This window comes from Ixodes scapularis, unplaced genomic scaffold (assembly GCF_016920785.2).
Source record: "Ixodes scapularis isolate PalLabHiFi unplaced genomic scaffold, ASM1692078v2 PGA_scaffold4__175_contigs__length_147842914, whole genome shotgun sequence".
Lineage (NCBI taxonomy): Eukaryota > Metazoa > Arthropoda > Arachnida > Ixodida > Ixodidae > Ixodes > Ixodes scapularis.
This window is the reverse complement of record NW_024609879.1, coordinates 82,738,995-82,811,083: the sequence shown is the minus strand read 5'-3', so window position 1 is coordinate 82,811,083 and position 72,089 is coordinate 82,738,995. Positions and strand designations below refer to the sequence as shown.

Sequence of the window (72,089 nt, the reverse complement as noted above, 5' to 3'; positions counted from 1 at the left end):
CTTTCTTCTGTTTCCTTCTTTATTTTTTTGGCACAAGTTCGCCACATTAAACGTTTATTTCTTTCTGTTTATTTCCTGTTTTTTGTTTGGTCACCACCTGTGACATTTGGTGGAGGTGCGGGGTACCGCATGCCCCTGCCGCGTACCCCTCCGAGGGCCCACAGTGCAAGTCCGACGCCTAGCCCACGAAGAACCGACGAAAGCACTTCCGAGATCCGGTTCAGTCGTCGCACCCAAGGTCTACACCCGGAATTCGGACCTCTACCGCCCAAGACTAAGCAGCCAACGAGGCCAACGATGGACAGCCAGTCGTCCCAGAACCCGTCCACCGCCAGCGTCGTATACCTGCCCGTCGCACCCAAAACTCCGACGCCTTTCCACGGAGACACCCACGAGGACATCGAGGACTGGCTGCAACATTATGAACGTGTGGCCCGACATAACGGGTGGTCAGCTGAGCACTGCTTGCAGAACCTTTACTTCTCGCTGGAAGGTACTGCAAGGTACTGGCTGGAGAACCACGAGGCTTCTTTAACCTCGTGGGAGGTGTGCAAGCAAGAGCTAGTGAAGACGTTTACCAGCCAACACCGACGCGAGAGGGCCGAACACATCCTTCGAACAAGGACCCAAGGTCTGAATGAAAGCATCACCAGCTTCGTTGAGGATGTTCTTCGCCTGAGCGCCCGCGCCGATCCTCAGGCTACAGAGGAGAAGAAGCTGCGACACCTGATGAGGGGTGTCAAAAGCGAGATATTCGGAGGTCTCATTCGCAATCCTCCGACAACTGTCGACGGGTTCGTCACGGAGGCGACGAATATGGAGCGTGCGCTACTAGCACGCGCCAGACACTACGAGCGGCACCCTGGCGTGACTACTCTGGCGACATCCGGATACGACCTTGGTACCGACCTCCCAGGCATCCGTGACATCATCCGTGAAGTCGTCCGGGAAGAAATCCGCAAGATGCTCCCCGCTACGGATCGCTCGTCCTCCCTGTCGCTCGCCGAGGTCGTCCGAGAGGAAGTCCACCGAGCCTTCCAACCTGAGATTCCGATCAAAACGACGACGCCAGAGGAGCCTACTCTGAGCTACGCCGCCATGGCCCGAAGATCGCCGCAAGCTAACCGCCAGACCACGGCGCCACCCCGACGAGACCCTCCGATGCCACAGTATCCTCGACGCCAGGAAGGACAAGTCCACGACGTTCGCCCGGAGCAACCCTCGTCGAGGAAGACCGACGTGTGGCGAACGGCCGACCGACGCCCGCTCTGCTACCACTGCGGGGAAGCCGACCATGTGTACCGCCGATGCCCATACCGACGACTCGGGCTGCGCGGATTCCACCCAAACGACCCGCGCCCCCGGTGTGGTGAACGCCCTCGGGAGATCGACGAGTACCTGCGACGACCCCAGTCCCCCGAGCCTGCGTCCCGCCGAGAGTTCCGGTCGCCATCGCCACGACGTCCAGCTTCGCCGATGCACCGACCCCGACGTGAAAGCCTGTCGCCCCTCGCTCCTCGCCGGGGAAACTAGGCGCGGCAACCCCTGGAGGTGGAGTTGCCGAAGACGACCGACGTAAAGAGCCTCCAAGAACGCCGGAGCGCTCCCACTCTCCCGACGCCACGCATCGCTACGACGCCCCTGCAACGGTGTCCAACAACCTAAACGTCGTCATCGACGGTCACGACGCATCGGCACTCGTGGACACCGGAGCAGACTACTCAGTCTTGAGTGGGAGGCTCTCCCGCCGCCTTCGAAAAGTCATGACGCCGTGGGAAGGACCCCAAATACGAACCGCCGGAGGACATCTCATCACACCAGTCGGGAGATGCACTGCTCGCGTCGAAATCCACGATGAAACGTGCCCTGTCAAGTTCGTCGTTCTGCAAGACTGTTCGAGGGACGTTATCCTCGGAATGGACTTTCTCTGCGAGTATGGCGCCGTCATCGACCTCGGAACAAACCGGCTGACGCTACGAAAACCTGCTCCACCAGCGAAGGAACCCGAAGCGACGTCACCCACGGTCCGAGTCCTCGCAAACCACGTAAACCTACCACCGCGGTCGAGTGTTTTCGTACTTGTCGGGATCGATGAAGCTTCCTGTGGCGAAGTTCTTCTCGAGGGAAGCCTCCAATTGCTCCTGGGAAGAGGCATAGGCGTCGCAAGGGGAGTAGCTGAACTTCAGGATGGGCGGACTGTGGCCCTCGTGACGAACTTCCGAAACGAAACGCAACACCTCACGAAAGGTGCAGCCGTGGGCCACGTCGAGAAACTCCGAAACCCCGCCGAAATCACTGCGATCACTGACGAATCCTCGCCGCCCCAGCAAGACAGTACGTCGCCAGCGCAGCTCGACATTGACCCTAAGCTTCCGGACCCTGAACGGCGTCAGCTGGTTAACCTCCTCGCCGAATACCGCGACTGCTTTGCGACGTCGTCGAAGGTGCGCCAGACCGCGGTTGCCAAGCACCGCATCGTTACTGAGGACGACGCGCGCCCTGTGCATCGATCGCCGTACAGAGTCTCCGCTAAGGAAAGGGAGGTGATCCATCAGCAAGTTCAAGAGATGCTGAATGACGACATAATCCAACCTTCAAGCAGTCCATGGGCCTCTCCAGTCGTGCTGGTTAAGAAGAAGGACGGAACTCTTCGGTTCTGCGTGGACTACCGGCAGCTCAACACGGTTACGAAGAAAGACGTCTACCCACTCCCCCGCATCGACGACACTCTAGACCGGCTGCGCCACTCTCGATACTTTTCATCGATGGACCTGAAGAGCGGCTACTGGCAAATCGAGGTCGACGAACGGGACCGAGAGAAGACAGCCTTCGTCACGCCGGATGGACTGTACGAGTTCAAGGTGATGCCCTTCGGACTATGCACAGCGCCAGCAACTTTCCAGCGTGTCATGGACACCGTACTGGCAGGGCTGAAGTGGCAGAGTTGTCTCGTCTACCTTGACGACGTCGTAGTATTTTCAGCTGACTTCGACGAGCACTTGAGACGACTCCGAGCTGTTCTTCAAGCCATTCAGACCGCCGGACTCACACTCAAGCCGTCAAAGTGCCGGTTCGCCTATGACGAACTGAAGTTCCTTGGCCACGTGGTTAGTAACGAAGGCGTCCGCCCAGACCCCGAGAAGACTCGCGCCGTCGCGGCATTTCCAGCGCCGACAGATAAGAAGGCCGTGCGAAGATTCCTTGGACTTTGTGCCTATTATCGACGCTTCGTTCGGGATTTCGCAAGGATTTCCGCACCACTTACGAATCTCACGAAGGACGCCAAGAAGTTCGAATGGGCCGAGGAGCAACAGCAGGCATTCGACGAACTGAAACGACGACTCCAGACTCCTCCTGTGCTTGGACATTTCGACCAGGATGCGGAAACAGAAATTCACACGGACGCAAGTAACGCGGGACTGGGCGCAGTACTAGTCCAAGTGCAAGAAGGCATCGAGCGAGTCATCGCCTACGCAAGTCGGACATTGTCCAAGGCAGAGAAAAATTACTCCACAACTGAGAAAGAATGCCTTGCGGTCGTCTGGGCAATAACGAAGTTTCGTCCGTACTTGTACGGCAGCCCGTTCCGTGTAGTCACGGACCACCACTCGCTCTGCTGGCTTGCGAAGCTGAAGGACCCGTCAGGACGCCTCGCTCGATGGAGTCTTCGACTACAAGAGTTCAACATGACAGTGGTCTATAAGTCAGGCCGCAAGCACAGCGACGCCGACTGCCTGTCCAGAGCCCCCGTCGAAACCCCTTCCGGCTGCAGCGACGACAATGACGACGAGTGCTTTCTAGGAGCGGTGAACACCGACGATATGGCACGACGTCAACGGGACGATCCTGAGCTGCGCGCATTAATCGAGCACCTGGAAGGGGGCAGGAGTACCGTGCCACGTGTCTTCTCACGAGTACTGCCGACCTTCGCCATCCGACAAGGTGTACTCTACAAAGAGAACTTCGGCAACAACAACACACCTTGGTTGCTGGTAATCCCGAGTGACCTTCGAGAGGAGATCTTCCAAGCCTGCCACGACGACCCGACATCCGGACACCTTGGTTAAAGCCGGACACTGGCCCGTATTCGTGAAAAGTATTACTCGCCGAAGCTCCCCAAGACCGTCCACCTATACACACGATCATGCCACGAGTGCCAGCGACGCAAGAAACCGCCGACGAGGCCGGCCGGACTTCTGCAGCCCATTTCTCCTCCAACTACACTCTTCCAGCAGATCGGAATGGATCTACTTGGTCCTTTTCCGCCTTCGACGTCGGGGAACCGCTGGATCATCGTCGCCACAGATTATCTCACGCGGTACGCCGAAACGAAAGCTCTTCCTTCAGGGACTGCTGTGGAAGTCGCCAAGTTTTTCATCGAGTCCATCGTCCTCCGGCACGGCGCTCCCGAGGTTCTGATTACAGATCGCGGATCTTCGTTCATGGCCCAGCTGACGCAAGAGATCCTTCGTCTCAGTGGCACCGGCCATCGTCGAACCACTGCATACCACCCACAGACCAACGGACTGACCGAGCGACTCAACAAGACAATCGCCGATATGATCTCTATGTACGTCGACGTAGAGCACAAGACGTGGGACGAGGTGCTGCCCTACGTCACGTTCGCCTACAATACGGCGGTTCAAGAGACCACTGGATTCACCCCTTTCCAGCTGGTACATGGTCGGAAGGTAACGACCATGCTGGACGCCATGCTGCCCCATGAGCCATCTGACAACGAGAGCGACGACGCCCAGGCGGTTGCTCAACGCGCCGAAGAAGTTCGCCAGCTCGCCCGACTCCTGATTCAAGACCAGCAACGCGTCGACGCCGGCCGCTACAACCTTCGTCGCAGGGACGTCCACTTCCAGCCCGGAGACAGGGTGTGGGTGTGGACGCCCATCCGTCGCCGCGGCCTCAGTGAGAAACTGCTGAAACGGTACTTTGGACCATACAAGGTACTTCGTCGCCTCGGCGAGCTGAACTACGAGGTGATGCCCGACGGAACACGAACATCATCACGCCGCCCACCACGACCTGAGGTCGTCCACGTCGTGCGCCTGAAGCCGTACTACGCTCGATAGGACTGTGGACCTTTTGTGCTCCAAAAGACTCTTTAGTTTATCGTTCTTTTTTATTTTGATTTGTTTTACACTGCATCGGGGCGATGCACTTTTAAAGGGGGGAGTAATGCCGCGCGCAAGGCTGAGAAAGCAACGCTCGGTCACGGTCCTCCAGAAAGTTCCCGTTTATTCATGTACCGCACGTAACTTCTATCATTTATCCCTGCTTTTGTTTTCTAGAAAGTGCGTGTTCATTCTCGCCCCGATCACGCGACGCTCGAACCGCTTTCGCCGAATCTTCGAGATAGCGGCGCACTCTAGATAAGAGGCCGCCCGCGACCTTGTCGAGTCAGTCTCGCCCTAGCGCTCGATTCTGCTGACACGCCGACTTCGACGCCCGCGACGCTCTGCTTTCTTCTGTTTCCTTCTTTATTTTTTTGGCACAAGTTCGCCACATTAAACGTTTATTTCTTTCTGTTTATTTCCTGTTTTTTGTTTGGTCACCACCTGTGACAATATTAAAGACTCACCCAGTTGACACAATTTGCGAATGGCAACAACTTTCGAGATATTCAATGCTAAAAATCTGCCTTTTTGTCACCCAATTCCAAACTCTTGCGGATGAGGTGTCTTCGAACGCACCTTCACTATCTTGGAAGTATGACGCCGATGCATCCCCCAAGGACACACTGCCGCGATAGTGACGACGTGCCCTGGTAGGACTGTGTCACTCTTCTACCCACCATTAACGTCACGAATTCTATAGCTCAAACTGAGCGTGGTTTTTTCATTCAACATTAAAAACGCAAAAGTTGGACAATGAGTATCTTGAAGCCACTTGGATTTTTGTGAATTGTTTAAATCGGGATAGCTTTTAATATTGACTAACTTTTAACACTACAGTTGCAACATGGCCTATAAAGCCATTAATTACAAAGCTAACAGATTTTGGTCAATTAATCAACATACTGTGACGGTTATCCCCTTTACCACCGAGTCCCTCGAACAGGCAGTGAAGAAGACATTGATTGACATAACTCTCACGGCCTTTTTTAAAAATTCTGTTAGCTTTCAATTAGAATGCTGTGTATTCATGTAAAACGACTTGTAGAATGTAATCATGCACATAATTGTTACAAAGCTTTGCATTTCACCCAACTAAAGTATTGCATTTTTTATCGCAACCTTTCAAACATAAGCAAAGCATCCATTTTGGTACTCAAAGTGTATTCTATTCGGCAATAAATTCAACGGACTGCTACTTGGGTTGCCTTTGGCTTCGTACTAAAAATAATAGGCATGTGCGAATAATATAATTTGGACTTAAATGGGATAATGATTTGAGATGATTTACTGTTCACCCTTACAAAAAATGAACTGACTTTCAATTGAAAGTGTAAAGGACTCACTCAATAGACCTCATTCAGTCTCAATTGAAACTTAATTGACTTTTTCTATTGAGTCGCTTTTGATCCGTCCCAGACTGTTGGCCACTGAGTCTTAATTGAATTTTTAGCAATTGCATTTCAATTGAATTTTGGCAATAGTGTTTCAATAGAACTTTTGCTATTGAGTTTTAATAAAAATGTTGCAATTGACTTTCAATTGAATTATTGCAACGTGCTTCAATAGAATTTATTGCAACTGCATTAAAAAAAAATTGCTCTGGTTGAGAATTTTTTTAACAATTCTTTAAAGCATGCAACATGAAGGAAACAAAGCACATAGAGAAAACGAACACAAACATCGTAACTAAGCACTCACAACCCACTAATCGTACTCCCTTGACTACCCCACCGCCTTATACCTTATATAAGAAAGGTATTCATTTGGCCGGTGACCACCTCAGCATCTACTAAGGTTCCCAGTTTCCTATTTCCTCCTTGAAAGTCTCATAGATGATAAACAGTGTTTCGACGTCATTGGACTCTATCCCTTAATAGAAAAACATTGGTACAAGCAATAATCGTTCGGTGCACACGGGTGCAGTAATCCACAAATGACCAAACTCAATTGCATTCCTAATGAGTAAATTCAATAGAATCGATATTGACTTTCTTATGACCAAACTCAATTGCTTTCCTAATGAGTAAATTCAATAGAATCGATATTGACTTTCTTATGACAAAACTCAATTGCATTCCTAATGAGTAAATTCAATAGGATCGAAATTGAGTTTCTTATGACCAAACTCAATTGCATTCCTAATGAGTAAATTTTATAGAATCGATATTGAGTTTCTTATGACGAAACTCAATTGCCTTCCTAATGAGTAAATTCATTTGAATCGATATTGAGTTCTTAATGACCAAACTCAATTGCATTCCTATGAGTAAATTCAATAGGATCGATATTGAGTTTCTTATGACGAAACTCAATTGCCTTCCTAATGAGTAAATTCAATTGAATCGATATTGAGCTCTTAACGACCAAGCTCAATTGCATTCCTAATGAGTAAATTCAATAGAATCGATATTAACTTATGATAAAACTCTATGGCATCCCTAATGAGTAAAATCATTAGAATTGCTATTGAGTTTCTAATGATCAAACTCAATTGCATTCTTAGTGAGTAAAGTGAATAGAATCGATATTGAGTTTCTTATGATCAGTCTCAATTGCATTCATAATGAGTAAATTCAATAGAATCAAAATTGAGTTTCTAATGATCCAACTCATTAGACATTGAGTTTATAATGAGTTTCAATTGACTCTATAGGAACACAGTAGAAAGTCAATTGAAACTCATTGATCATTTTTGTGAGGGCAGTTTAATATCACACAGTTTCTGCACCTCTCTCCAAGCCCGCGAATTCTGGGTCCGTTTACATCAAGTCATCCAGCAGCTACAGGTTACCTTGTGGGCCACCGAGATTGCTCTTCTCTTGACGCAGACAGCTCATTGTATGTTTACGGGTAAATGAGCGCGAACAAGGACACAGCACAGAGAAGATGTACACAGACAGAGCGCTGACTGTCAACTGTTTATTTTTAAACAAATGCCCAACGGCGTGGTCACACCAAACAACAATTACATCACGACACATGACCGCCACATGATCGTTATAAGTTAAAGTCCCTAAAAAATTCTAAGTCACAATCATAGAGATATATCGAAGGTGCGCTGACAAAGTTGCCTTTGAACTTGGAAATGTAAAAGGTCTCAGTTATCTCCCTAGTTCGTCGGTGACTGTGTCTTCCCAGGACCGTGGTATCCTCCAAAACCGGAGAAGAACCACATCTGCCGCAGTGAACCGCCATATTCCCTGACGGAGATGCCCTAATCGAACACGCGTGTTCACGCAATCTATCATTAATGCAGCGACCGGTCTGGTCGATGTAAACCTTTTTACAAGTCAGGGAATTACTGTAGACTCTCCCCCCCCCCCCCCCCACACACACACCCACGCAAGGAAAAAACAGGTTTTCATGCTTCTTATCACGCGCGGCCCTGACAACCGATCCCCTCTCCACCCTCGCACATAAACGTCCCAGTTTGGCCAATGCTGAGAAAACGACAGGAACATCGTGGCGTTGCGCTAATTCCTTTAACCTATGCGCCACCTTATGGATATGGAGCGCCATCACCGGTTTCTGCATAGACTTCCTACCCATAACTTCCTCCGGATTTCTCACCCTCCTCAAGAGGCACTCGGCCACACCTACCAGGAGATTGCCAGGATAGCCGCCCTCTAAAAGTTTGTTCGCCTGTCTACAAAAACTCGTCGTCAATTGGTGAGGATATGACCTGACGAGCGACCCCCAAAGACTACTTAATATGACTCCCCTTTTAACTATTTTTGAAGGACTCGAGTCAAACGCAAGCTCACCTTTCTTCAACCTAGGACAGTGGGAGTCCGAGAAAGTTAGCTTAATGTGTAAAAACTGTTGAACACACCCAACAGTGTCTTCCCTGGTGAAGTTCAACCCACTGCCATGACCCTTGAACACGTCTAACATGTCTGCAACTACACCCTCTTTCTTCCGGCCAGAACCAGTTCGGAAAACACCAAAAAGTCATCTAAGCACCTAAATACACGCATGACGTCACTCCCTATATCTCCGGCTGTGCCTCTATCGCACCCGGACAGGAATACGTCGCTTAGCAAACACCTTGATGGGGGTGCATCTTAGTAAATACGATATATCACTCCACGGTGTTTTGACCGAGCGGGGTCCGTGGTGGTGGAGGGGCGACTCGAGCCAGGCACTGGGCTGGAGCTCAGCGGGAACAACGATGAGCCGCGATCTCTCTCGAAATGTACACTGTTTATTTACATGATGTACAGTTGTTTCAAGACCAGAAAAGATATTTGCTTTTTAAAGTTCGCTCATTTTAAGCACTTGGTTCTCCCCAGGTCCCTAGGCAGGGACCCCTACATCGGCGGATGGTCGGCCAATCACAGAAAGGTGTCCAGTTTAAACCCCGCCCCACATTCCACTATTACGCACACTGACCCGCCGTAAACACTTCACCGTCGGTCTAGACGGCGCCGAGAGTCTCACCAAAACACCGGCTCGTTGGAATTCACGCAGCTGGTCAAAACACCGTCCGGGGCCGAGACGTGACGTGCCGACATACGACTCTTCGTGTCTACGCGTTGAATGAAGGCGTCCTGATGATTTCATCGCCCCGGATCGTGCCCTAGTGTTTCGTCGTGAAACCTGAGACGTTGTTTTCCCTCTTCGGAGGTTATATCCAGACCTGCACATGGTAAAGTCTGGCTATATCACGGCGCCCGTCTGGTGCGTCCGCGGGGCAGGCGTGCTTCCGAAGCGATGCTTGCGCCAGGCTCGCTGAGTCAGATGACCTTGAACCCGCGGAAGGCGCTCGACGAAAACAGACGGCCAGATGTAGACATTGTGAACATGGTCCGGGGGCCATTCATAACAGCTCTCCACCGACGGGGAGACGGTCTAGAGGTTGAGCGGTCTGCAGCTGCTCTGCCGAAAGCCGTAGAACTGGTGCTGTCTCCTGAGATCCCAGCTCTTGCGCTGCAACTTGGGTCACTTTTCCACCACGTGGTTAGCTTGCGACTCCCGGAATCACAAAACACGAAACACGGGAAGCAAGCGAGCGTCCACCCCGCCCGGAAATTCGCCAAGTGAAAAAAGAACATTGTCACTAATATATTTCTCTAACGTGAGTGCGTCACGATCATGGTAGGACAATACTGAACTATAACTTCATTACGAGAAACCAGCCTCCATAAAATCTCAGTTTAAGGTACAATAAAACGTAGTAAAACCGGACTCCCGTGAAAATAAAGCCACCAACTATTACTGAAGTAACACCGCGTCTCCTATAATGAACAAATAAAGAAGAAAAACAGCAACCGTGTTACAAAAACAAAACTTGGCTTGCATACAAAACGCTCTGAAGCTGTACAAAACGGTATTACCAAGAAAAGGGAAAGAAAAGCCCCAAACGCATCTTACATATCTTAACTGATATAAGCTTAACTCCACTTTTCTATCTGACGAGTGCGGGTGGCATTCGAAGCAAGGCCCAAAATTCAAAATCTATACAATGACTGGAAAACTCTACAAGCTTTTTCAAGAACGCTTTTAGTACATGCGACTTAGGGTATCGGCGTTAGAATTCAGCTTTCCTCGCTTGTAAGTTACGCGGAAGTTAAATTCCTGCAACGCTAAACTCCACCGCAGGAGCCGTCCGTTTTCGGGTGACATCTGCTGCAGCCATGTCAGAGGACAGTGGTCCGTTTCGAAGGTGAACATGGCACCTGCCAGGTAACAGGACAACTTTTGCGCGGCCCAGACCAAACAAGCACACTCCTTTTCAGAGGCGCTATACGCCTCCTCCCTTGTGATTAGCTTGCGGCTCGCGTAGAGGATGGGGTGCTCCTCGTCCTTGATTTTCTGGCACAAAACCACACCCAGTCCCCGGTCGCTCGCGTCGCACTGGACGAAAAATGGCTGAGCATAGTCAGGTGCTCTTAGCACCGGTCGCCGCGTGAGCGCGGTCTTTAGGTTCCGGAAAGCCTGCTCCATTTTCTCGTCCCAGATGACCTTGTTGGGCTCATGCTTTCTGAGAGCATCTGTGAGTGGGCTAGCTGTCTGAGAATAATTTGCGATATATCGCTGGTAGTATCCCGTCAGGCCTAAAAACGAGCGGATCTGCGTTTTTGTTTCGGGTCTCGGGAAACCGTCAACGACCGCTACCTTGATCTCTGAGGGTCGTCGACGCCCTGGTCCAATGACGTGACCTAGGTAGGTCACCTCAGCACGCCTCAGCTGACATTTTTCGGCTTTTACCGTAAGGCCCGCTTCACGTAGCCTACCAAACACTTGACGGAAATGCGAAACGTGTTCTCTCCATGTTTCCGAAAAGATCGCGATGTCGTCGAGATATGGCAGTGCGAACCCCTCCATCCCGCGAAGGACGCTGTTCATGAGTTTTGAAAAACAAAATGGGGCGTTCTTAAGCCCGAAACTGAGCATCAGTGGACGGAACGTTCCGAGTGGTGAAATAAATGCCGCATAGCGGCTTGCCCGTTCCGTCAGGGGCACCTGCCAATACCCGCGAATCAGATCCAATGTGGAAATGTACCTGGCTGCACTTACACGCTCTTCCCTCTCCTCTATCTTTGGGATGGGGTAAGTTTGGTCTCTGGTGATCGCGTTAGTCTCCGATAATCGATGCACGGGCGAGGATCTTTGCCCGGCACTTCCACGAGTATGAGGGGAGAAGTGTAGTCACTTTCGGCGGCCTCTATAACTCCGAGCTCCAGCATGCGTCTGATCTTTTCGGCTAGTATGTCACGTTGTCTTGGAGAGACCCTGTATGCTTTCGATCGAACTGGGGTGCCGTCTGTGAGCTCGATGTCATGGCACACCAGATCAGCACGACCAGGTCGATCGGAAAACACTTTATCGAATTCCTCGATCCCATCGCACAGGTCGCTCACCTGATCTTCAGTAAGAACTTCGGTTTTTACTGCCTTGGCCACTACCGTATCTACATCGTACAGTCCCCTTTTCCCCTCCCATCTAGGAATATCTGTGGGAACTTCCTCCGGTGTGTTCCAAGTAAGGCTAACCTTCTCTTTCCTCCCCACGTAGGGTTTCATCAAGTTAGAGTGGTAAATCGTTACCTTCTTTCTCGTCCCTCCTGATTCTACAGCGTAGTTCGTGTCAGAGAGCTTTTGGAGCACTTTGGCTGGGCCTTCCCATTGCGCCTCCAATTTGTTTTTCTTTGAAACTCTCAGCAACAATACCTGATCTCCAACTTCAAACTTTCGGGACCTGGCCCCCTTGTCATAGTAGACTTTCGACTTGAGTTGCGCCCTCTGCATGTTTTCCTCTACTACTTCCTGCGTCTCATACAAGCGATCTAGCAGCTTTAGCACATACTCCACCACCGTCGGGTCTTCCCCTTGGCCCTCCCATGATTCGCGAAGCATGCGCAATGGTGAGCGCAGCGAACGCCCATACACGAGCTCGGCCGGACTGAAACCCGTGGCCTCGTGTGGCACGGTGCTCAGTGCAAACATGGTGGCCGGCAGACAAGCCTCCCAATCTGTTTTCTGCTCGAAGATCAAAGCACGAAGAACTCGCTTAAAGACGGAATGCCATTTCTCTACAGAGTTTGATTGGGGGTGGTACACTGAACTGTGGACAACGCGAATGCCACATTTCTCCAAGAAAGTGCCCGTGAGAGCGCTAGTGAACACGCTGCCCCGGTCCGATTGAATTTCAGCGGGAAATCCGATTCGCGCAAAGACAGACAGCAAGGCATCCACTATCGCCGCCGAACTCAACTCTTTGAGAGGACATGCCTTCGGGAACTTTGTTGCGGGGCACAGTAGTGTGAGCACATACTTGTACCCCGATTTGCTCGTGGGCAGTGGACCCACCGTGTCTACGACCAGCCGGCGAAAAGGCTCAGTGATCAGCGGGACGAGCCTCATCGGTGCTTTTTTCTTATCGTGTGGCTTCCCTACCCGCTGGCACGTGTCACGTAATCTTACGAAGTTTTCCGCGTCGCAAAAACATCCTGGCCAGTAGTATTCCTGAAGCAGCCTGTCTTAGGTTTTCTTTATTCCAAGGTGGCCCGACCAAGAGCTCCCGTGACACAACTCCAAGAGATTCGAGCGGTATTTCTGAGGCACGACCAATTGGTCGAGGTTCCTTCCTTTACGATCCTTGTAAAGGTGATAGAGTACTCCAGCCCTCATCTGATACGAGATGTTCCGCTTACTGATTCCCTCTTTCGCGGTGTCATACAGTACAGTAAGGCTCGAATCACTCTTTTGTTGCTCCATCAGAACCTCTCGGTCTACCTGAAGCAAGGTCTGAAAACTGCGCGAGGAAGGGAAAAGCAGAAGCCCCCTGTCGTCCCCCGTTTCGCAGTCCGCCCCAGCGTCTCCGTCTACCCCCTCCGTGTTTTGGCTTTCCGGGGGTTCCCCGGCCGCGCCTCCGCGCTGCGTCGGCATCGTTTCAGTTTTGTTGGCAGTAGTAATCTCCTCGTTGTCGGAGGGAGACGGACCGTCCGAGGTCGATCTACACCTCGGTGACACTTCCTCCTCTCCCCGACTCACTACCTCTGCGGCTATTTGGCGCGCTTTTTCCCGCGTGAGTGCCTACACCGCCCTTTCGCTAAAAACGAGGTTCCTCTTCCGCAGTATCTGATCTGATTTATTCGAAAACAAATACGGGCAACTAAGCGACAAATTCCGAGAAACTGCTGCTTCGGTCTCTATTTTCCCAAAGGGACCCTCTACACTGACGCGAGCAATGGGGAGGCAGACTTTCTGGTCTTCGACTGCCTGTTTAATCCAGGCACACTCCCCCGTGTAGTCCCCGGGCCTAACCAAAGACGGGTGCATTACATCTATGGTTGCCGCGCTGTCGCGAAGAACGCGGCAAGGGCTTCCATTTACTCTCATGTCATGCACGTAGGGCTCGAGAAGCCTCATGTTCTCATCGTCATCGGCGTAATGAAAGACGACTTTTGGTTTCCGGCAACTCGCCGCGATATGGCCACTTTCTTGGCAGTTATAGCATACAAGCGGCTTGCGTTTTTCAAACGCCTTTTTTTCTTCGGGCTTTCCCTTCTCATTGAACCTGAGCTCTTTAGAGCCGTCCTCGCTTGGAGGCTTTCCTCCGTGTCGCCTAACTTCCCCATAGCTGTCTTTGCCGGCCTTTGCCGCATGCCATTTGCCGGTTCCATAGGGCTTGTTAGGCTCTCCTCTAGCTTCCCTCTTGAGCGGGCGCTCCTCTCCCGCTTTTCTGCGTGAAGCGTACTCCTCGGCCAGTTCGCCCGCCCTCTCGACGGTGTTCACGTCAGGCTTGTCCTGCAGCCAGAACCTCACAGCTTCCGGGAGGCAACGGTAGAATTGCTCGAGGGCCACGCATTCTACAACCTTATCGTGCTGCCCGTAAACGTCCGCGCTTTTTAGCTACTCAATCAGATTTGCACGCAGGTCGTATGCGAGCTCCGGACATCCCTGCTCTGGTTTCTTTCGCATGGTACGGAATCGCTGGCGAAAGGCCTCTGTTGTGAGGCGGTACTTGCGGAGCAGGCTCGCCTTTACCTTTTCGTACTCTTCTGCGTCCTCCCTGCTCAATCGCGCGACCACGTCCGCGGCCTCACACGGGAGGAGCGTCAGCAGTCTTTGCGGCCAAGTTTCTCGCCCGAAACCCATTTTCTCGCAGGTACGCTCAAAGTTCACCAGAAAGAGACCAATGTCCTCTTCTACTTTAAAAGGCTGCATAAGCTTCGACATTTTGAAACCCTCGACTTTCCCTTGACTTGAGCGCTCTGAGCTAGCCTGCCCGCTGTCGAGTTTCTTTTGCTCCACCTCAAGTTTTTTACGCTCAATCTCGATCTCCTTTTCTTGCAAGTCATGTTCCCGCTTATTGAAATCGAGTTGCTGCTGTTGAAAATCGAGCTCCTGTTGTCGTTTGATTGCTCTTTTCTCGACCTCTTCCCAGCTCTCCAAGATCTCCTCATTTTCAAAACCTAATGTACGAATCTTATCAATGAGCTGCTGCTTTTTGGTATTTTTTCTACTTGAAGTCCCAATTCCTCTGAAAGCTGGAACAATTTCGGTTTCTTTAATTTTTTCCACTCCATGCCTGCCATGAATGCCTCTCACGCTCGGGATATCTCTCTACTGAGAAGTATTATAAAAACACTCTTCTCTAGTAGCCCCCTAAGTTCGCCAAAACGTCACTGACGAATTCCTAGCTTAGGAACGACACTTGGCGAACCCCCGAACGAAATGAACACTCACCGACCTCTAATGTCCGATGCTCGTGAGACCATCCCACCGCTGCCAACCAGTTGTTTTGACCGAGCGGGGTCCGTGGTGGTGGAGGGGCGACTCGAGCCAGGCACTCGGCTGGAGCTCAGTGGGAACAACGATGAGCCGCGATCTCTCTCGAAATGTACACTGTTTATTTACATGATGTACAGTTGGTTCAAGACCAGAGAAGATATTTGCTTGTCAAAGTTCGCTCATTTTAAGCACTTCGTTCTCCCCAGGTCCCTAGGCAAGGACCCCTACATCGGCGGATAGTCGGCCAATCACAGAGAGGTGTCCAGTTCAAACCCCGCCCCACATTCCATTATTACGCACACTGAGCCACCGTAAACACTTCACCGTCGGTCTAGACGGCGCCGAGAGTCTCACCAAAACACCGGCTCGTTGGAATTCACGCAGCTGGTCAAAACACCGTCCGGGGCCGAGACGTGACGTGCCGACATTCGACTCTTCGTGTCTACGTGTTGAATGAAGGCGTCCTGATGATTTCATTGCCCCGGATCGTGCCCTAGTGTTTCGTCGTGAAACCTGAGACGTTGTTTTCCCTCTTCGGAGGTTATATCCAGACCTGTACACGGTAAAGTCTGGCTATATCACGGCGCCCGTCTGGTGCATCCGCGGGGCAGGCGTGCTTTCGAAGCGATGCTTGCGCCAGGCTCGCTGAGTCAGATGACCTTGAACCCGCGGAAGGCGCTCGACGAAAACAAACGGCCAGATGTAGACATTGTGAACATGGTCCGGGGGCCATTCATAACAACGGACACCTGGTACAAAGGCCGCCTTTCTTTTCGAAGGTTCGCCTCCCTAATAAAATAATCACCGCCTTTCAACAAACAGAAAGCCGCTATAATATCGCAACGCAGGCGCAGTACAATTTTAATGTGTTCGTCGCCATTGCAACCGGACCAGTACTGAAGGACGGCTTTGCGTCAGGGTGCGGCGCCACTAGTATGACCCCGGCGCGCCATCTGGGGCCAAGCAGGGCATCTGGCAGCCGCCATGTCTCTGCTAGTGCTGGCAAGGTCTTGCATTTACAAACTTGCCAATGCAACGTTCACGCGCACGCTGCACATGCTTGCACGCGGGGGGCACAGTGAGGAAGCCGGAGCAATGGGTACCCGTGCGCTCGTGCACGTGAATCGCCGATCATATCTGTGATCGCTCGCGCGGTCTTCACTCTACCTCAGAAACGCCATGAAAAGATGTTCTCGAGTCCAGGGTCGCTAAACTCGTCAAGCACAACTTTGTGCCCGAATTTCGCGGAACGCGCAAATTGGACTCTCGCGACGCTGACGTCGCACCGAGCGAGGTGTCTATCATTCGAACGCTCATTTCTTTGAGAGAGGCAGAATGTAGCAAAAATCATCGAGGCGCGCGTGCGGCGCGTGAGGGGCGAGAGGAGCCCGCTGATTGAACGGCTTCGCCGATGACGTAGCGCCCGTTTGTCCCTACATCCCTACGCCAAGCTAAAATTAATGCTTTGCAGATTGTCCCTAGGTGACCTGCTGACGCTCAAAATCCCTCCGAAGTTTCTCCAAAACGAAACCTCGTTTGTCGAAGTTGTCGCTGACGTCAAAGTGACGTTTCCGAACTATGCGAGAGCCGCGGTTTGTGCTCGAGATCTTCGCTTCGGATCGAGGCGAAGTTAAACTTTGTCAACATGGCGGTGCCGTACGCTGCGGCCGACCTTATCTTCCGCTACCGTCGGCGTCGCTACTGAGACCACCGGGGACGCCTTTCAACTCCCCAACGACGACTTTCGGCGACAGTACCGGCTATCGAAAGCCGTTGTGCGTTGACTCTGCGTCGAGCTTAGTTCGCCGCCTCGGACCGTGGAACAACAAGTTCTCTGCGCGCTCCGGTTCTTCGGAACCGGTAGCTTTCAAGGCATGGTGGCGACTGACGAGCACCTGTCAGTCTCTCACATGACTGTGAGCCGGGCTGCCAGAGTTTTTGCGGCGGCCATCGTTTTTTTTTGTTTTTTTTTTTGTAATATTCGAAGAGGTACTAATAAGCTGGTATACAATTCAGAATGTTGGGAAACAAACAAGAACCGGGGTAATTCTTGGGTAGGGTCGAGTCTCCCGGCAGCCGGCAGAATTATTTCCCCGAAATTCTGCTGGCAGTCGTCACTCATCGGCGGTCAAATCAGTTCATCGAACGACGTGTCATCGACAGATCGTTTCATCGGCACGCGATGTAACACATGAAAGAGATTGTCTTCCGTTGGAGGTATATACACACATTAAACATTTTCACACCTTTACACATGTAAATGGGGTGTCCCATAACTAACACCCTAATAAGTGTGGCGATGTACCTTATAAATGAAATGTAAACCTCATACCTTTAAAAATGTGTGATTTTTTTAACACGTTTCTTAAAACGTGTGATAATGCACTATACCTTTTTATAAAGATGTAAAACTACAATACCCCTTCTCGTCAGGCACGTAGCCAAGGGAGGGGGGGGGGGGGGCTATAAGGCCCGCCCCCCCCCCCCCCGAAATCTTCCATTGTGCTGGGGCCTCCTCTCCTCCCTCCCCCTCATAAAGCACTTTGTCATCGGCGCCCCCCCCCCCCCCCCCCCCTTAAACAAAATTCTGGCTACGTGCCTGCTTCTCGTCACGGTGTAATTACCACAGTACATTCCTTTTTTGGCCTGTACACAGTGGCCCGGGACACAATAATATGACTGAACAAATAAATTACACAAACGAGTCGCCGAAACAGCACGTTGCTTCTTGGCGAGTGTCGAGGCAATATCGGCCGAAAACCTGCTTCAATGTTTTCCGGATGTACGGTTTTGCGTCTCGTCCCGACATCCGGCAAATATGGGTGTACCGATGCGAATAAACGATTTATGTCTAATAGCACTGGCACCACTAAATTCTTAGGAGGCTAGATCGCGGATAGAGGCCTGTATTGCTGGGGTCGAGCTGGCACCACCGGCAGTCATCGCTTGACACGATCTTATGCATGCAGTAGGAGAAACGGAAAAACTCAATTTTATTACTTCTATCGTGTTTCCGCAAATAACAGTTAATATTGTGGGCAAGAATACTAAACGCGTTAGAATACCAATCTTGTTTAACTAAATGTTGTGTGGTTGAGGGTCCAGGCAGTGTTGTACGGAACGGCGTTCCAAGGAACGGCGTTCCTGGAACGCGTTCCTTTTAGGAGGAACGAAGGAACGCCGCCGTTCCATTTGGCATCGCTGGAACTGGAACGGGAACGCGTTACATTTTTACTGGAACGGAAAGAGTAACGGCGTTCCTTTTTTCGTCCAGCGGGGTGATCTTTATTTTATTTCTAACAGGAAAAGTATACGAAAGTACAAAAACAATAGCTTTACGAAGTGCAGGATCTCTTTAACGTTTTGGCTACTAATCTTATAGATTATTTTGTGTGGTCCTTGCTTGCTAACAGTTTCGGGTGCAGGAGAGCTGCGGGCATTGATACTTTTTTAAGTGCCCGAAACTGTGGTACAAAAAGCAAAACTTTTAGTCGTATAGTAAAAGACAAAGGAAGAGGGTTGTTTCAAACTCAGCTGCTTTTTTTGGTTCCACGAATCCTCATACACCCAGAAATATTTTTCCAACTACAGCCATTTTTGAACTTCAATAACGAGACCTCCAATTACAACAAGATCGCAGGTTGCCAGATATCGGACTCACCCTTGTATTCCGACCATTATTCACTTAAAAGATACACAAAAAAAAAATAATAACCTTTATTCCTACAATTGTCCCCCACCTTCAAACTGAACAACAAATCCAACTTTCACAACGAAGTATTTCTAGCTTTCAAGACAGACTTTCCAAAAGCCCCCATCCTCTCCTTCACTTGCTCGTCTTACGGACAGCAACATCGAGAAGCAACTGTTGTTAAGTTCTAACACAGGACTCTGTTGAATTGAAACGTGTGAGGTAGTTGTAAAACGCTCGTGCAATCTTGGATAAAAGTACATTCGGCTCGTCTCAAATTATCCGCTACAAACATGGAGATGGTTAATAGCTGAGGTTTTTAACATGAACATATCAACAGATGAAACCCTGCTTCCGCGTGTTTTCTTCTCCTGTTGCCCTTCCATTACGACATACAAAATCGTAAGCTGACTATTAATGGGATAGATAAAAAAAAACTTTGTTTGATCTAAGTAAATATGGTAATTAGCAAAAAAATACAAATGTAACGTATATGTAACGATACGTTCCATTTCTTAAACTGTAACGGGAACGAGTTCCTTTTTCACATATGGAACTTGTAACGGGAACGCGTTCCAAAAATCAGAAGGAACGAGGAACGACCTTTCGTTACTTTTTTTGAGGAACGTGTACAACACTGGGTCCAGGGCGATTTTGTTGGGCGTTAACTGTGATGTGTTTAATGTGACAAGGGCTACCGAGAGTTATTGTGGAGTCATCCGTGATTTCGGAGTGATCAAAGCTCAGCAAACGATATTAGAATGCCTTTACTGGGGACATTCGCATCGTTTGGACCGCTTGTACATAGTGCTTCATGGTGAAAGCTTTTTCTTTGAACTGCTGTGAGGGCTTCCGTGACAAACTGAAACTCGGAGCGTGCCGTTCAGTCGCTGAACGTGCCATTTATTTAGCAACCGAAGCAAGCGACGTCGGTAAAATCAGTCGTGCTCCGGCCAATTTTTGTTTTCAATCGATGTTCAAACGCTTGACGTATGTCTATTTATCTCCAAGAACCCGACATAATCATCGCAGCACGTCATAAAATGCTCGCCCTCGAGCACCGCGTACAAGCTTCCAATTTTTGCGTGTTTCTCCCTTAGACTTGCGTGCATTGCCTCATGGTGTAATAGGTCAAAACAACAAGGACGAAAACGAAGGGAGAACTAGACAGGACGCGGCGTATTGCCTGTCGTCAAGCAATGGCCGCCAGTGACGCCAGCGACGGGCTCCCGATTCGCGATCCAGACTTGTACTGTGAGAGTTCTAATTCATTACACCCGCCGAGTGCTGCACGGAGAACATGCCCCGAACGAACTTGCCGAATGCAGACTGATGCTGCCGCCATAGATGTTGTAGAAAAGTACCGACCTCAAACCGAAACTAGCGCCTTTTTGTTCGACGTGATGGGTGGAAATGCGAGAGTGCAGTCGCTTCCATCGTTTGAACGTTGGTTGCTGCAACGTGGAACTTACATTTGCGATGACTTCCACTTAAGCAACTCGGCTGTCAGAGATATATACAGACGGCGTAAGTTTCCGAAACCAGCTGACTACAAACCAGCATACACTTGAGGAAATTGATGGCACTGTGCGCGCAAGAGCTTGCTTCGTTTTAAGCATAGTATTATCAGTGAACCACTGAAAGGATACGGCTTAAATCTAGTTCTTTGGAACATCTAGCAATACGTTTCGTAAGACTTTTTATTTCCCTGGTGAGGGCATTGAGAACGAGAGCGTTCTCAAAACAAAATATGACGGGGCAAGATAGCTGCCGTTCAAATATGACTTTGCTTGAGTCTCGGGCAACATTTCTATGTTTAGCCTTCCCGGACGCTGAGTGAATGCGTCACATGTTTCTGCTGTTAGAGCTTTGTTAAAAAATTTTCCACTTTTCACCCATACACAAATGATGCTAGATCTCGCGGTCTCTGTGGTTGTCCTGGGCCTTTCATTACACACTGGTAGGTTTCAGCGTCTGTACGGCTACAAAACGACTCAAATTTTGCAAAAAAAAACACGGGCCGTCGATTCCTCCCTTCTTGAAATATAAGACGCTTACAATTCAAGCTCGCGTTTGAGTTTGTGGCCCGCGGGACGCGATTTCGTGAAGAAGAAAACCAACTTTTTCTTTCAGTTAAAAGGTTAAAAGGCGCGAACAAACAGGACGAAAAAGGAGACACGTACGACACGGACAGGCGCCTGTCCTTGTCGTACGTGTCTCCTTTTTCGTCCTGTTTGTTCGCGCCTTTTAACCTTTTAACCGATATGAACCAAGTAGCCCCAACGAAAGTTTTATTGCATAATTTTTCTTTCAGTTCCGCTGTGCGAATGCCTCATCGTAGCAGACGAACTCTCGTCGTCTGCTCTCGCTCCTCGCCTGGGCGAGGCATGACGGGATTGTCGGCACTAGAGAGCTCAAAGACAACGTACAGCCAGCGGCGTGGACGCTCGCCTCCCCGCGCTGTCTCGTGCTCTCGTGCACCGCCTAGAGTGCCTTCATGTGCGTAGGGAGCCTTCATGTGCGCTTTGCTAGGGTGATGCCACCCTTTGTAATACCACTCGCCGACAAACCAGCAGCCATTTTGTTCCTCGGCGATAGTCCGTGGGGCTTATAACCCTCCCGGAAACAAGCACCTTATCTCAGAAGTTCGGAGCAGCGTTGTGGAACCCACGGAGGGAGGATTAGCATTTTCCCCCTCGGATGGGATTACCGATGGACACAAAGGCCACTTTCCGGCGCACGGGGAAACAATGAGAGAAACAAAATGGCGGTAGAAGAGGGTGTGGGAAAGGGAAACAGGCAGTTGGCATCACTCTATGCGAAGCGTACATAAAGGCACTCTACATGTGCGCTTCGCATAGAGTGATGCCAACTGCCTGTTTCCCTTTCCCACACCCTCTTCCACCGCCATTTTGTTTCTCTCATTGTTTCCCCGTGCGCCGGAAAGTGGCCTTTGTGTCCATCGGTAATCCCATCCGAGGGGGAAAATGCTAATCCTCCCTCCGTGGGTTCCACAACGCTGCTCCGAACTTCTGAGATAAGGTGCTTGTTTCCGGGAGGGTTATAAGCCCCACGGATTATCGCCGAGGAACAAAATGGCTGCTGGTTTGTCGGCGAGTGGTATTACAAAGGGTGGCATCACCCTAGCAAAGCGCACATGAAGGCTCCCTAGCACCGCCTAGGGATCGAGGGGGATTTTTCGGCAAAAGTTGCGAAGTTGAGCGCGCGCAGGGAGGAGGAAACTTTGCGGCGTTCTTTTGGTCACTCCCCCCGCTACGTCAAAAATCGAAGAATGTTTTGCTCCACGAGTTTAGCTACCCAGTATAACCGCATACGACGAGTAGGAGAGGGAGTAACTCCAACCACTGAGAGCGTCTGCAATTAAATGGCGGACGCCTCTTGGGCAGATTGGTCGCAAGTGCGCATGCGTTGCATCGTCGCATGGAGAGGAGGAAAGTGGACGGAAAGGCGGAGACGTTCAGAGACGATCAACGCTTTCGTCACCTCATTCTGCTTTTATCGCAGTCGAGGCCCAGAAACTGTGTGACCCTGATCGTGCAGTTGGAAACACTCAGACAATCTAGGCTCTCCTACGACGAGAGTGACAATAGTTGACGAGAGTAAGGCACTGGCGCCATTTGTTGGGTAGCACTGGAGCAGCACAATGTTCTGTTTAATAATAATATTTGGTTCAGAGAGCCGCTTCGATGACCGGGACATTGTCGTTCATGGTGTCGTGCTTGTGCCGCTGTTTCCGCGATGTAAAATAATTGTCGGATACCTTAACGAAGAACAAACAATAACTGCTGTTGACGAATATTTTATGTTGACGTCGCCCTGAATGTAACAGGGCTTAATGCTCTTGCAATGCGATGTGCCGGTTTGTCGTCGAGCAGCATATCTTATATTAGCTCTCGCAGTTTATTGTCCAAAATTTACCACTTTAGTCCGCTATTGTTTTTGATTCAGCAAGCATGGTGTTAACAATTATTCTTGGGAAATAACAGGCAAACTTTCAGTGCTTTTCAAATGTAATCAAGCGTGCTCGCTCAACGTAACCTGCAGCAAGCATATCCTCCATGTCTCGATCAGTCATGTCCAGCTGCAACAAGGAACAAATATACTTTATAATTAATGTGTTGAAGTACGAAATCAATAAAGCAAATTGTGTTTTACTGTTTGTTGAAGAGTTCTTTAACTAATACAAGTGTGCTAATTTATTGTTCTTAAAATAATGAAGTGCCACGTGTCTCGTTCCACAAGCTCATTAAATGGCACGTGGTATTTTCTGGATAAATAAAAGGCAGCACGGAATCAAAATATAATTCGAACTTAGTAATGTCAGAACTATAATAGGATATGTGAATTATATTGTAAAATGTTAGTGCTTCATGTGTGCATCTCTCTTTTTCGTCTGCGTTGTAATGCACCACCGGGAAGGCATGTTGCTGTTGGTGCGCATCAATAAATAAATAAGCATAAGCATGGTGCATAAGTAGGGTAACTGCGGCTTAAAACAGGTTATTTTTTGGCTCTATTGATGCTGCCATATTTTGCCCAGCGGACGGATGTATCCATGTATTCTAACGGCTCCTCGCTTTAGAGGGGGTGGTAGCTTGAGCCACCTAGCCTATAGACAACAGCGCTAACCTTGTGGTGATCGTCGTTGAGAACGAGCCTGTACTCTGAGAGTACTTTTGCCAGCAGGAGCATCAGGATGACTTTGGAAAACATCATTGCGAAACAGTTTCGAGGTCCAGCGCCGAAGGGCTGGAACGCTATTGAGTCCACTTCCACTGGTTTATTGTTCCCAGGGGCAAATCTGAGGGGGAAAACAACGCTTGATTTTGTCACAGCAGGAACAGGTCTCTCTGGGAGCGTGTTACGAGACTTAGCAGAACATCGGTGAACGTGACAACCACAGCTCACAACCACTCGAATATATAGCAGCTATGCTTCACTCGACAAGTCAAAGAAATTCATCTGGGGACAATTGTTTTTGAGTAGGAAAGAATATTGGTTCCAAGCACGAAAACTGCACGGGTTGTAATTTGTGCCTGCTTGAATTGCGCACATGCTTTTGAATCGTAAGGCTCGCCATTAGATCTTTCGCAAAACGTGCAGCGCCTTCCGCTGCGCCGAAAGGAATGCCGGGAACGCTAGGTACGACTGGTTCGAGCAGACGACAGAGGTGACCTTGGAGGCTAGCGTGAGCGGGCAGGCGCTCTCTTCAGTGTCACCTGGTACACTCTAAAAAAAAGTTTGTGCGTCTACTTTCACGAACAATCCTCGGAGAGCCAATCTTCGTAACTTACGGAGGCAGCTCAGCGAATGGCAATGCTGAAACATATGTTTAGACCAAAAAACGCAGTCTGAGTTGGGACATTAAGCAATCCAAAACGTCACGCTTGCATTGCCTAATGTCACAACTCAGACTGCGTTTTTTGGTCTAAACATATGTTTCGGCATTGTCATTCGTTGAGCTCCCTCCGTAAGTTGCGGTGATTGGCTCCCAGAGTGTTGTGTGGAAAAGCACACGCACAGGCTTTTTTTTAGAGTGTAGGTGCTGCGGGTGCAAGGTAGAGAGGGGAGAACTTTGCGCGGGGTCTTTTGGGATTCCCGCAAAAGGTCCATTACGCCCGCTCTGCACAAGGCACTTTTATCAGTTAGTTACTGACCTTTATCCGTTAGTTAAAATCGGCAACTTGAAATGCCCCTTAAACTCTGGAGCGCCCCAGGGATCAGTATTCGAACCGATCTTGTTCAATATTTACTTGAATCAAAATGAATCCCTCCCGTTTGCATCTCAGCAGTATCAATATGCCGATGATACGGTTTGGTATTGAGTCACGAGGAAGAAACATGCGCCCTTTAAGTTCTTCAGAATGATGTTGAGATGTGATTTCGTTTTCAGATAATTGTATTTTTGTTAACCCTAATAAATCTAAGTCAATGTGCTTTCATACTCCGTGTAAAAGCCTGAACCTGATGATTTCTATATTCCAGCATTCATAAAATTGTGTAAACTGTAATTGCGTACGATTACATTATGTCACAACAACTGAATATCTGGGTATGCATATCGATGAAAACTACTCTTGGAATAATCGCGTTAAAATTATCTTCAAATGAATGCGCATCGTTTCAGCGTTCTTGTATAGGATCCGTAGTATGCCGAGCGTTTCTCTTAGGAAAAACAGCGTATATTGAGTTGGATGAATCCATTCCTTGATATGGCATCTCGTTATATGGCATGTGCTCAAATTATAAAAAAAGCTAAAATCACACAAAATGCTCCACAATATTGAGAGTAATATCGTCTATGGAACGATGTACGACGATGTTGGAAAATGTAAGAAACTGCGTATTTTGGGGGATTTTAACTGTAGAATAAGTGAACTAGTATGTTATTTTAATAAAACAGTACTATGTAAAATGAGTAACTTCCAACGAAACCGAAAGCTCCCAGGCGCATTTAAACTTTTATTCTTTCAAAAGCATACACAGAAAGCAAAATAAATAGATGTCATTATATTCAACATTATTTTCATAAGATATCGGAAACATTTTATCATTTAGATTCATTGAAGTGAGTGAAATATGAGTTGGTTTCTTCAGTTGAGCTTAGAGTTACACGTACGTTGATTATCAATTTTGATACTTAATTATCTTATTTTTTCTCCTCGTTTGAGAGAGAGAGAGAGAGATAAGTTCTTTATTATGGAGATGTTGGTATTCTTTAAATGACATCGGCTACTCTATAACGAGAAAGAGAGAGAAAATATATATGAATGAAAGGAAGAACATAAAAGGAAAATATTAAAGATAGAATACATAAAATATAACCGCAAAAAAAATTACCAACCAATTTAGTTTCCTCGTTTGTTTTATTAGTTGCATGCTAGATGGTTGGAAATATTGGAAATGCAGCAGGGTGGCACGAGGCACTGCATATGACCGGGAACGCGACAGAACAGCATACGACAAAACAGCACGCGACAAAACAGCACGGTCAAAACAGCACGCGTCAAAAGAGCACAGCGTCAAAACAGCACGGCGACAAAACAGCACGCGTCAAAGTAGCACGCGACAAAACAGCACAGCGTCAAAACGGCATAGCGACAGAAGAGCACGTGCCAAAACAGCACGGCGTCAAAACAGCAGAACGACAAAACAGCACGCATGTAAAAAGGATGAAATAGGTAGCGTTTTATGAAAACAAAACAGAACGTAAAGAAAAAGGGTTGGATATTGCATGGCATTATTTAACAGCTAGTGGAGAAACCATAAAAAAAAAAAGTAAGCTGGCGGCGACGGGATCGCACTCAAGCCAGTGTCCCGAGTGCTGCTGCTATGTGATTGCTAAAAGCAAATAAAGTTAGCAGTAGTTACTAGTACTTAGCTACGCTAATCTCTGAAGAGATTGGGGTAGTTAGAAAGGATTCCTTCGCGTCGATCTTGGCTCGTTGTCTGGTGTTTTTTGAAGTATCAGGGAAAGAGGAAAAGTTATTGGTAAAAAAGTGAAAGCTGCTTACAACTCCCTGTAACGCCGAATTAGAGCACAGCTCTTGAGGAGAAGGAGGGAAGGGCACTGGGGGGGGGGGGGGGGGTTAAACTAACCAGGGGGTGGTCACGTGACCTTGGGGGTCACGTGACCCCCAATGCCGATGATGTCATCACTGAGGTCACTGATGACGTCATCATTGACGATCACGATGCGGGTACCGATGACGTCATTAGTGACGTCACTGATTACTTCACCAGTGATGATGACGATGACGATGCGAATGTCGGTGACGTCATCAGTGACGTCGCTGATGACGTCATCAGTGATGATGACGATGACGATGCGGATTTCGGTAACGTCATCAGTGATTATGACGATGACGATGCGGATGCCGGTGACGTCATCAGTGATGATGACGATGACGATGCGGATGCCGGTGACGTCATCAGTGACGATGACGATGACGATGTGGATGCCGGTGACGACATTAGTGACGTCACTGATGACGTCATCCGTGATGATGACGATGACGATGCAGATGTCGGTAACGTCATCAGTGATGATGACGATGACGATGCGGATGCCGGTGACGTCATCAGTGATGATGGCGATGACGATGTGGATGCCGGTGACGTCATCAGTGATGATGACGATGACGATGTGGATGCCGGTGACGTCATCAGTGATGATGACGATGACGATGTGGATGCCGGTGACGTCATCAGTGACGATGACGTCATTGGGGGTCACGCGACATCGGCGGGGGTCACGTGACCTCAGGGGAGTCACGTGACTTCGGGGGGTCACGTGACCTCGGGGGGGTCACGTGCCCCCCACGAGGTCACGTGACACCGGTGGGGGACTCGCGCGGTGCATTATGGGACATTTCCCATGATGCACCGGGGTCACGTGACCTCGGGGGGGTCACGTGCCCCCCACGAGGTCACGTGACCCCGGTGGGGGGCTCGCGCGGTGCATTATGGGACATTTCCCATGATGCACCGCGCGGTTACGCCGACGGCGACGGCGACGCCGACGGCGACGCCGACGCCGCTCAAGCCGGAAACGGGCCCCTAAGAGCTGCGCTCTAAAAGATATCAATAAGTTCAACTTATGAACTGCCTGGTATGTGGCGGTCCGGTGATGTTCTGTAGTACTCGTAGTTTCGTAATTACCACCTAAGCGTAGAACATCCCCCCCACCCCTCCCAAAAAAAAAAGAAAAAAAAAAGCGGGAGATACGCCGATCACAGATGCATTGATAGAACCGGTGAGATAATGTCACTTTAACGTGGAGCGTATTCAAGGTGTATCATGGGCACCGATTCTGCGGGGTTAATTCGCTGGAAACACGAGGATGGAGCTTGCAGGCGAGAAGTTGTACGTTTAGAGTTAAATTCACAGATTATTGCCGACGAAGGCCTTGATCGAGTGGAAACCGGTGAAGCAGTAACATGCTGCAGCCTGAATGCTGTGGCCTTACACTGCAGCATGGGCTGAACACACCGTTGCCGCACACGCTTTGTTTTTTTTTTTGTTTTTTTTAAACAACTAACGACAGCACATTGCCGTGCGATTGAATTATTTATTGTAGACGATATCACCAGCAAACTTGTGCGTCAAAATGAGCAAAACTGCTAGAAAATTGTGGTGGCTTAGCTCGGCTATCCGTAGCGTGAGCTTATGCGCACAAAATGAGAGGCGCTATCAAGCGGCTCCGGTGCAGTGTCAGACTTGGTTACTGCGCAACGGAGGCGCACAGCTGGGCACGCGGTGGCGCCAGTGCGTCTGCCGCGGCTATGACGTCACTCCTCTGGAACGCGCAGACCGGCGACGCGGGCGCGGCAGCGTCGGTGGCTGCGGGTGCGGCGGCGGCGGTGGCTCCGGCGCGCCAGCTGTGCGCCGTGTGACGTCACTGCTCCTCGCACATGCGCAGCACGGCTCATTATGCGAGCCACTCGAAACTGCTAAACCTCGGCCAGTGTAGCTCACGCTACAAAATAGCCAGTATACGCACCAGCGGGGCTTTGGTACCGCCCAGGGAACCGTCATGCGCGCATCGAGTGCACTCCCCTCCGAACTTGCCTCGAAACGCACAGATTCGAAAAATTGACTGTCGACGAGTTGGCTTTTCACTAATTGGCCTAGAACCTCAATTCCTTTACAGTGCCTTATTTGAGACGTGCATTTTTTAACTTCAAACGCTATATTTAGAGTTCAGTGGTTTTGGGTTAAACCGAATATAACCGGTAAAAGTACGCCGAATTCATTATTCCAAAATCGGTCTTAACTGAAAAAGTTCAGTATTTCCGAGGGCGTTTGGAGTGGTGTGTGTATGCGGGGGGTGGGGGGGGGGGGGGAGGGGGGGGAGAATGTGACTCACAACTAGGGTTGCGTGTCTTCAGATAAATTCGAAAAACGCCCGCCGGTAAAAGTTTCGTCTATTCAGATATATCTGATAAACTCTGAATTTCGATTTACCAATCCCCTCCCGCCCCCCCCCCCCCCCCTCCTTTGGGCCACACACACAGAAACATATTTTACAATTAATGGTTTAATCAGCGCATAGAGTAAATGGTCCTGGGAACATGCCACCACACTTATGTTTCAAATCTCGGTCAGGACAGCAGGTCATTTTACTATCGGGTCAAGACAAAAGTTACTGTTTATGTTTCCGGTTTGGGTCATATTATTTGTGCCTGAGAGGAAGGAGAGGTTGTGTTTTTGTAACCGTGAAAGCTATGGACCACAGCAATTACATAAAGTAGGGAAGAGAACAGATGAAACTTCTCTATCTAATCCTTTTCCACTCTACATCTTGCGGCCACGCGGTAGGTTGATGGAATAGCATGGAATGAATACAGACTTCCCAGCGGCTACCTCCAGTAGGTTATTAATTTTAAGGTATCGACTTTTATCGAAATAACACTTGTGTGCCACTTTTGTTCTATGACAAATTAGTATTGCCAGTAGCAATGGCACCAACGCCAAATCCAACTGAAGAAAATATTAATTGATTTAATCACGTTTTTTTTTTCCAGCATACGTTTACATTTGGATATTATTTGTTTATTTTTAATAAGAAACACTGCGAAATTGAGCTCCATATTTTGGAGAATTCAGAATCAAACAAAAATAAACTCCGATAAACTCCGAATTTTCGGCAAAAAATAAACTCAGAAAAACACCCTCCGAACTTCACGAAAACTAAACTCCGAAAACACGGAACCCTACTCATTACTGACCGTATGACCACTTCATTTCGCAGTTTTCAGCTTGCCTGCGAGATCGGTTCAACTTTCATCAAAAGCTGCGGGGGTGCAGGGGTCTTCAGGACAAAATCTGGGTTTTTCACCTGATAGAGATCTGTGCCGAATTCTTTGTTAAAAGAAGAGGGTTTAATCGTGAAATCAAACAATGGAAATCAAGAGTGTCCGTGAATGCCGCGCATTTTTTAACACACCCAACTTCCGTCTACTAGAGAAGGGCATAAATACGAGTGTTTTATTGTCATTTCTGCCGTCGGCGCGAGTTTATCACCTCTCGCAGTTACGAAACTGGTGGAAAACGCACCGAGTACAATGCTTGCTAATTTCTCCATTTTGATATTTGCCTCTCCGACCGAAGTGGTACTGAAGCTCATGCTCGTCCTGTGTACAAATGCGAGCACACGACGATAATGTCAGATCAGGATAAGGCCCCAGTGCGTCTTACAGAACAGGTCATGTCGGCTGCCAAAGACGGCAACAAATAAGAAGATCAGCACCTGGTACTCAGTATACATTTTACACAAACGCTTTTAATTATTGCATTTTCGTTAGTATACTGGTTTTCGTCAATAAACCGAATATAACTTACAAGTTCTTGAGTCTACAAATATTCACCGCAATAAACCGAAAACTTCTGTTTGGAATAAAATCCAAAAACAAAGTGCGCGGAATTTCAAATAATACAAATCGAAAACGCCGAGCTCTAGTTATATTGTAAATTTCATGTTTTGACGCTGGGCTGTTTTGTCGCTGTGCTGTTTCGACGTCGTGCTGTTTTGATGCCGTGCTGGTTTGGCACGTGCTCTTCTGTCGCTGTGCCGTTTTGACGCTGTGCTGTTTTGTCGCGTGCTATTTTGACGCGTGCTGTTCTGTCGCCGTGCTGTTTTGACGCTGTGCTGTTTTGACGCGTGCTGTTTTGACCGTGCTGTTTTGTCGCGTGCTCTTATGTCGTGTGCTGTTCTGTCATGGTGCCCATATGACCCTCGTGCCGTCGCGGGCCGAATAATGTACAATACCTATACTGTAAACGACTAAATTTTCGCGAGGACCTAATTTTCGCGATTTGCGCGAATGGCCTACAATTTGCGAAAAATACGTTCCGCGAAAGATTCGGGAAATATGTGAACGCTGCGGCAGCTACACTCGATTCGCTAAAATTAGAACCCGCGAGTAATTTAAAATTTTCAGCTTTAGCCCGATTCGTGAAAATTTGAGCCCGCGATAATTAAGTTGTTTACAGTATATAAGAAATAATCGAAAATGTGCAGAAGTACGGACCGTATTTGATCGAATGAATCGAAGTACTACGAAACCGCCGAATGTCAACATAAACGGTGGAGCCAGGATTTGACCTCTAGGTATGATTAGAAGACCCGCACGGACAGGGGCCCGTGCGGGTGTTCTAATCACTCCCCCTTGACTTTCTGGTGTTTCCTATGAGTGTTATAATGCGCCAGAAACGAAATGTATCTTATCAGATGGGCTCCGGAAGCCTTAAGATGGCAATTGAGGCCAGTTGGTTCATAATAGAAGATAGGCGCCAAAAAACAAGGACGAGAAGACACGTAAGCACTGGCGCGTGGAACGTGGTACGAGGCTTGCTTGCACGTGTTATGTACTCGTTGTGCTCCGGAAATTCCCTTACTCTTTTCTTGTCACGTGTAAATACATTATTTTTGTTTATGAGCTTTAGGGACAGGGTGTCATCATGATCTGCGAGAATCAAGAGCCACGTTTGAATATATCACGTGCTCTTTTCAGAATCGTATGTTGTCTCCAAGGAGGAAATAAGCGAAATATGCGGATGAATGAACCGTACCTGATCGAATTAACCAAAGTTTTGCGCGAAACCTTCGAAACTCAACGTAAAAGACGGAGCCAGGCGCGGTTGACAAGACGATTGGCGAATAGAATGGCGATACTCTAAAGACTCGTGCACACACTTGCGGCTGCGTATGACCAAGTGACCTACGACCTCTCGTGATCTCTTACGACGCCATCTATCGGGGGGCCGCGGAACACTTGGAGTGTCCATATATTTGCTATTTTTTTAGCATTATTCTTTCACTACTGCTTAAAAAAAGTGTTTGGCAATTTTAAATATGGCAATTTCTCATAGGCAGCACATACGTACATTTGATCTCACAAAGAGCGCAAAACCTTCGCGGTAGTGAAGTGCAGTTCCAGGGCCACCTCATAGATGGCGCCAGGGTGTTCTCTCGTCGCAAGACGTCACAAGAGGTCGCAACGCACTCGGTCGTAAGCAGTCGCAAGTGTGTGAACCAGCCTTCAGCCAGACATGTTCACGTTAGTGGTATAACTTAATGCGGTTAATCGTCACTCATTCAAGAAGTAACGAAGTATGTTCATTGTCGGGCCATTTAAAAGAGACGCGTAATTTTCTCGTTACTCCGAACGCGTCGTTTTTATGAAGCGGTAGCCATTTCCGATCTTCGTCGCCGTTAATAAATCCTCGGTTTTTAATGCGTTCATCCGGGAATAACTGTGCCTGTACCGACTTACCTTGTGCACACACTTGTCTGCTCAATCTAACGTCTTCTCGTCGTGCAAATTACAGGCGCGAGCTCGGGGGACAGCTACATAGATTCGGTATTTGTGTTGTATGCGTTTGCCTCCAGGTGAAACTAAATATCGTTACTTGTTACTTAATCTAAATGGAACAAAAATGCTTTACTCATCTATTCTAAAAAAAGTAACTAGGTCGTTGCTTCGTTATGGGAAAATGTAACTATAGTCCGTTGCAACCTAAGAACGAAGGGCGAGGGTAAGATGGGCTGGGGAGGAGGAAGCAGACAGGACGCTAATGAGAGAATGAGGTTCCCCCCTCTCTTCTCCAGCGTTCCGTCTGCTTCCTCCTCCCCGGCCCGTCTTCCCCTCGCCCTTCGTTCTTAGGTTGCAACGGACTATAGGTACAAGTAACAGGTTAATTGTAAATCGCTACATACAAGTCCGCCTTCAACGTAACTGATTGTAGCGTTAGCTACACTGGCCGAGGTTGAGCAGTTTCGCGTGGCCCTCATAATGAGCCGTGCTCATTATGCGAGCCGTGCTCATTATGCGGAGCGCACGGCGGCGGCGGCGGAGCTCCGCATAATGATCAGGGCGCACGGCGCCGCGCGCTCCATGAGCACGCATAATAAGCACGGCTCATTACGAGAGCCACGCGAAGCCGCTGCCGCGCCCACCTCTCCCAGCTCGCCGGTCTGCGCATTACAGAGGAGTGACGTCATAGCCCCGGCACACACGCTGGCGCCACCACGTGCTTAGGTGTGCGCCTCCGTTGCGGAGTAGCCAAGTCTGACGCTGCACCGGAGCCGCTTGATAGCGCCTCTCATTTTGTGCGCATAAACTCAAGCTACGTATATCCCGGCATAGCGGAGCTATGCCCCCGCAAGTTTTATTATGACTCTCAACTTGTTGTCTCATCAAGGTAAAGGGACGTTTTACGCGTTATCCATGCGCTGCGGGAAGTGGTTTGTACATATAATTACGTAAAATTAGTCATAGGTATGTCGTATGAGATATAATAGGTAGAAGACGTGCGCGTCTGCATAAAAAAAAAATTGAAGCTGATTTAAGACGCATCTACACTAATCTTTAATTCAACGCAGGAAAGGAGAAATTGGTGATGTTCCGCGAAAAGCCGGTCTCTTTTTTTTTTGTATTACGGTTTTTGAGGCGGATACGAGTATAGCTCTGTGCTGAGGCCGGTATCAAAACATGGCACCTTTCGGGATCGAAGCGCTCCGGGTCCTCCCAGAGTTCGGAATCCTTGTGGAGGATGTACGTTGGAATGAGAATGCTCACGCCTTTCGGGATTACGACGCTTCCGGTGTCGATATCTTTTTCCGCCAGTCGAGTGACGAACCTGAAAACGGGACGGGCAATTCTCTCCTTAAATAGGTCTTTTATGTTGTTATTTTTAAATTAGAAGGGTTCTTAACGGGTTATTCGTTCGTTATCTTCACTTCGAAGGTGCCTGAGCGATTCCCCGAGCAACGTATTAAACATTTGTCATTTCATTTCTGCACTCTTTTTACGTTAATCGTTCCTAATCAACCCCCCCCCCCCAAAAAAAAAAAAATCATTACTTTTTTATTAGAAAGGTAATATTCTACAAGTAACAGTGTTGTCTTTAACTTACCACGTATAAGAGTGCTGCGATTGGACTACACTTCGTTTCGCATTTGCTGCGTCTGGACTTAAAACGAAGTATAGTTGGGTTTAGTTTATCATTCCTTGATTAAACCACGTTGCTGAGGTTCGGACGTTAACTGACACTGGGATTCTAGGGAAGAAACAAGACACGCACGAGTAAGCGCAATTCGCCACTCGTGCATGTCATGCTTTATTCTTAGTTCCACCCTTGAGACAGCAGCGGAGTTCAATCAAATTATGATGTATAAGTCTGCTCAGCTATTCGACACAAGCCTAAAAGGAAGCTGAAACAGCCTCTGTGAGAACTTCCTCGACAAGGGAGGCACTGTCCTTTGCCCTTGACTATATTACGCCTTCGCCATTTTCGTATCAACTTTACTTGTCGTGCTTCGTACTTGAGACAATCTCACGATCAACTTGTAGACCTATTTCTAAAAAAAATTGCATAGTTTGCGATGATTCAGCAGTCCTAAATAAAATCTGAATGGGAGGGTCCTTAAGTACGGTTGCGATAAAATTAAACTTCCATGACTGAGCTGGAGTTGTTGACGTATTTATTTAGGGCATTCCGAACAGGCATGGTTTTTCCTCCCATTTTTTACGGAGAAAATATTTCACTCGACTATGTTAGTTGAATTACTAAGTTGAATCTAAATTAAAAAAAAAAAAACAGCAAAAAAAAAAAAAAAAACAAGAGAACAACAAGGTTTTAAATGTTTACCCCGATGGAGATGAATGCATTCGCAGTCCTTCCTTCAGCGCTTGTTCCAAGTACTGCATTTTGGTCACGGTACCATAGTTGATAGCACCCTGATGGGCGTTAAGACATTTCATGTTTAGACTACGAGACAGCAGTTCGAGAAAAAAAAAACTTTACAATGAAAAGAAACAAAAACATATCGAGGGGAGATCGGTGCATTGTTAACAGCTTACCTCAGTCACGAGAATTTTCTGAACCTCAGCCTTCACTTTTTTCTGTACGTCCTGATGTTTCGCCAGGAGATACAACATCCAACACAAGTACTTGCTCAAGTTCACTGTCCTGATGTTGAACACGGTTGCAGGCGTATGCGTGAAAGAGATCAGTATTAGGTAAACCCCATGTAAGTGTCTCGAGAAAAAAAAATCTCTTAAGCTCTGCTTGTATATATCATGCAAAAAAAAAAAACGGTCTGCACGCATATTTGAGCGTGAGTCACCGCGGGATCTCTGCTTCGAATACCGCGTGGCAACAAGTTCAAGGAGAAAGCTTGTCACACGGCGGTATTCGAACCACGGATATTGCGGTGACTCCTGTTTGCAGACTGTCTTTTGTACGATGTATGGGCAGTGTGATCCCGGTTTTATGCCCGCACCGCTCGTACATGATGTACAAAAATACGCAAGGTCTGTCGCAGGCGTGATGACAGCCATGGTTTTGCTTCCTACATGTGTACGCTTCGAAAATGTCTGCCGACAGTTTTTGCACGACCGATGTGACAGGACCGTCGTACCTCAGACAGTGTCTTCATACTCTCTTTTGTGCACAGCGGAATCTCGTTATGTCAAATCCTCTTAATTCGAACTCGCGGATAATTCGAACTAACACGCAGGTCACGTCCGCTGTGTTTCTAGCGAGGAAACTCCCGGTAATTCAGACTTTGCATTGTTCGAACGAAGTTCGGGCTCCCCTCGGGCTCAGATTAGCGAGATTCGTAATGTGCTGAAAGTGGGACTGCTGCTTTAGACATCGTACAAAAGGCAGTCTGCGCGCAGACACTAGGCCGGTTTCTTCCAAGTGTACGACGGTCTTTTTACATAGGTCATACAAAAACTGTCTTGAGGCCTGTTCTAAGCATATTTTGTTTTCATAGAAAACAAACATAGTTGGAACATATTCTTGATGCGTGTCCGCTGATGTGTTTGTCACGTCGCCAGCGGACAGCGTGTCGTTCGTATCAATTACGGAACAGCGTCAATGTGCGGCTTCGAAAGGCCTCTGACAATCCCAACATTTGTTTTCACTGCAAACGACTGACAATGATTTCCAGGGATCGCCCTAAAAATAGCAAAAACCAAAACTGAGTATGTGCAAAAAAAAAAGGAAAAAAAAAGGTTTTTCAGAACTACGCCCGAATCTATGACGTAGTTAGAGAAATGGTGCACTGCTTGCCGTCTTTCATGATATCAAAACAGGAAGCGTGGTTTATGTTTCTTTCTTCTTCTCATGGTTTCATTGCCACGAGCACGTGCCACCCGGCCAACCGCGACAGTAGTCTCTTCGCTTGCAGGCAACGAGTTACTTTTCAGTGCCTCTCTTTTTTTTTTCATCAGCGTTAGTCAGTACATTATGATTAAGAAAAAAAGGCGAGGAAGAATACGATCTGTAGCAGACCTTGGTGAGCGACGTGATGGGCGATGTCGCAAAGGCGCTGCATAAAAATTTACCTTGAAAAAAAAAAAAAAACTTGTGTGAGCGTTTTTGGTATTTTGTTTTTGTGCGCTGCCCCCCTCAACGCTCGCAGCGCAGCCGCCGGGTGCGCCATGTTGCAAGTATGAAGAAAACGCTAGGAGACGGCCGATGTTTCATCATGAACACCTCCGGTCTCTGATTTTTATTTTTCGGAGTCAGTATCGTAGCGCCTTTATAGTCGTTGGTAAAAAAATATATATATATTTTAAGAATGACAATATTAATTAATAGACATGCAACTTGCGACATCTCATAACATTTTCAAAAATGCATTCGCCAATTACGTCACCAGAAAAAGAAGCAAGGAGGAGCTACCAATCGGGGGACGAAGACTCGAAGTTTGGCGGGTGCTATCGCACGCCAAAGTTTTTTGTTTTTTTTTCGCGATGATTTTTTTTTTTTTTTTTTTTTTTTTTACGACGCGCTTGCAATGCGCTTAAGACGGTAAAGAAAAAGAAAGAAAATATATATATATATTGACCCTGGTGTTGTCAGTGGGCTCAACATCGATATTTTACGGTTTTAGCGAAAGGATTTTTACTTAAAAGTGTGCGTTAATTGCTAGATTACAATTTCCTTAACGTATCTGGTGACTGAACGGAGACTCGCAGAAGGTTGGGCATTTATAGCCTTCATTCTGAAAGCGCTTCATTCTTTTGCGCTCAGTGGGAGCGTATTTCACTTCTTTTGACTTAGGAGTGCCGAAGGTAAATGATTTTGATCCGATGATTAAAAAAAGGTCGATCCAACTTTTTTTTTAAATTCGAAGTACCAGTCGATGCAAAATACTCTCTAACTGAAAAGGGTTCACGGAGTGATATCGCTCCATTCTGTAGACAGTGACAACGGGTAAACTGCGGTACAAGCGGCCTCTCCGGCGCAAGCTTTCTTTTTCCGATAGCGCTTCGGTGTCTGCACGCAGCCGCCCATCAGGACGGAATCCAACGAGAGCGTGTTGGAGGCGGAGCTTGTGAGTACAGGAGAATGCTGCAACAACGCCTTGCAAGTTCGTCCGCTCCCTTCTGCGGAACTCGTGCGTTTGTTCAGCCGCCATAAGTTCCCACGTGCTTTTGTTTTCTCCAGCGAACTCAACCAAGGACGGTGAGGGCTCAACTCCATCGTAATCGCCCCAATTTCCCATTGATTGGCACACTCCTCCTCGCATTACGATGCGCCAAACACGTATCTCGGAACACTGTGGCTCGCCGTATATTGACTCTAAATACAACGGGGAGAGGATCCAGGTAGAGCTTTGTTTCTTGTTTACGGGACATCGGTTGTGCGTACTTACCCCACTGAAAGAACGAGAGATGCGTTGCTCAGAATCTCCGCGTCACTCAGCAACCATTCGCTCGGTAACTCTGCGTTCCCTAAAAAAAACATGAAAAATAAAAAATACGGAGACAATAATTGTTATTACAATTGTAGGAGCCGCCCGCTCCACTTCTCTGATTAGGCCCTATAGCCGCGGGAAAAGCAGTCCGAGCTGCTTTCGAACTGTCAGCCGGAGCGCCCCGCTTCGTGCTCTACGGACTGAGCAAGCCGAGGTCGACGAAAGCCGCTGGCCTCCGAGGGGAGCGGTGGCCTGGGCGATGCGTGGGGAGCGCGGGGCAGGAAGAGGCTGCCCTCGCGTAGCCACGTCAGCCAACGTGTTTAGAGGACCGAAGTCGGGTCGTCCCGTTGACATGGCGTGACAAGAACGGAGCGGCCGATACGTCTATGCTAAACCACGACAGCAATTGGTGTCGTGGCCCCACGTTGGGCGCCAAAATGTGGAGGTCTCAAAGGGGTGACGCCCTCCGGCAAGGAGGCCGACCGCTCAACCTACCACTCCGCAGCGTATCATGCTAAGCGCTGCGGCGGGTTCGACTGTCGGCTGCAACCGTTAGCCGGGACTCTCAAAAGGCAAGGAATAATCGGGTGTATATTTTACGTGTTAATCATATACAGATAAGAAACACGCTAAGGGCGACAAGGAAGGTAGATACCTTACCTTGTCGTACCTTTCCGAGCGCGGGCTCGGAAGTGGGCCGTCAAGGAGGGCCGGGCCACACGTCCGAACAGTTCGATGTCCCCGCGAGCCGTCACCTCGAGCGGGGCACAAGGCCCCCCTCTCTCTTTCACTCTCTTTCCTGGCGGCCTCAGCCTCGGGCCCAAAAAGGTCCAACCGCCAGGGGGACGTTTCGCGTGTCCCCACAAGGTGGGGGGGGCCACGGGGGGGGGGGGGGGGGGGGGGGGGAGCCATGCGAAGCGAGTGTAAGCAGGCAAGATGGCTGCTCCACGGAGGCACGAAACGGGGCGCTCCGGCTGACAGTTGGACAGCTCGGAGTGATTTTCCCGCGGCTATAGGGTCTATTCAGGGAAGTGGAGCGGGCGGCTCCCACACACTTTAGTCACGGATACAGCTTAAGAAAGACAGGGCGTGACGAGTCCGGAGCTTATCCCTTCGCTGCCGATAAGGCTGCGGATCGCTGATGAACGAATTACGAAGCTCTCGGTGACTGTGAACAGGAACACACACTCTTTACAAACAAGTTCGCGGTTGCCGACGGCGGGACCGCGCGTGCGCGGAAACCGGATGATGTGAAGCATCTGCGCATGCGCAACGCCGACAGCAGCGCCACCGTAGTGGAGTGCCGTCTGAGAGGCTTCTTTTGATGTGTACGGCAACTCTATTTCAAAGACTCGAGAGAGAGAAAGAGACGCGGTAAAAGCGAAAGAATTGCGACTCTGTCCACCACAATGCTTACCTTCCATAGAATCCCCGGTGGTCTTGTCGCGAGAAGAGGTCGTGAGAGGGTCACTTGGACTGGGACACCCGGAGTTGGGGGCTGCTGCGTCAACCATGAACTGTAGGAGGTCCGTACTCCTGATTTCCTGTAGAGTCCGAAAAGAAGCCATTGGTCCGTTACGATTATTTCCTTCTTAAACCAAAGTGAGCTTCACACACTTGCGACTTCTTACGATCGTGTGTCTTAAATCCGCTTAAAATCTCTTACAAGGAGAAAGAAGTTCTTCGGTAAAATTCACGCTTAAAAGTGCCGCCAGAGGACAAGTTTCTAGATTACTTTCTAAAATGTATGAAACGATCTTTTTACTTTCACTTCATATTGGTGATGACAAGTTGATGTTCTTAACCTTCTATGAGACTCCCCGTTAGTCACCCATTGAGCATAGTCGGAGCACTGGCTGCACCCGAAAACATTTCACGTCCCGGAGAAAGGGTTCTCTTACTATAGCTCCAATTGCATTAAGGCATCAGTTACGATTCCTATTGATTATTATTTATTAACCGGTACAGCTCGCGCCAAGGAAAGTCTCAGTTGTTTACGAGGAGCGCTTTTTGTCTTTTTTAGCTACACGATTTGTATTTATACGAGCAAATGACAGGGGGGGGGGAGGGCGTTAGATCCGAACTTATGTAATAAAATTCAAAAACACATTTGATATGCGTGGATGCGCGCGCTTACACAGAAGCAAACTTCCCCACCCGAAAAAGTTAAGCGCCCCAATTTTTTGCATGTGACAAAACACGTTTTGGATAATTGTAGACCGTTTAATTAAGTGCATGCCCGCGCCCTTCCCCCTCCTCAAATATAGCGTGGATATCCGAATTAGGCTATCAATAGCTACGAGTGAAGTAATTTAAATGTCGATGGCGAAATAAGTCGCGCTTACACTAGTAGGTCGTTTATTAATTCAATTTAGTTAATAGAAATTAAAAATTACCATCCATCAAAAGCTAATAAATGATTTTAATAGAAAACACAGCTTTGTACGTGTAGTTTGTTGATACTTGCATTCAACAGAATGACGACTTCGAACGCGAGCACACATTGTCTGAGCAACAAGAATACCGAAGCCATCTGACACCGACGACGATTTTATGTGAGGATTCATAAAATATAGAAGTTCCCAAGGCACAGAGTCAGTAGATCAGAACATTCCAGTTTCCTTAGCATGTGCGGTGCAAACAAAAAACGGGAGACACGATAGAAGAAAAAAAACAAAAACAATTGACAATACATGGCACGCACACAGTTCTTGAATCGCTTCATCTTTGTGAAGGAAAAAAAGAAAAGAAATCTGCCAGGCAGGTATTTTAGGTGAAGTGATTTGCGTGAACGACCGATAATACTTTATACTCTACAACAAATTGCCGAGCAAACCGTCCTTACATTAAGGAGAAGTTTGCAAAAGTGTATGCAGAAACGAAACAGCCACCCACGGTGGTGCGTGTTGGAATAATATTGTTTCACACCCGAGGTATAAATGGCGATGCTGACGCCCACTTCTTACTTGCACGAAGTTGTCGCGAATGCTTGAAACAAACAGTGCATACTCTGAAGAATACGCCTCGAAACTCGCGATGTTGCGCCCTTCAGTAAGTTCATAGGTTTGGTGAGTTCATGAGTTCCGTGAGGGACGTGAGTTCGTGAGTTTGGTGAGTTCACGAGTTCGTTAGTGAGGACTCAAAGGTGAGTGCGGCCATGACGATGATGGTGAGTGAGTTTTTAACTTTCTATATCGAGCTTGTTGCGAGTGAGCCAATTCAACCATAAATGCCGACCTCTGAAACGGCCACGGCGCTACAAGGAGAACGAAAATCGGGAGCGGATACGAATGTGTCATCACCTTTTTTGTATATTATATATATATATATATATATATATATATATATATATATATATATATATATCAATAAGTCATATAGAACTACTCTTTGACCCGGACAGTGCTGTTTCTGTGGCTGGAACGAGCTCGGACCCTGGATTGCTATCACGTGCCTTGCTCCGACTCTCATGATTGGGTCGCGGGGAACGCAGCCTCCACAGTTCGCCCAGTTATCGTAAATCGAATGAGAGCTCGGCGTTCTGGTGTCTCCTCCTCTTCCTCAGTTTCCCCGCGCATACCTCCAGGTGGCTTCAGAGCCATCAGAGACCAAAAAAAAAAGGAAAATTAATTTATGAAATTAATACTATGCGGAGGGCAAGTTCGTCCGCTTCCTGCGCAGTGGGTAGCGGTGACGTCAGAACGCCGAGCCCTGATTGGCTGATCGCGACCCCCTATTTGAGCGTCGTCTGCTGCTTTGCAACGTCGTCTGCTCGCAACGTCGTCTGCGTCTGTCTTACCTTTCCTGCGACTTACGGAAGTGCAGAGGCCAGATTCACGAAACGATATTACGCCAAAAATGTGCGTAAGACAAAACTTAAGAACAAATTCGTATTCACGAAACGAAATTTTTATAAGTTTGCGCACGTTACGACGAAATCGTACGGCATCTCCGAAGCTGTCTTACGCACTTCTTACGATCAAATCAGCATGGCCGACAGCGTCGCGGTCGCGACGACCCACGGACGTTTATTTTTCTACCTGCGCTTCGGACCCGTCCCGACTTCAAGCAGCAAGAAAAAATTAAGAAGTACTTGAAAGAGACCACGACGAACGAGAACGCTGGATCCACAAACACCAGGGAAAAGCTCCAACGGCCACGATTCCACCGAACGCGACCAAACGAGCTGGGCAGTTAGGCCTAGCAGGCACTCCGCGACTCGGCGACCGTCTGCCCACGACCGGCTGGCGTGCTGAATGGAATATGCCCGCGCGACCCTTGTGAACCCTTCCCGTATTATATTTTGATCGCTGACCTCAATTTTAGATTAGGAGGTCAATTTCTTCCTTTTGTTATCTCCTTGCTTCCCGAGGCAACGGTGACTCTCGCCGGTGAAAAAGCGGTGAATCTCCGACAGACGCAGGAAGGTAAAGCAGCCATCGCTTTGACTAGCAGACGTAAAGCAGATGACGTTAACTGCGGCAACCCGCCGACGCCGTTAAAGAGTGAGGGGTCTCGCCGCACACGAAAGGAGAGAAAAAGTATTTGGGAGGGAACTTGCGGACACTAACACGCTCACCTCTCGGTTCTAAGCAAACAAACCTCGGCGCCCCGGGACACCTCGCCAGTAAGTCGTTTGACTTCCCTCCTTGATGCGCGTCTGCTACTTGTTAGACAAAAACAACGTAGCGCTCGAGTTATTTCATCTGCCCTCTTTTAAAGGCGAAGTCGAGTTCGCTCCGAAAGTCGCAGGAAAGGTAAGACAAACGTAGACGACGTTGCGAGCAGACGACGTTGCAAAGGAGCAGACGACGCTCAGATGGGGGGTCGCGATCAGCCAATCAGGGCTCGGCGTTCTGACGTCACCGCTACTTCCTTTCTCATGCGCAGAAGACGAAAATTAGCCCACTTGCGAGGCGTATAGGACCGAAGGGCATTAGCATTTTTAAAGGAACATTACCGTCGGTTCTCCTTGATGTTTAATATAGTCCGGATCGGGGCCGCACCGTTTATATGTTTTTTTTTCTCGCTTGACCGAGCAAATATTTTAAAGAAATTATCAGCGATACAAAATATTGTAGGCTTAACGCCAACCACATGCCCCAGGACTGGTTTTGCCTAAATCAATACTCGAATATTTACAATATATTTCTATAATAAGGTTTTTGTCTTTTTAATCGATTTGTATCAGACCCTTAAGTGAAATAGTTATTTATTAACACTTCCGATTTCGGAACTACTTTTTTTTCCAAATCAACTTTGCGGACGTTTTTATATATCACTGAAAGATAACGAAGTTAACTAATTCAACTATGAAGTCTGAAGGACAACAAGAGCCTACTAGGCTTGAAACCAATGTCCAAAGCTCCCCCCCCCCCCCCCCCCCCCAAGAAAAAAAGAAGTAATTTTTATTTTTTTAAGTAAATTATTTACTGTGGAATGCTTTTTCTCCCCCTAAACGGAGCACTAGAGGTCCGAACAAGAAGCCAAAGTTTCAGCACTAACCGCGTTATCTTATTACGAAGTTATAAGTGATTTTCTGAAATTATTATAGGAAAATGGTAGCTGACAGAGCTTTGGAATACGTGGAGCTTTATTGCGCGCCAGTTACCGAAAATGGACGAAAATGGGCCCAATTTTCTATTGAATATTTCAGATCGGTTATAACTTTTGAATAATGATAATGGTCAGTGCTGAAAGTTTGGCATCTTGTTCAGACCCTTAGTGCTACATTTAGGCGGATAAAGGGCATTCGCCGATGCAAATTTTAATTTTGCAGTAGAAAACATCTTTTTTCTTTTTTGGAAAGGGGACGGGGGAAAGGGGGAGGGGGGAGGCACGTTGAATTTAAAAGGTTTAAACGAGATGTTTTCACGCTGCTTCTGTCCCTTAAAGACTTAAGGGCAGGATTATTTGGAATATATTTCTCGCGAGAGCTGGCATTTATCGATCCATGCAGCTTGGCCAAATACTTGGCACACAGACACCTGGTCTTCGTTTAAACACGGCTGCTGCCTCTAACTCACCGACTGATTCAATTTGCGAGTGTAGATGATTGGTGCAATAGCATCTAGGACCTCGCACATGCCAGGTGGCTTGATGTACTCAGCTATGCGTAACGCAAGCTGGATGAGACGAGTGAATTCTGGAAAGCAGTCTGCAAGAAATATCGAAGGAATAATAGTTTAGAGCGCTTCCAAGGTTCCTAGTGTTTCGCAAGTAAAATTTTAAGGGATATCTACTCATGTCAACGCTTATTATTGGAGTAACAAACACAACGACCACGGATGTTTGGCATCTACAACTATTATTAGCGAGATATAGTATATATATATATACATATATATATAAAAATATTCATTGTCATATATATACACATATATATATGAAAATATTCATTGTCTACATAGGCTAACCAACGCATAAAACATGGAATTCAAAATGAGTGAGAAATTTAATATATATATATATATATATATATATATATATATATATATATATATATATATATATATTAAATTTCTCACTCATTTTGAATTCCATGTTTTATGCGTTGGTTAGCCTATGTAGACAATGAATATTTTGCTCTCGGTTTGTCTGATAATCGTAGTACAGCATAAACCGTGGAACTTGTGACGTAAAATATCGAGCACACCCGTCCACGGGCTTACTAAAGTTTGCTGTAAAAAAACGGGGAATGCTCAACAGAGCATACACGTCGTATGCTCTGTTGACATTCCCTGAATATATTTTGAACTTTATTTAACAGCATAAATGTTCTATTTAGTGCGACATAACACGAACCCATAACCTTTTAAGGTGTTTTAAGGTGACGTCCGTTCCTCCTAATTTGAGTTCCATGATTTTTCCAGCTTTTGCATGCATAAGAAATTCTATTTCTCGTGTGCGTCTCTAATGTTTTTATTATTTCATGTCTATTTGCCTGCGTTAATGTTTCTCTTCCCATAGTTTGTGCTATTGTCTTCGCGTCGCTTTTTGTGCCTTTTTACGCCTTGATTTCCCTTTCCTCTCTTGCCTATATTATTTGCCTCCGTATTTTCCTCGTTTTTCAACAAAAAGGCCACTGGCTGTTCTTGACCACCCAATAGAGATTGCTGTTGTTGTTATTAATATATATATATATATATATATATATATATATATATATATATATATAAGTCAAAGATGCGTGCTGTCGGAGTTACTGATTCGAAGTTTATTACGACGTTTCAAGCGGGGACCGCTCCAGATGAAGAGCGGTTCCGGCTCGAAACGTCGTAATAAACTTCGAATTAGTAACTCCGAAAGTACGCATCTTTGACTTATTAACTTTTCCCGGTCCATTGTTTTTAATTTATCTTCACACACACACACACACACACACACACACACACACACACACACACACATATATATATGTATATATATATATATACACGCGAAACTTATTACTTGCGTTTATGAGTGTTAGAGAAAACAACATAATCGAGATATGCGTTTAGGTGAACGTTTCAGAAATATAACATATGGCGCTTTATGGGATATGTCCCACGTTTTGGAGACATCTTTATTTGAATGTATCATATTTCATGCGCTCCAAGCATTCCTCTGTTCCTCTTTTCGGCATTGTTACTAATAATTCGAATCTCTCGCAAACAGGCGGGAAGCTGCCGGTGCCTTAATACAAGGTGCTTGAACCTCGACCGGCTAAGATCGAATTCCGAAGGGTGCACTTGCGTCGACGAGGACTACTTCGTCGACGTCATCGTCGACGCAAGTGAACCCTTGGGAATTCGATCTCAGCGTGAATTCTGCCGCTCAGTATATTCGTCTTTGTCCATCCTTGCATGTGTTATGTATGTACGAGGCTTTAAAGCTGCGTTTGACTTGAACTGCAGCATTTTATTTTTGAGATTGCAGTCCACTGGGCATCCGGTAGACTGTGCGATGCTTGTTTCTTCAGTGAGAAGACTGTAAGTGCACAGGCGAGCTGGTGGTAGCTAATCACGTCGTTTAACGCATGAAACTGTGGGGCAGAAAAGGAAAAAAAAATCATTTAGTCTAAAGGGGTAGGGAAACGAAATTTCAGCGCTCATTTGCTCGCTTTAATGTGTTGCATGTTGCACCCTAACCTCAAAAACACCAGTCTTCCGTTGAAAAGCACAAGAAAACTAATTTTAAAGTAAATAAACGATCTTTCAATGTGCACCTGGTGGATGCATGCGGAGCTTATTTGGGAGGTAGTCTAGCAACGTTGTGGAATCTGCTACGTAGTCGTGATGTAGCAGATTCCTTCGAAGCAGCGCCGCTTTTTGGCATTTCAACGTTTTCCTTCTTAGCTTTCCTCCTGAACTCACAAATCGGGCATTGTACCAAACGGTCCAAGAAGACGGAAAGGAAGGACTCCCTTCTTTCTCGGACCCTCGTTCGTGCAACCGGAAACAGCCATTCTCCCCCTAGAAGATTAGCCCGTCGCTCAAAACTCGAACAAAAGTCGCTTTCCCCACCCCGTTCAGCCCCAAGCTGACAGTGTTGTGGAAGCTACATGTTCCATGGGCCAGCCACACGCTCGTCACCCCACGGGTACTCCGAACGGCTCGGTTGTAACGCGCTGACGCTACTGACAGCACCATAACGCTGACAACGCCACCAAGGGCAAAGCTGATAATCACGTCAGCCTTGCTACGTCATGAATGCGGGGAATCTTTTCTTTCTGTTTTTGTTTGCGCCGGATATCCCATGACGCATCGCGCTCTCCGTTCGCTTCTCTTCGAGCGGTTGCTCGAGTGCACCGTTTGGAACGAAAAATAAAGCCAATCGTTCAAAATACAAACGTGTGATTATCATTTCATGTCGTATTACACCTGAGACTGCGGTGGAAGAAATCGGAAGAACTTTCAGTAGAAGGAACAGACACAGAGAACGTCTCAAAGAGACGTTCTCTGTGTCTGTTCCTTCTACTGAAAGTTCTTCCGATTTCTTCCACCGCAGTCTCAGGTGTAATACGACATGATTAGCTACCACCAGCTCGCCTGCACTCTCACCGTCTTGATTATCATTTACGGCTATTATCCGTCATGCTTGACTCATTTCCGAACAAGATCGGAATATTTCAATTTTTGTTTCCGTACCCCTTTAAGGAACAGACACAGAAGGGAAGGTCTGTTCTGTTCACTCGACTAAAAGTTACCTTCTGTGTATGTTCCTTCGACTAAACGTTTTTTTTTTTCCTGCCCTACTGAAAAAAACCATTTGAAATTCAAACGGGTGGCAAACTGGTAAATTAAACGGGTGCAAACCTGTCGACCCGTTTGGATCAAACGTGATTATGGGATACGGGTAGCCGTTTGAAACGGTACCCGCTCGAAATTGTACCCATTTGATACAGGTGCCCGTTCGACCTTGCACGAGACCACACGTTTGAACGTGCCATTCGAATCGGGAAATTATGCGCTATCCCTAAACGAGCATCGTCTGGTAGGTTGGTTATCTTAAACTTATTTAAGACGTTCCGAAACTCATAAACCTATTTACAACATGGAGGAAACACGTAGAACAAATGTGCTCACGTAGGTGCTTGCAAATGGAGAGGAAAACAGACACAAAAGATTGTTTTCAATTCTCCTCAAAGTTTATTACGTCTTCTGTAGACAAGTACAAACGTGCAAGCGATCTGTGAAATGTGAGAGGCACTCTAAGCTCTCATACAACTGAGAAGATAGCAAACCAAACAAGAACCGAGGTAATTCTAGACTATGAAGTTAGACTTTCGGGAAATTATTCGCCCGGCTGCCACGAGAAAAGTGGCGGCATAATTATATAGATAATCTGGAAGAATACGAGTAGAAGAACGGTCAATCGTTGCCAAGAAGTAGGTTGCAGTGCACTTACCATAAAAATAGCGGACTTGAAAGATGTAATCCGTGATAGTTGTTGACACGGTCAAAGCAGGACAACCACACAAACACAAATGAGAGGGAAGGGCTTCTTGGAAGTTTCAACACGATGTGGCGCACAAGCTGTCAGTTGCCGAACCCAACCAAACCGCAAGAATTCCTGACTTCGAAGAATCGCTTGTTGCCGATATAGACGTAGGACTTTTCGAACACTGATAGCTTTGGTGCACATCCAATACGTTGTTGAGAGACATCCTCATAAGATCGCAGGGTTAGGCGACAGATCGAAGCAGGTGGACGCGCTAAGTTCGAGCTGGAACTGGCAACAAGCAGACAAAGAAAAAAGCGGCTGTTAGGCGCACCCTTCCGGATCTCGATGCTTATCAGCGTGTAGCTCGCGCGTGGCTGCGAGTCACGTGATGGGTGACCAGAGAGGAGGGAGGGGGCGAGGACCACAGGGACAGTCCCTCTCCCCAGGCATTCCAGTGAGATGTGTTTTTGTAACCTCGAAAAACAAACAAAAAAAAATACGCGCGCGCGTTTTAGAACTCTCGAACCTTGGAAATGGCGGCGGGGCGGCCAGAACCTCGGCTTGCGCCCGAGCGAAGAAAGTACCCAGCGCGAGCTCGTAGTTTGACTGGTGCAACGGCGGGCGTGCTCTCGCAATGCTCGATGTTCTTGCAGCCGCGTGTACGCGTGCTACCTTCGCGGCGTCTTGAATTAAAGTGAAACGGAGTCTAGACGTACATTATTTCACCCGGTCGCGTCTTCTGCGAGAGAGATTCGAGCTGAATAAGTAAATTGAGGCCACAAAGATGGACAAAGTTTTAAAGTTCTGTCAAAAATATCGGCTCACCAACGTCGCGCGTTTACGTAAAACAACAACAACAAAAAAAGATGTTAGTTTTAGTTGCAGCATAAGCGAACATCAGCGCAATTGACATATACATATAATTACTTGCATTACGCGGACGATCTGAAATCGATGAACCTGCGCTCCCAGACCTCCGGAAACATTGGCTACCACGGCTGAAACGCTAGGCGTGCCCACGCCGCCGATGTGTACGTTCAGTATCAAACGGGCTCCGGAGAGCCGTTTGATTAAACCGGTGCAGTTTGCAACATGGTCACCGGTTTGAGCAAACGTGCGACAACTTTACCCAAACGAGTCGCCCATTTGCCCAAACGAGCGACCCATTTGCCCAGACGAGCGACCCGTTTGTCAAAGGAGTGACCTGTTTGTTCAAATAGGTGACCGTTATGGCTCATACGGGGGACCCCTTTGAGCCATACGGGCGACCCCTTTGACAAACTGGTGACCGGTATGGTTAAACTGTTACCGGTATGAACCCGTTTATTTTCATATAGGCGCCAAATGTTTTTTTCAGTAGGGTGCCCCACTGTCTTAGGTGTTAAACGGCATAATTGTTTCTTCAGTTGTGTGCAATTTGTGGGGTACAATTTTTAGTCGAAGAGGACTAACAACGCGTGTTCAAAATTGGGTGACTCGGGACCAAATGTTGAGGATTAACGTTGAGTTCCAGGGAAATAAATGAAAAGGTTTAACTTTTAGTAACAAGGGTCTAAAGGCGAGAACGCAACATTTAGTCCCAGGGTTCGAAAGGCAAGGGCCGGACCCACATTTAGTCCCGGGGGTGTAAATGGAGGGGCGCAATGGTTAGTTAGTACTCGTTTACAACTTTGAGGGACTAACGAGAGGGGCGCAAAAGCTGCTCCCGTTCCCGTTAGTCCCCCAGGGGACTAACGGGGTCGGTGGTTTGAGAGCATTTGGTCCCCGAAGGAACCAAATATCGCTCCCCTTTTTCTTAGAGACGGAAGCGCGGGCAAGTCAATAGGGAGTTTCTGTAGACCGCGTTTCCGCCTCCGCTAAGCCCTCCGCAACAAAGAAGCCGCAACTGCTTCTGCGCGCCGATCCCTACTGAAAAAAACCATTTGGCGCCTGTATGAAAATAAACGGGTCCATACCGGTAACAGTTTAGCCATACCGGTCACCAGTTTACCAAAGGGGCCCCCGTATGAGCCATAACGGTCACCTATTTGGGCAAACAGGTCACTTCTTTGGCAAACGGGTCACTCGTCGGGGCAAATGGGCGACTCGTTTGGGCAAAGTTGTCGCACGTTTGCTCAAACCGGTGAACATGTTGCACAAGCGGGTGACCGGTGACCGTCAAACTTTACCGGTTTAATCAAACGACTCTCGGGAGCCCGTTTGATATAGAACGTACAGATCGGCGGCCTGGGCACGCCTAGCTATTTGAGCCGTGGCAGCCAATGTTTCCGGAAGGCTGGGAGCGCCGGTTCATTGATTTCAGATCGTCCGCGTAATGCAAGTAATTGTATTTATATTTTATGTGCGCTGATGTGCGCTTAAACACATTTTTTTCTTTCTTTACGTAAACGCGCGACATTGGTGAGCCGATATTTTTGACGGAACTTTAAAACTTTGTCCATCTTTTTTGCCGCAATTTTCTTATTCAGCTCGAATCTCTCTCGCAGAAGACGCGACCGCATGAAAGAATGTACTTCTAGAGTGCGTTTCACTTCATTTCAAGACGCGGCGAAGGTAGCGCGAACACGTGCCTGCAAGAACATCGAGCATTGCGAGAGCACGCCCGCCGTTGCAGCAGTCAAATTACGAGCTCGTGCTGGGTGCTTTTTTGGCTCGGGCGCAAGCCGAGCTCATGGCCGACGCCATTTCCAGCATGCGTGCTGAAATGAGCGCGTTTGGGCCTGCTTTCCAAGGCTGCAAACGCGACGTGCAGTGGCAACTCCAAGAGAGAAGAAAAGCGCGTGTAGAGCGGTCCGTGCACCCTCTCCCCTAGCATTGACTGCATTGCAACAAAAAGCCAACCGCAAGTTTTTTTGTTCTTTTTTTAAGAATGCATGAGGAGAGGGATGCGAGGGAGGGGGGGTGGGGTGTCCCGGTGTCTTGCTCCTTGACCTCGCCAAATACTTTACTAGGGGGAATACATTCCACTCCTCTCAAATACAATAGCTTCGGCGCGGACACGTTTTCTGGGCTTGGCGAGAGCCATCTATCGTCGTGGAGGTCTCGGCTACCGGGCGGTAAATATACTTCGTTTCACCTTATGTGCGAGCGAAGGCAAAGCTGGAAGCGCGAGCACGAAAGCTCCGCGCGTTCAGGCTTTGCTCGAGCGCGCGAGCTGGGCAGAAACGCAAAAAGCGCTGCTCTCGCGCTTTTAGCTTTGCCTTCGCTCGCAGATAAGGTGAACCGAAGTATAGCTCAGTGCTGCGCCAAATACTTTGCTGCGCTGTGCCGCCGTAATCTTCCCAAGGGTTGCACGTTGCACGTGCCTCGTGCATCGACGCACCTCGCGGAGACGACACCGCCGCGGCCGCCGCGAACCTCCAGGTGCACACGCGCGTGGACTGACGCGGACCTCCACACCGTCAGCGGCGCTGTAGGCGTTCTGTCTAATGCAAATGAGCGGAGTGGAATGTATTCCCCCTAGTAAAGTATTTGACCTCGCCGTCGCCCCCTTCCTCCTCTCTGGTCAGCTCTGTCGCGTGACCAGAGAGAGGGTGGCGCACGCTCCAGGCTGATAAGCATAGCCAGATCCGGCTGCGCGCGCGTTGACAGTCGCTTGTTTCTTTGTCTGCTTGTTTTCCGTTGCAACTTCGTTTGTCCTGCCTGCTTCGATCTGCCGCCTTTCCCTGCGGTCTTATAAGAATGTCTCTCGACAACGTATGGGGTGTGCAACAAGTGTTCGAAAAGTCCTACGCGTATATCGGCAACAAGCGATTCTTCAAAGAAGTCAGGAATTCTTGCGGTTTGGCTGGGTTCGGCAAATGTCAGCTTGTGCGCCGCATCGTGTTGAAACTTTAACAAGCCTTCCTTCTCGTTTTTGTGTTTGTGTAGTTGTCCTGCTTTGACCGTGACGACAAATATCATGGATTACATCTTTCAAGTCCGCTATTATTATGGTAAGTGCGCTGCAAAATACGTGTTGGCAACGATTGACCAGTCGTCTACGCGTACTCTTCCAGGTTATCCGTAGAATTGTGCAGCGCCTATTCACGCGGCAGCCGGGAGAATAATTTCTCCGAAAGTCTAGCTGTATAGTTTAGAATTACCACGGTTCTTGTTTGCTTTGCAATCTTCTCAGTTGCATAAAAGTATAAAGTGCCTCGCACATTTCACAGATCGCTTGCACGTTTGTACTTGTCGTCAGAAGAGGTAATAAACTTCGAGGAGAATTGAAAACAATCCTTTGTGTCTGTTTTCCTGTCCATTCGCACGCACCTACGCGAGCGCATTTGTTCTACGTGTTTTCTCCATGTTATAAATACGTTGATGAGTTTCGGGACGTCCTAAATAAGTTTAAAATAACCTACCTCCCAGACGATACCCATTTAGGGCTAGCGAATCCGAATGGCACGTTCAAACGTGTGGTCACGTGCCAGGTCGAACGGGCACCTGTATGAAGCGGGCACCTGTATCAAACGGGCATCCGTATCAAATGGGTACCGTTTCGAACGGGTACCGTTTCAAACGGGTACCCGTACCCCATAATCACGTTTGATTCAAACGGATCGATAGGTTTGATTCAAATGGGTCGACCATTTTGAATTTCAAATGGTTTTTTTCAGTAGGGGAGTGCCATGACTGTAGAGTTCCGTGTGTCGTAGCGGGTTGCGGAGAGCGTTGCGGGACGGCGAAAACGATCGACGCAAGCTCCCTAATGGCACAGCCAACACGCGCCCCGTAGAGTCGTCAACGGGGGAGTTCTACTGAATTACTTCAGCGTCCGTGTAGGCAATGGGAAGCCCGAGTGAAGAGGCTACATATGTCAGGGAGAGGAGATTCAAGAAAAATAGTGAAAAATAAACAAAAATCTTCAGTCTACCACCTGAAAGGACACGACCGATTTCAAGTCAATAAAAATTAAACAAATAGGGGAAACTAAATCGACAAAATGAAGTTCTTTAAAAAAAGGATTTAGTGCGAAACCATCGCCAGGTGAACAATCATGATCAGCGGCTTTCATTGAAAAATATATAGTGTGCTTCTATATGTTTATATCTTAAAAGTATAGTTTAACTTAAATCGAAAGAATACAAGAATGTTAAAATCATCAGTTGTTTAAAAGTTTTCGGCGTCTTTAGTTGTTGTTGTAACTTGACTGTTCTGTTTGTTCCGTGGTTGGGTCAGTGATATTACTTGAAGTTGGCTGCTGAAACGCCGTATCCGTGCGTCAAAGGATAATAGTGTCGTGCACGCAAAGCAGATGATGTTACATGTGTTGGTTTCAGTAAGGACCAAGCACGACAATTATCGAATATCGAAACGTTCATTTCCGCAAATCCAGTCACGCTCTCCACTATCGCGTGACAACATTTATACTGATTTTTCCGTTCTACAAGAGCAAACCATGACTTTAAAAAAAATATGTGGAAGTTCCCACCCTGCTGTGGCTCAAGATGACAAGGTTGTCCCGCGGGATCGCTCGTATTCAATCATCACAAAGATCATTGTCGTTCGGAAATCGGTACACTGTCACATTCGAGCCTCGTGTTACTTCAACACTGAGAAACTCGGCATCACAACGGCATCGGTATGTCAGTGAAGACGTTTAAGGCGAACAAGGCCAAGATGACTGGGGGCAATCGGTGGCCGAGCTGGCTGGCGCACACCAGCTCGGACCACGGAAAGCGAAAGCTTGCGCTGCAGAACCCAGGATTCTGGGTTTAATCCCCACCCCTGCCCGTTTCGACCTGGATGAGCATCGTACCGGCGCGCGGTCGTGTATCGCTACTGCCATTGCCAACGGCTCAGGCAATTTGAGCGTTCGGCCCTCGTCTCTGACGTTGTCGGACGTCATCTCTCCGAGCGCTCCGGCTTTGTATTCGAGGCGGCGTTGGTTACGCTCTCGATCCTGTACCTTTGGTAAGGGTTGTCACGTGTTTCACCTCCGTCGCTGTGATCTGGTCGAGGGTTCGTAGCCTTCGGTTTTTTCCAGGTTACGGTGAAACGAAGTATAATTATACGCAGATCAGAATTGCTCTAGGGCTACCTGGTAGATGGCGCCAATGTGCCGTTCTTTCTTCGTGGAGGTTATAACCGTAAGCGGTTATAATCGTAAGCTGTTATAACCGTAATAGGTTATAATCGTAAGCGGTTATAAGCGCTTACGTGGTGGCCACCTGTATACAAGTGGCCGCAAAGCATTTGATCAGACTTAGACGCAAATATGTGAATCACGCATTTAAGTGCGAACTTACTTGAAAGCCAGTGCAGAAGTCCTCCATCGAAGAGCGCAATGTTCCTGAGAGTGAGTTTGTCCACGCACTTGCTGATGTCCCTTCCAGTCTTGTCCTGCTCGTCCATCTTGAAACTAAACGCTGTTCGCAGCATGGCACTGGCAGCGAATGCTCTGCACATGGACACGGTGTCGAATTGCTCCCCTTTGTCAGCTGTTGCTTCAAGGGCCTCTAAGAACTCATCAGTGCAGAGCTCCAAGAGGTGCGACATCTGTAGCGGAAAAATCATCCTGGTTAGTCTACTGTCCCTGCCACAAGAGTTTGACTGTCTTGCGTTTACAGGGTAATCGTTTTATCAATTCATCAAAAATCGCTTCAAACGAAACACACAAATGAGGACGAAAGGCGTAACTTGGAGTCACTTGAAAAGGTGACCAGACGGGTTGTTGTCTGATTGGCTTAAATGGACACTGACAGGGTAGTTATGCTCGCCGAGGTTTTTAGTTGTACGTGACATCTGAGAGACCAGCTACCCAGAACAGAATTTGCGGTTCGAAATTCGGTTTCTTTCAGCCCGAAAACCGCCGATCGAGAACTGGGCGGTTTGAGTCGCGCTCACTCTCTTTTCCGTGGTGACGGGCCGTTTTCTAATGTTTAGACACGACCACCAAATTTAATCAAAGTGGTGGTTCATTGAAGACACACAGTCAATACTAAAAATAGAAAAAAAAAGTGAAACCGATTTTTTTTGGTTTCCAAAAAACTACAAACACGTGATTGAAAGAAAAGAAGAAAAGGTTGCACAGACAACCGGACGCATTCTGTGTGTTCGCTGCATAATTCTCAACACGGCGTCGTTTCGCGTTTCGTGGGACTTGCGGGTGGCAGCGGACGACGGGCGTGGGAACTCTACTTCAGAACTGTCATTCACGGTACCGGCGAATTCAGTCTTTCTTCGAGAGAGAAATATTCGACCGATCAAAAGAATTAATATTCATCCCGTACGACTCGCCCGACCAGCAAACTGATTGCACGAAGACGTCGCCGAGCCGTCGTCCCTTCTCGTGGCTGAAGACATCGCTCGCTCAAACGTCAAGCACGAAGTGCGTACTTCGAGTTGAATACGGTTTCTTTACTAGGTGCCAATGTGACCAATGCGTGGTACTGCCCGACTTCAAGCCAGGACTGCATGTACGGGAGGGAAATCGGTAGCAAACTTTCCGACATCCAGTCGACCGGCTGCATTACTATGAACGAAAGTGTTCTTTCAGTAGCTCACTGGAAAGACGTCCGCTTCCCACGCAGTGGGGACAAATGCCATCCCTAATGGGCGTTCCATTCTTTTTTTTTTTCAGGCATTTTGCGATGTTTAGATCTCTTTCTTTTTACAATTATCACTGAAAAAAAAATTGTTGTGGACAATACGTCGCTGAACTAAATGCTATGGGATTTCATTTTTAACACCTCTGCCGCGCAATCACTTTCAAATGAAGGACATGTGAGGCAGCTTTTGACGCAACATCTTGGGAGTATTCTTTTCGGAGCCGATCACGGAATTCACCACGGGCACTCACTACTAATTGCCATTAAATCTACAAAACAACTCATCTTGAAGTACAGAACAGCGAGCGGAACAAATATCACTGAAAAGGAATCGCACGGCGAACGTATTCCGCAACGTATTTTATCTGCAGCGCGGTGAAGAAAAAAAAATCCCACGGTTGGGTGTAGCCACGTGACTTCCGCCCATTCACTCTCTCCTCTCCACTTCTCCGTTCGGTGCGGGAGTTTCGGTTTCGGTTTCAAGCAGTTGCGTTTTTTGGCTTTATTAAAAAAATATTACGTGACTCTGTAGCAGAATATTAATTGGGTCGTAACCGACACCACAATAAATCTCCTGAAAAAAATTACGAAAAAAAAATTGGGGGGTGCCAGTGTCAGAAATTCCGAGGAGGTTTCTGAGATCACTTAAATATGGTGATAACTCATTCTGCTGGTTCTAAGCATCCTTGAAATCCATAAATAACAACGATGCATGACCGATTTCCCAATAAAAAAAGAACAATAAAAAAAAAGAACACACCAAAATCATATTCGGCGATGGGCGGGGCATTGTTCCGACAGCCAGGACGACATCTCACCAATGAAAACGCGACATTTCGTGGAGATCGCAAACGCTCTTATTAAAAATGTACAGGGAGCCCGCGAGAAAACAGGACTGTGTTTTCTGCACCGCAAGAATAAGCTCCGTTTTACCTTACGTCCGGACGCAGCGAACGCTACAAGCTATCCTAACCAATCCCGTTCTGTGGACTTAGTCCGTGATACGCTTTCCACGTGTCGCTCTGTCCCCTCTCCAAGGTAACGTAACGCTCGCACGGCCTTTGATTGGCTCCGATGGATCGTAACACTCGCTGCGCTCGGACGTAAGGTAAAAAAGGAGTATAGACATCGCGGAGAGCTTAAACTCTGTCAGAACGTAGCCCCAGCCGTTCGAGGAAGATGCCAAAGTTTCAACGCTTACCATTACCGGAATAAAAAGTAAGAAGTGAAAAACTATTTTTTGTTTTTAAGAGGACGCGTCCTTGAGAAGCAGCAGACGGAATGCCGCTATTCGTGACCGCATCCCTCAGATGGCGCGTCCATCGGACAAGGGCTTTTGGTTAGTTTCGGGTTCGGTCTGGCAGTTTGCGGCACAGTACCGTCGCAGGGTTTCTCACGTCTCGGTTTGGGTAGAATTCCATTCTTGTGTTGGACTTTTTTTTACCCAGGTTAGGCTCGTTAAATTGTGTATTTGTATAATGCCTTTGTTTACCCTGAATCATGATGTTTAGTTGCTTCACCAGCGGACTCGGCATTTTTGTTGCTGTGAAGTTTAACATAATGTGCCACGCCGGACTGCAAAAGATAAAGGTAACGAAGGAGAAAAGAGGGCGGAGCCGCGACAAGTGTGGCCAGGCTCCGTGAGGCAATTATTTGACAGCCCTGCAAAGGACCTTTGTCAGAGTAATCAAATAAATGAACCGTACACTTGACGGGAAGATGTTAGTTTGATCAAAAGACTATTGTCTGATCAGTTCTAGGCAGGGCCCTAGGGCTCTACTTCAGACGGAAGCAGGACTTCGACGTGTCCTCCAACTCGGCAAGTGCAGAGGCCAAGCCTGATCTCATACTCTCCGCGTAGCTCGCTCTTGTCCCTTTGTGAGAGGGAACGCTACCTCGATGCGCTGCTTTAAGGCGTCGAGTGTGGAGATGCGGCCCTTGTACACCTGGGACTTCTGAACAGAGTGTCGAACCGAAATTTTGATCAGTTCGGTTCCGGTTTGGGTTCATGGCTTTCGGTTCGGTTCCAGTTCAGTTCCGGGGAGCAAAAAATAACGGTTCGAACCGGTTTGAACCGCTAAATTGAGAATACATTTCCTGCGTTCTTCTGGCCATATACACTATTTACGCCGTGAAACGAATAACTATATAGTTTCTTCGATCGTCTGTGCAATTTACTTTTGTTTTTAGGTACGAAAAATATTAAATTCAGTTATTTAATTTCGACGCAAGAGTAGAAAAACATCTACATTAACATACATAACGTCGTGTTCATACGACTCCACATCCCTTTTTTTACCAGTAACATATATTTTACCTGAATAAAAATGTTTAAGTACAAGAGCAAAGAGTTCAGCTGGTTGGTACATACCTGTAAATAGATCAGCTTCAAATTTAGAACTATACTGTATTTTATTGTGCTTTCTTCGTGTTTAAGTAAAATTCTAAAGTTCAAGCTGACCTATTTACACGGTATAAAATGTTGTCGCAAAGTGCGGTAGGTCGCCTAAAATACACGTGATTAATACAACTTTGTGTCGCAGTGTTAAAAATGAAATCGTGATTGTGTCCTTGAACCAAGGAATTAATTACATCACATAAAATTATGAAATGAGCACCTCGTGCTTATGCTAATTACGAAATAAGGGTTACGAAATTTACTTCACAATATATATGTATATGATGACGACACAACTGAGCTAAAAGCAATGAAATTTTCAGAATGTAACAAAAGTTTTAGGATAATTCCTTCCAGTCTATTTTTTATAGAAACACCGAGCGGCAATTCAAATGCTTGTTGTTCTAACCAAACATTGTTTACACTCAGCACCGCATGCATGCCACTAATCATGCAACAAGAAGTAATCGCAATTGTCCACTCTAATCTATACGCACCTTCGCACTCGGATCGAATCTGGCCCAAAATAGCGCTTGCCCAAGTGAAAATTTTCTTATGCAGAATAAGCTGGCATAGCCTGGCTGTTTAGGTTTGTTCTTGACAAGACACCGGTCAATTTAACCTGCAAATGAGCATCACCTTTGCTAACTGATGATTTTAGTTCGATAGCGTTAAGGAGCTCATGTCGCGGAAAAGCCGATGTCGGTGGCGTGACTGGAAAATCCGGATTGATCGATAGGCTCATGACGCCCAGAGCGACATACCCTCGCACAAGAATTTCAAGCAATGCACAATGCTCATATGAAACGTGACATAACGCGTGGAATGAGAGTGATTAAAACATGACATGTAATGCGAATTAAAGGTCGCCGTACGTCTCAAATGATTTCACTTTTGAACGTAAATATTGTACCATAAAGAAAAAAAAAAATTAAGAATTTTAGGCGGGCTTCGAGCCCACGACCGTTTAGTTGCGAGTCAGACGCTTTTCACTAGGAACGGCGCGAGCGACTGGCACGACAAAAACGTGCTTCTTGGTCAGAGCGTTTTTGCAAGCAAAGTAGTTTCCGGAGTCACGCTTTTTGGTCTGCGCCAAAGATGCACGGAAGAGGAGCCTTTAAAACACAGTATGTTTTTAAAACTCCCCCCTTCCCCCCTCACACGCACACGCACCTCTTTATACAGCGGAGCTGTTAAGGGCTAGTTTCCCCAGTGTCGTGTCCGTCAGCAAACAAATGATGACACTAAACTCTGGACAGCTAACGCCATCTATAAATGACGGCGGCAACCTCTTCAGGCTTTCCACTCTGGCTTGCCGACTTGCGGCCGGCCATTACTTCATTTACAGCATAGTACAGCTTCGCTGGTCTTCCTTCTTCACCATACTGGAAAGGCTGAAACTATTCCTGAGGAATTTCCTCCTCTGTTGGTGTGTGTGTTCATTCGACAATTTTATTTGACACTTGTTAACCGCAACCCTTCATTGCTTTTATTTTGCACCCCGTGAAGCTTAGATGGGTCATAAAACGACATCGGGTTGGAATGCTCATGACTTTTTCGAGGCGTACTGGTCACCTAGCCCAAGTATACTCGCACTGGCCGCCACTAATTCAGAAGCTTCTTTGTCGTGGTGAAATTGCGAGCATTAAATGAGACACTTTCTTTTAGTCTTGTCTTCCCAAAGATTGATGTCGCAATTGTAGGTTCAAAACCACCCGCCTGACCACAGTCGAAAGCGGCTCATGGATTGGACAGGACGACAGCTTGTGCACCATACATCGGCTCGTAACAATCAATGCCTTGGCAGACACTCGGGTAGTGGCTCGTGTCCAATCACTGCGGTGATGAGAATAGCCGAACTCTAACAATGCCTGGAGCTGAGCACGCGTTTTCTTCCTTTAAAAGCCCAGCGCGGGGGTATGATAAACGTTGGCGGCATAAGATAGGCACCAGGCCGCATGGCCGCTTCTGGCTTTGAGTTGAGGGGATGAACAATGCTCATATTTCTCGAATTTTTTGGCGACTGCCATTGCCTAGAAAAAATAGCAAAGCCAAGTTCAAGCAGTTATTAGCGTTAGAGAGTGATCCTGAGTAGTATTTAGTGACGTATAGAATTATTTTTATAGCTCCTTCAAGCAAAGTACAGAGGGCGTCGAAACTTGGGCAAAAACTTGAGAACGACGCTCGTGTGAGACTTACAGCGACTGCCAGCGTTCGGCTGTCTCTCTGAGGTCACTAAAATATCCTTTGTTTTTGTATTTCTTCCGTACACACGTGTAGTTTTATGTAACCTCATATTAATAAGTCGTATTTAGTAATTTCAGTACTTCTATACTCAGGGACATCTTTCGGATGCAGTTCAACAACAAAAACATATTGGGTGCCTCAATAATGTAAAATGGGTCTTGCAACATTTTTTCTTATACTTTCAATAAATAGCGCTAAGAAATAACTTCTAACGTTAATTGCTTGCGGAAACATAAAATAGCTTTCCCCTAATAGCAGATGCAGAAAAAAATAAAGGAAAAAGACAGCTGTCGATATCTCCTCAACTCGCAATTTAAACAAGCGGCCACGTGATCTGATACCGCCAGTGTTCATCACAGTCATGCCCTAGGCTGCAAGGGTTTGCAAAGCAAAAGCTTGGGCTGAGCTTCAGATATTGTTAGTGTTGGGCTATTGGTTATCATATCTAATTGACATGAACCGTTACCTGAATGTTTGGCCATGCTGATTGTCATGAACCCGAGCACTCGACTAGGGGTTATGAAAATCGCTTACGTCACGCGGTGTCACGGGACTATCGGTGCGAAATCGTGATGTCATGTTACGTTATGCTGCCAACAATGTTAATACATCTAGTGACTTCATCAAATTAAATCGATTTGATGCAGTAAGTCACATGACGTGACGAGGTCACGTGACAACAGGTATTGACACCATGACGTCACGTGACAACGTGACACATGGTTAATCATAGTGCCATAAAAACCCACAACTTACCATACTTTTCAATTCTGTATATGACGATTTGATCCCATAGATAGAAATACAGCTGCCAATTTTTTATTCCCATATGATGATTTTGTGATACTAACAAAAAAGAAAAACATATATATATTACCTTGAACCGTTTTGAACCGGTTACCGTTATATTATTTTACGGTTCGGTTCCGGTTCAGTTCCAAGATGGTGGCAAAGATTTCGGTTCGGTCCAGTTCCGGTTCGGCTATAAATAGCGGTTCTGTTCCGGTTTTCGGTTCGGTTCGGTTCCGGTTCGACACCCTGCTTCTGAAGACCCCACACAAAAAAAACTTTTTGAGGTCTTCCCATGGGAAGGCCACGGCATATTCTGCGAGCCCATCCAGCGACCTGGGAAGGTGGTGTCCGGCCATTGCCTTACATTTGTCGTCCAGTGGGGTGGCACCCCATCTTGCATAAAAATGCTCACGTCCCGCTGCATGTGCAGTGCTTCCAACTCGGGAAGAAACCGTTGCATGTGCACTGCTTCCAACGAAGGAAGAAACTAATCCTGCACTATCTGCAGGTCTCGAGACACGTTGCCGTCGGAAAACAAAGGGGCAAACGCCGCCCTCCCTCCAGATTCCGCATCAGATTTTCGGCGACTGCAGAGCCCTCTCGAACGTCCAGTGCGGATTCGTCGAACTCCAATAGCGGCGTTCGTGAAGACCGAAGCAGTCAGCGTCTGCTTCGGTTTTTATCGTAATACCTTTTCATAAAAAAAAAAGAGATTACATTTTTAGATTCTTTATTTAGATTTGTTTTTTTTTCTATTAACATATTGACAAGCGTCAAAACTGGGGACAAGGGTACGATACTTTTGTCGGGTATTGTAACTTTGCCGCCAGTTGTTCGGGTTAGAGTACAAGCGAGGGAGCGCAAGAAGCGTCGAGGGCAAGTGGCGCCGTCTGTGAGATGCGGTCGTAAACAGTGGCATTCCGTCTTCTGTTTCTCACGGACGGCGTCCTCTTATAGACGAAAACAGTTTTTCACTTTTAACTTTTTATTCCGATAATGGTAATTGTTGAAACTTTTGAGTCTTGCTCGAACGGCTGGGGCTACGTTCTGAAGGAGTTTGAGCTCTCCGAGATGTCTCGTTTCTTTCTGTGGTGCGAAAAACAGGGCTCGGTTTTCTCGCGGACTCCCTGTATAAGCTTTTGTAGATGACAAAAGCAAATAGGAGTAGTCAGAAAATGTAAATTTCACGTGGAGAGGGAACATATTACTGCAATAATCTTCTTAACAACAGTGCGCTATGATTTGTTTTTCTTCCGCGGAAGTGATATGTTTGGTCGTCAGCTCTAGAGCGCGGCCGGGCTGTATGGGCAACGAGCTGCGCGCATTCAAGATATCACTCCGCGGTTCTACCGGTCGGAGGCGCGAGGACCATTCTCTTGCTACGGACTGACAGTGGTCCTGGTGTCTTCGTTTTTTTTTTATATGAGTGATGTTGAAAAACTTTTGGCAATGTTATAAACGATACTCTCTCATAAATTGTACGTAAATTTTATTTCCCAAATTCCGCAAAATGCAGTTCGAGAGTCAGCTCACAATTGGACCAGTCTCCCAGTGTGTTCACTACACTCTAAGAAAAAATGGAGGAAAAAGGTAGCGACGGGGGTGGTTATCATTTGAGCCCGTTCTCGTTTCGACCTTCTCACTTGGCCCTTCTCAGAACAACCATTCTCAAAAAGATCTTCTCGGTTTGACAAGTCATATTTGGCCCTTTCCCGTTTCGTCTTTCGCATTCCAACCCTCCTCATTTGGGCCCGTTCTCGTTTCGCCCTTTTCACCTGGCCCTTTTCAAAACAGCCATTTGCCAAAATATCTCGATTTTGAGCCGTCGCACTTGACTCTTTCCATACCAAATCGTTTTTTAGAGTAATAATAATACATTGATATACTTTGTGTGTGTGTGTGTGTGTGTGTGTGCGCGCCACACTAGAGGCATACTCTCTCTGCTAAGGATTTAAGCAGTGCGTCGAGGTCGTCGTGAAGAGCTACTAGCTGACAATAAAACAGACCAACTATTTATCGCAGCCAGATCATTCGGATCTTATGAGAAGGTTCAAACGAGAAGGACCAAATGAGAAGGGGTCGAAATGAGCACGGTTGAAATGCGAATGGGACTTTTTGAGATACACCCGGTCCTAGAACGAGGATAGATGCCGTGAAAAGGTAAAACCAAACGCCAACATACCACGATTGCTTGTGCGTAAAGCACTGAGTTAATTCCACTGAGAGTTTCGTCAGAGTTATCTTTGTTTGTACCAACATGACCGCGTAAAAAACCGTCAAGTTGCTCAGACCACCCACGGACCATGTCCACTGCGTCTTGTGGAAACTACAGGGGGCGCCACGGTACCTAGAGAGCGCGGGGGGCGTCACCCCCAGATAAAGAACTGATAAAAGCAGCAGCGGCGACGCCGACCAGGAAGAAGAGAAGCGGGGCCTGCAGTGAAAGGTATACGCTGCGGCGGTGTAGACCGATGACTTTTGTTAATACTAACTTTATGTTTGCACCTTACTAATAAATGTAGTTTTACGTTTTTCGAAATCCTGACTCCACGCTGTTCCTCCGGGTTGGGCACGCAGCAAGGCAACTTTCCCACATGGCGCCCAACGTGAGGTCGTCTGCTTGTTCAAAGTGTCGTCTGGCCGTTCAATCGACAACGGCTCGTAGATCCCACTTTGCCACGGTAATTAAGATAACAAGTAAGTGCGGGCCTTAAAGGATATTAAATTTGAATGTTGTTTTGGGTCAGTAGGCTAGGTTTAAACAACATATACAAGGGGATGCTGATCATTGTTACAAGGTGACATCACCGACTTGCTATGCCTGATTCACACTATCCGATTCTGCTAGGGATTTTTAGTTTCTACCATCGCTGCTACTGTCGACACCTCTTTTGCAGCCCGAGCGACGGCGTAACTGAAGATAGCGAGCAGAATCTCAACATTTGAATGAGGCTTTAGCGCCCACTCTGCGGCGACCACGCGAAATGACTCGCCGCATTGTTACGTTATTTACGCGAACTTTTGGGGTGTAAGGAGCCTCGTTAATTTTGCTGAGGCTACTAATGCAGTCAGAAAATGCTAGGAAGACGCTGAATCAGAGCACCTTACACCGACGCCGACACCATCGCATTCTGATGGTTTGTTGATGGGACACAGGGCGATTCTTGCCCACACTCCATCGCGATGGCGCGGCGCCTGTGGCGTCTGCTAGGGGCTCTCCGGTTTGTTTGTAAACACACACACAAAAAAAAGGCTAAAAATCTAGTGGCACAAGCGGCCGCCCAAAACAACGCGTTCATCCTCATCCATCCGTCTATCTATTCAAACATGAGTTGGTGTATATCAACACCGACAGCTTAAGAAACGGAGGGCGTGGCGAGTGTCATGCTCATTCATATCATTATCGCCCAACTGCCAATGAGATGGCGGCATTACCCGATAAGAACGCCGAAGAACCTATCACGAAGCAAGGCACGTGAGCCCCACCCCCCATGATGAGCCGCACCCTCCTTTCCCCAATTCGTCGGTGCCTGTACAGTCGGGGACAAAAGTCTCCAGGACACGCGAGCTGCGGCTGAAACGCATTGCCCTGCCATCTGCCGGCGGGTCGCCTGGTTTCGAGATCGCACAAAAGCGCATGCGCGTCCTACTCTGCCTGCAAACATGTGTGTTTTCCCGCTCTTCTGCGGCACAGCGCCTAACTCGGAATCGGGCGCGTGGTACCGCCTCAGAGATAGCGCTGGCGGCTTACGAGCGTCTGCTACACATTCCGAAACACGAGATACCGCCTGGGGCATTGCGCCGCATTTCGCCGTGTCAGCACACCTTGCTTTATAACCAGTTGATTTTATCGCTCAGTTGAGCTGCCGTGACTCACTATCTCCGAGGCGGTACCCCGCGCCCGATTCCGAGTTAGGCGCCGCGCCGCAGAAGAGCGGGAAAGCGCACATGTTGGCACGCACAGTAGGACGCGCATGCGCTTTTTTGTGATCTCGAAACCAGGCGACCCGCCGGCAGATGGCAGAGCAATGCGTTTCAGCCGCAGCTCGCGTGTCCTGGAGACTTTTGTCCCCGACTGTACATGAGTTGTATCGACGTCACGTCAGCCGCCACTACTCCATACCATGCTTCTGTGCCCGTACCTTCTGCAGCATATATTTGGCATTATCGAATCTGTTCCTCTCGCCGAGGTTTCTTGAGCGGAATAAATTCGATGGCGCGAAATGCATGCTGCAGAAGATAGGGGCACAGGGGCATGGTTCGGAGCAAGTCAAGGCACAGCAGCTAGGTACGCAGCAATGGCGGCTGGTCCATCACATGCGAGGCATGAATATATTAGCGATGCCTCTGTGGCGAAGGGACCGACACTGTTTCGGCCCTGGAATCATCTGACCAGTCGGAGTACCGGACCGCCATGATTCTCACTCCAAAGCCGACACTGAAGCAAGATACGCAGGTGATCGCCTCTCCAAATTAATGTTTGGCCTTGTTTACGCAAGAAAGTCTGAATGTGCACAAGGTGTGGTTCCGAATGTCGCGGAGATATTTCCGCTGGCAAACGTGATCTCTTCTTGGCTAGAGCTTAACTTGCCTGCTATAGCCAATATTTATATACCTTTTTTATGTAGACGGAGTTGTAGGCCCGGGTGCACACACTGCGAATAGTCTTCCATTTTCTGCCGGTAGCGTTGAACATGTGAAGTTTTCGGACTGGATGATTGGAAGAGAGCATGGTCATCATCTGAAAAAAAAACAAAAAAAAACCTTGCGTTATTATTTAAACTCTGGTGCACGATCGGGCTGGCTTAGTCTTCAGTCCTTAGCTATTCTTATAAATAATACCTTGTATGAACCGGCGGTATTTAGAAGCCAGCCGTGCTCTAATGGAAGCATTTTATATTTTTGTTCATATTTCTTTTTTCGAAACAACACCTCTGATGGACGAGGCAAACCATCCAACAGTTAGTGATTGGTTCTGAGACTACATATACCGGGATTAGTTATGGCTGAGAACAAAACCGGAGGTTCACCCGCACTTTTTATTTTGGCCGCGGTCAATTACATGTTTTTCTGACCTCGTATTAGCTCAGAAGAGTCCTGGTACGATATTTTTATAAAAATGTTCTGACTAGTGCGACACAGGTGGACAAAATTACGATGTTATCAGTTATGCATCACGTGGTACATGGTTGTCACGTCAGGTTGAGTATGGTGTCAATTGTTGGCACACTGGCTTGCAATTTCTATCCATTTCAATATGAAAAAAGAATTACAGGAAGATCCATTGGTGGATTCTTAGGGAATGCGTTAGCATGACCCTTGAAAACGCACCGGACGTCTCCGTTTGGGAAAGCTAACGCTGACCACTTCAATTTTCACTTTTAGCTTTCTCTTTCACTTCTTCTATTTTTACTGCCTCTTTTAGGCCTCATTACGGGGTCATTGTTAGCGTTTCCCAAAGGGGAGCGTGTGTGATATTTTTTTAGGGTCATGCTAACGGATGCCCTGAGAATCCACCAACGGATATTGCTGTATTTTTTTTTTCAACCCTTCTTCGTACTCTGCCTGTCAGAGTATTTTGACTCTCTGGGTACCGTCATCAATATCTCTCGTGGAAAGAACCACATCCAGACCACTAGTGAAAGGACCCGCCTCCATATCACTCGTGGAGGGAACCACATCCCTTGCTTAAACAACACACACACACATCGCGGCCCACGCACCGCTACTACGGAAACCCAGAGCGAAGAACAACCGGCGACGGCAGGGAACCAACTGAGCATGCTTGCAATCCACCGCGCCGCGGCGCAACGCGTCCTAGATACCAAACCGTAGTGCTTGTTTAGATGGCGTCATCAGAGAACGCCTACGCTGGGCACAGATTGGATACGACGATCGCGTCAACGTTCGTATCAATCTTGACTCGAACACGAGCTCTGACGCAGCACTCGTTTCCAATTTGTGTACAGCGTTGGCCTTCTCTGATGACGCCATCTCATTCAGCGCTACGACTTCGGTACCTAGGAGGTGTACCTCCTAGGTACCGAAGCCAGAGAGGAGGCGTGTCGCCGGTACTCTGGCTCCGGTACCTCCTAGGTACCGGAGCCAGAGTACCGGCGACACGCCTCCACTCTGGCTCCGCGCCAGCTGTGCGCGTGACAGACAAAGACGAAATGGCTTGTGGTGCCGAAAACCCGGTGGTGTCGGTCGTTTTGTTATCGACGAGGAGAAAGGGTGAGCTTGACGCGTGAGCGCTTCGAACCAAGGGGAGCGTCGAACCCGTCACTCTTTCTCCCCGGCGTTGACGAACGAAAGACACCGCCGGAATTTCGTCAGAATGAACGTTCTAATGCTAACGCATAAAAAACAGAAACAGGTTAAGACGTATTACAAGTGTTAAAGTACCTTAAATTACAAAAAAAAATAGAAGAAAATAATAGTAGCGCATAGAAGTAAATTAGCAGAAAAAACAACTACGTTCCTCAGAGACTTCCCAAAAATGATTTTGATCTTGGGAGCATTGCTTTTGAGTTGAACTGAATTTGCGCGCGAAAACGCTGGATTACATCAATATTGAATATACCATTGGCTATATTACCCAATCATCGAGGAGAATGCACGGATTGGCGTTCCACGCGCCACACGCGCGTGCCTTTTCCGTATAAAAGATTCGAAGCAAATAACCAAAATAAAACGTTGACGAACGCGCGTGCAAGATGCCATTTGTTTTAGGCATTTGCTTTAGAAAAGTTACTAGTGCTGTAGCCAGAACATGCGGCGCGTGGAACACCAATCTTTGCTTTCTCCTTGATGCTTGGGTAATAGAGAGTTTTAGTAGATCGTTCCGATACCTCCGATAGCCCCGATAACGATATTATGCATGCGCAAGGGAGGCGGTGGCGGAGTATCGGGTATCGTTATCGGAGTCATGAGAACGATCTACTAAAAGTCTCTATTATAGCAATAGGTCTATTACAGGAACAAGAAAGTGTTAACGTGGAAGCTGTTAGCACGTGGAAAAACAAGGTCTTACCCCACGAGCGCTGCAGCCGCTGAACATCGAGATTTGAACTTGCTTAATCAGGTCGAGGTCGTTGATTAATACCATTGGTAATCTTCCGTTGTAAAACCTAGAACACGTGAGTGAATGACTTGTGTAAGTATGCTCATTATACCGCACAAGAATTACCAAAATAGTGGACTGTTTCAGGGTTGTATATGTAATAAACACCGGAATACGCAATGCGTTTTGCGTTTCCCAACGACAAACAAAAAGAGATGGGACACGTATACCTCTGCAGCCTAAAGACTAGTAGTGAGAAAAAGAACTGTTTCAGAACTGTTGAAGCTGTAGCGAAAAAAGTAATCTTCTGTTTGGCGCAACCAGTGACAGCTGCCACTGCCATACTGGAGATGACGATTTGCAGCGATAGCTGGTGGTGGGACACTTGGCGGTTTCGGGCCGTCGACCGCGCTCCATATCGACGCGGGCAATTTTCGGCATTCCGCCAAAACATTCCGCGGGCCGCTGATAACAAGATAACAAGTAAGCAAAATAACATGCATGGTCACGCATGGTAGCAAAATAACATGCAAGGTCAGCAAAAACAAACCGCTCCGGACAATCTGGCAGTGCACCGGGATAGGTGCCCACGTGACCCAGAATTTGCACAAACAACAATTTTTGGGATACATGCAGGTAAAGCTGCCTTAGAATTTTACAACGCATTCTGAATCAGAAATCAAGGTGAAAACCAAGTGCGTTAGTGCCCCGTCAATGCATCTGACAGATGCAGAGATTAATTTTCTAAACGAATCGTTAGAAAGATGGTATAGTGCGTGCTTGTTTCAATATACTTTCATTTGAGAGTGCAGATCGTCCTGTACTTTTCCTTGTCCCTGTTTATTCGGCGCTTCTCGTTTAGCACGTATGACTATATGTACCGAAGTGACGTACGACAATACGCTCCCCTCTTACGCAGACAGCTGAAATGCTTTACTTAATACGCCCGCATCGGTTCCCATGCGCTATGAAACTACTCGGTTTAACAAGAAACGCCTAAGCGGTGCGGGCTCCATCTTCTTCGAAATGACACCATAGCGGCTCCAACGTCACACCTCAGCTTTCGCGGTGTCTCACCTTACGGGTCGTCTAAGCGTTTACCAATTGGCTTCGTGTGCCGACTAGGGCTTTATTTCGATAGTGCTTAAGACATCGAAGCATTTGTATTAAAGGTCCGTTCACACACTCACGTTTGTTCAGGAGCGAGTTCTTGTGATATCTTACCATTACGGAGCACACTGGCGCGCAGGCGCCATCTGTGATGTGACTTTGAAGAAACTGCATTCCACCGTACTTCGTTTCAGCTTGACTTCAGACGCGGCCGACGCTACGAGGTAACGCGACCAACTTGGCAGCGTGAAACGTGCAAGTCGTTGGTCTTTTTCTATGAATGGTTTATCGATGGTAGACCACGTACAGAAACATTACGAACATCAGTCTGGTGTGCTTTTGGCGCTGTGATTGGTCTCATGAGCTCGTAGCGTCGGCTCCGTCTGGACTTAAAGGGATACTACAACGAAATTTCGGCGCTCATTTTTTGGTCTATACGTGTTCAAAGGAGCAGCATCACATCGAACATACCAATATCTTGTTAAAAAAGTCACGAAAAGGAATTTTAAAACGAATTAAACGATTAGCAAAGAGCACCTGGTGGATTTCGCTAACGCCTCGTTTATAATGTCCGTCTAGGAAACTTGACAGCTAGTGACAGAGGTTGTCTCGCCTCCCGCCACGACGAGTGACGAGGGGAAGGAGGAACTCCCCTCTTCCCGAGAATGCCTCTTGTGTGTCGCAGAAGTCGCTATTGTCCCCCTACAAGATTATAGAAGATTAACCCTTCACTCCAAATACGAACAAAAGCAGCCGCTTCGGTGGCTGGAACGACTAGGCCATCCTCTCGACGTCAGCCTCGCCGTAGCTTTGCTCGTCCCGAGACGAACTACGTCACGATTGCGTTGGATGTCATGCGGTTTCCGCTGGGCCTTCTCCGAGCGTTTGCCAGAGAGGGCCGTTTATAACGAAAAATACAGCCACCAGGCTCAAAATACAAACGTGCGATTGTCATTTACGGATATTGTGGATCATATTCAACCTATTTTTGAACACGACGGGAATATTTCAAATTTCGTTGAAGTATCCCTTCAAGGTGACGCGAAGTACATAGCGAGCATTTTTAGGTATTTGCCAGATAAAATGGAGGAACTATTTACGAGAAATGATGATTTATAAGTTATAGCATCGCCAAAAGTTTTCTCAAGCCCCCCCCCCCAAAAACAAGAAAAGAATGATGAAAAAAAAAAGTGGAAGACGTTTACAACACCCTGTAACCGAGATTAAACCGCAGCTTTTGAGGGAAATGAAGGGGGGCACGGAGCGGAGGGTACGCCCCTCCTCCTCCTCCGTACCCTCTCCTCCTCTCTTCCTCCTCTCCTCCCCCCTCCTCCTCTCCACCTCCTCTTCCTCCCCTCCTTCATCCGCTTCAGGTGAAGGTCACGACCTTCACGTGACCTTCACGTGATTTTCTCTGTGAAGGTCGTGACCTTCGTCGTGACCTTTGTGCCGTACCTCTTGACCCTCGTGACGTCACACGTGACGTCACGTGTGACTTAATTATGGGAACAGTTCCATAATGCAACGCGCAATGAGGCCGACGGCGACGGCGACGCCGCCCAAGCCGAAATTGGGCGCCTAAGAGCTGCGCTCTAAAAAGATATACAGAATCTGCAAGTGCTTCACGACTACGCGATTGATGGCGTCCGTGTGTTGTTTCGTCGTGAGACGTCTTAAGAGGTGCACGGTCATAAGCAATCGCAGGTGTGTGAACCAACCTTTACAATCTAACCACACGCATGCAGTCGTCCGGTTATGAGGTCTACATACCCAACAACGGATCCATACTTTTCTATCCATTCTTTGAACGTTACAAGTGCCCCCTAAAGGACGAAAAGAACACAAAAAAATAAGTGGTTGCATGGTTTGATATGAGTTGGAAAGCCATATAACGTCACACAGATCGCGCTCACGTGGCGCCGAACCACTATTGCAATTTGTATTTTGCACCACAAAACCTTTAATAAAAACACTTCAAAACACCAAAAAATTTTAAATGCTCCCGTCCACTATTTTATTACAACATTGGGTGCGTTAAGTAGAGACTCGGGGTCATGACTCGAGTCAAGCCTGGCACTAAAAGCGCCAGGCGAACTTCCGGTGCTCGTGACTCGAGTGAAACTCCGAAGCTCCGTCCTCGGACTTGGGGCTTGTGGAGTCAGACAGTGCTTCTTCCGGAAGGGTGTCGCAGTTCCGCCTGGTCCTGCCGAGAGCAGATGCCGATCGCGGGCGGCTCGCGAGTCGCGCTTGATTTGGTAGCGATTTCGCCACTGTTGGATTATTTGGCAAATATATCTGATAAACCTACGGTCTTCACAATGAATGTATCATTGCAGAAGCAACGAAATGTGATTCATGTCATTGTGCCGCCTTGTGATGAAGTTGGAATGTGTTGGTAGTCTTGTGCTATGCGTTAACTTAATCGTCTGCGTCCTTATGTCGATCTTTTCGTTGTAGTTGGCATACGCGGAGGCACGTATAGCTTTGTAAACAGTGTTCGTTAGTTCCTCTTGCTGGTGTTCATCATATGTTCCCTGTGTTCTTTCAATCCCATTTGTGTCGTGTGCATTCATGGCAAAAAACAAAGCAGAGCCTGAGCTTGAACACGCATCTGGTCTTGTTTGAGCCGCACATTGCGTTCGTTCTTCGTTGCTAGGGCAGGTTGACTAAATAGTTCCATAGCCGCTTAGGTAAAGAAAGCTGCGCAGCATTTGTATTCCGATACGGTGCGCACTACATATGCAATATTTCACGATCCTACTCTGCTTACGTTTTTTTCAGAGTGAAGACTAAGCAAAATAAAGCTCACAACGTTACCTTCATTGGCAATAGCATAGTCAATTGTACTATAGTGTGCCTATAAGAATTTGCATTCGCTTCAGTCCCAATTTTAGGCGTTATAAAGAGCCAACAACGACACAAGCTTACGCTTGAGCCGCTGCAGCGTCAGATTAGCGTCTTCTCCGTTTTGCTTTGTCGGCGTACTTGCCATTTCGCAATGTTCCCCCTAGGAAAAGCAAATTGTCGTGTGTATGTTTATTCAGCCGGAAGTTAGTCTGCCTCAGTGGGCGTCTGGTGTCTCAGCTGTAGATGAGCAATTCGACCAGCGAGGTAGAACCGCTTGCCTGGGGTCTTTAACGCGAACTACTACGCAGTAGTGACACACGGCCGCACGCCGGCACGATGCTCATCCAGGTCGTAACGGGCTGAGGTGGGAATT

General features: G+C 47.6%; 1 protein-coding gene across 1 annotated transcript; it reads right to left on the bottom strand.

Moving 5' to 3' along the window:
• Positions 1-23,073: 23,073 nt before the first annotated feature.
• LOC8035487 (cytochrome P450 3A6-like) lies at positions 23,074-54,207 on the bottom strand. Its single transcript, XM_040216322.1, has 9 exons — positions 53,958-54,207; positions 43,824-43,954; positions 39,215-39,341; positions 37,756-37,834; positions 34,946-35,054; positions 34,734-34,822; positions 33,582-33,722; positions 23,709-23,880; positions 23,074-23,160 (listed from the first exon to the last, which is right to left on the bottom strand). Exons 1-9 carry the CDS (start codon positions 54,205-54,207, stop codon positions 23,074-23,076), a joined length of 1,185 nt encoding a protein of 394 aa, XP_040072256.1.
• Between the last annotated feature and the right edge of the window lie 17,882 nt (positions 54,208-72,089).

Coding starts and splice junctions, on each gene's coding strand:
- LOC8035487 (XM_040216322.1), bottom strand. CDS start 54,207: ATGTCGCACCTCTTGGAGCTCTGCACTGATGAGTTCTTAGAGGCCCTT. Junction 23,881..33,581: donor GAGCGCTTCGATCCCGAAAG/GTGCCATGTTTT, acceptor TTTCCCCCTCAG/ATTTGCCCCTGGGAACAATA. Junction 23,161..23,708: donor TCAACGACGATCACCACAAG/GTTAGCGCTGTT, acceptor TCCTTGTTGCAG/CTGGACATGACTGATCGAGA.